Source organism: Sitophilus oryzae, unplaced genomic scaffold (genome assembly GCF_002938485.1).
Source record: "Sitophilus oryzae breed Bouriz unplaced genomic scaffold, Soryzae_2.0 scaffold_637_pilon_pilon, whole genome shotgun sequence".
Lineage (NCBI taxonomy): Eukaryota > Metazoa > Arthropoda > Insecta > Coleoptera > Curculionidae > Sitophilus > Sitophilus oryzae.
The window spans coordinates 3,442,004-3,514,092 of record NW_022147237.1 but is presented as its reverse complement, the minus strand read 5'-3'; the positions used below and the strand labels follow the sequence as shown (position 1 = coordinate 3,514,092).

At 31.8% G+C, this 72,089-nt stretch overlaps 2 protein-coding genes across 2 annotated transcripts; both read right to left on the bottom strand.

Moving 5' to 3' along the window:
- Positions 1-30,819: 30,819 nt before the first annotated feature.
- Positions 30,820-32,922, bottom strand: LOC115887789. The gene has a single exon (XM_030907286.1). It carries the CDS (start codon positions 32,920-32,922, stop codon positions 30,820-30,822), a length of 2,103 nt encoding a protein of 700 aa, XP_030763146.1.
- Positions 32,923-47,211: 14,289 nt separating this feature from the next.
- On the bottom strand, positions 47,212-52,862 carry LOC115887749. Its single transcript, XM_030907233.1, has 2 exons — positions 52,646-52,862; positions 47,212-47,627 (listed from the first exon to the last, which is right to left on the bottom strand). Exons 1-2 carry the CDS (start codon positions 52,809-52,811, stop codon positions 47,260-47,262), a joined length of 534 nt encoding a protein of 177 aa, XP_030763093.1. The 5' UTR covers positions 52,812-52,862; the 3' UTR covers positions 47,212-47,259.
- Positions 52,863-72,089: the final 19,227 nt, after the last annotated feature.

The following is a 72,089-nucleotide window of genomic DNA, read 5'->3' as shown; positions in this document are numbered from 1 at the left end:
TCAAATGTTTCTATCATTCACTGCAAATTCTAATAGCGCCGTTTGATTTTGACTAAAAAAGTGTTCGTAAATATTATTTACGAACACTGAAATATTATATAGTTTTCTATATTAAAGTTGGTAAAGAAATATTGTTTTATTGAAAAAAGTATTGTTCGGTTTGGTTAAGTATTGCTCTAGATAGTTTTTTAGTCAAAATCAAAAGGCGCAATTAGAATTTTCAGTGAATGATAGAAAAATTTGATTATAAACTATGTGCACAACTTTGACCGCGAATTATTTTTTTTAAGGAAAAAACCAAAGAGACCTTTTTTGTAGAGCATAAAATTTTGTAGTAGAATATGTCGAAGCTGTAGGTTCATTCACTTTGGTGATAAAAAATTAAATGCAAAAGGTCAGAAAATCTCATGTTATTAAATGGGAAATGTATCGTGATTCCGACACGGTTTAAATTAAAAATTAAGAGCTTCTTTACGTTGGATAATTTTTTTAGAGAAAAAACTAAAATTTTAGAGAGCGGCAGCAAAAAAAATCAACTTGGGAAATAACGGACACCCTAATATACATATTATTATAGCGATGTCGTATATGGTTTTTGTAAATGTCTGCGTATGCTGAATACACAATTTGCATAATTTTGTACAAGCCGATTTTAAGTAATTTAAGAAAAACTGCATCCATTTTTAAATTAAAACTAAAGATGTAACAATGCAAAACCAAGCAAACGCAAACGTACCTTAATTTGTCAACCTATAGTTTTGTCAATGTCAAATTGTATTTTCTAAACGTTAAGCTTTTGCCTAATTCGAATCAGTTTTACATTACAAAAATACATTTCGGGGACACTATAGGTACTATAACTTAGAGCCTAAGAGCTGACGACATATTTAGAGAACATATTTTAGGCAAGCTAAAATAACTAAAAATGTATAGTTTATTAACTGGTGAACCCAGAATCCTAAGTCTGGCTGGGAGGTTAGGGGTATTTCGCTACTGCGCAACCCATAACATTTGCAAAAATATAAATCCAAAAAACATTCTTTAGGCAACTTGAAATTTGTTTATTCTTAAATTTTAGCATCTATTTAAGCTAGAAATAAGTATGCCAGACTTTTTTTTCGGGTTTAAAGTGTAACCAGACCATTCCAAATATGTTTAATTATTATACCTGGAAAATATACTTTAGGCATTCTAAAATTTTTACAGCGTGTTTATTAGATAATATTAAAAAATATGTGTTAATTGCCAGACAAATTCAATGGGATTTAATACTTGCCAGACACGAATAAAGATTTTAAATGAGCGCGATAAGAAAGTCTTATGAGTATCTATAAGCGCGAGAAAGATAGTTTATTGAGACCCGTCGGCAGCCGATGCGGCTGACGTAACAGCATTTTGGAGTCGTAAAAACTTAAAAAAAGTAACTAATATTGAATAAATAAAAAGAAACATTTTTTAATAAAAATGTATGATTGAAATCCTTTCAATAAGAAGACTTTTTAATTTAAGTATTTTGTATCTGAAAGAATAAAAAGACGAATAATTATTTAAAAATTAGCATAATATAAAATATATTTTTTTCAAACGTCACAAAAGTATAATTATTATTATACTTTTGTGACATATTATATTATTATTAATTTTTGCGATCTGATTGACAATATAAAAGTCATTTTAACGCCTAAGCATAAAAGTAAAGCACTTTTACTTACTTTTGAATCTATTAGAAAGATTAATGCCCACTTGCACCGTTTGTATAAACTTTGTTTAAAGGCTAAACAGTGATTAACTATAAATAAGATATTAATAGTTAATCACTGTTTAGCCTTTAAACAAAGTTTATACAAACGGTGCAAGTGGGCATAACAATAGTACTTTAATAAAATTCCAGATTACTTATTTTTTAGCACTGTACAGTTGAACAAATATAGGAAGATGGATCTTACGTCTCTAGCTACACTTGTTAAGTTGCACATGGTACCCTTTTGTCGGGACTACGTTTTCTGGTAAAACCACTTCTTTAAATTTTAAACCATGTTGTTGGCGCACTTTTAAAAATTCTTTGCATTTTTGTAGTCTGCCTTCATCAAAAACAATAACTTCGTCACTAATAACTTTTTTACAAACTACACAACTTAAATGTTTTTTATCCATTGTGATTTAGTAGTTAGTAGCGAAATTAGTAGTTACTAAAATATTAATTTGCAGTAATTATTCTAAACTATTTACACTATGCACGTCAATATTTAATTTATAAATACATATTTGTACATGGTAACTTAATTCCAACAAAATAATCTCTGAATTAAAAGCCTGCAAATAATTGAAATGAAACCAAAAAAAAATGTTTTTAGGAAAATTTGATGTACTCCAAAATACTGTTACGTCAGCCGCATCGGCTGCCGACGGGTCTCAATAAACTATCTTTTTTGTCGCGCTCATTTAAAATCTTTATTCACGTCTGGCAAGTATTAAATCCCATTGAATTCGTCTGGCAATTAACACATATTTTTTAATATCATCTAATAAACACGCTGTAAAAATTTTAGAATGCCTAAAGTATGTTTTCCAGGTATAATAAGTCTGGTTACACTTTAAACCCGAAAAAAAAGTCTGGCACACTTATTTCTAGGTTAAATAGATGCTAAAATTTAAAAATAAACAAATTTTAAGTTGCCTAAAGAATGTTTTATGGATTTATTTTTTTGTAAATGTTATGGGTTGCGCGGTAGCGAAATACCCCCAACCCCCCAGCCAGACTTAGGATTCTGGGTTCACAAGTTATTAAACTTTATTTTTTTTGGTATTCTAACTTGCCTAAAATATGTTCTCTAAATTTGTCGCCAGCTCTCCAGCTATTAGTAGTGTAGACAGCACAACAAATTACATTTGACAATGATAATATCATAGGTTGACAACTTAAAGTATATTTACATTTGAGTTGAGTTTTAATTTAACAATAGGTACAGTTTTTCTTAAATTACTTAAAATTGGCTTGTCTAAAATTATTCAAATTTTGCATGTGTATTCAGCATAGACAGACCTTTAAAAAACCTAATTATGTCTTTCCTGTAAAATAAATAGGGGAGCCAATATTTGGACAGTTTAAACACATCAGCCATAACATGAACCCAACAACAGCCATAACATTAACAAGTGTAGAAGAAAATCATTTCTTCTACACTTGTTAACGTTATGGCTGTTGTTGGGTTTACATTACGTTAATGTGTTATATTACGTTAATGTTATGGCTTTTGGTAAATTTACATTTACCAAAAAACATACTTCCTGCATGCAAAGCTTTTTTCCTTACTTTGTATTTTGTATTTAACATAACAAAATTTTGTTTTGTGGGAATACGCAAAAATATACGCATTTATCTCTCAATTAAAGGAAATTGTACACATGGGTCTGCGTAATTGTTTTGATACGTCACGGAGGGTGGAACAAGGCAATTTAACTAGATGATCAAAAAAGCTTTTAGGTGCCGTAAAATATTCGACGCTGTGGTATTACGTCCGCCTTAATTTCGAATGTATGAGCTGCCTCCGCGGTTAATTTGAGAGATGGGTGTTTGATTACGGTGGAGGAACTCTTTATAAAACTTTTAGTGCGGTAAAATCGTTTCTCTCTTTTTTTAGTGAATCGAAAATAAAAAAAAATGTTCTTAATTATAATAATTAATAAGAACCACACAAGCACGTTTAATAGACTACACTTTCTGTTATATTTAATAGTATAATATTCTATCAGTATTATTTGTAATCAAGAATAATTTTAAGTAGATATAGGCTGTATTATGTTTCTAACCTGGATATTATTTTCTGTTTCATTTCTATGTTTTGTCTGATTTTTTTATGGGACACTGGTCATAACTGACATTATTACTGATAAATAACTGACATTATTATCACCAAATTAAGCAAAATACAAAAGCCAGTTTTTCTTGTTGGTTAATTAATAAGATGATATTATACCGGATGCGTCTCATCAAAGTGGCTCACCTCTATAACTTTTTTTATTTTTTCAGATAACAAAAACAAGATTTGTTATGTTTAGTATATGACAAAAATTAGGATTGATTCACGGAAGTGACTGCAACCATTGATTTTTAAATGGCACGCTCCGTATTTATTTTTACTTTATTCGTTAAAAAATGACACTCTGAATAAAACGAGATCTCATACGTCAACCTTTGACATTTTCGCTTAAAAAGGCGAATTTTAAATTTCAATCTGAGTGTGCCATGGCTGTGTTAAAAACACTAATTTTTAATCAAGGACCATTGCCTTTAGTGTCTTGTCCTAGTACGTTAAAAGATACCTAAATCGTATTTTTAATCATTTTTTTTTAATGGAACCAGAGTGGCTTATTCGCATATTTGGAATAATCATTTTTATACGAATAATTCGGTAGGTACCATACTTGGTATTTCGACTCAAATTGTCGTTATGAACCGCATGTTACAATTTCAAATAAAACATATCCGAAAATGTCAAAAGTTGACATATGATATGTCATGCTATTCAAAGTATCATTCGTAAGTACCCATTTAAAAATCAAAAGTTGTATTCATTTCCGGTGAAACAGGAAACGACCGAAAACAATAATTATTATTGAATACGTCAATCAATACTAATTTAGGCCATATACTAACATACCAAATTTCGTCTTTTTTTTTGTGTGAAAAAATAAAAAGTTATGACCTGAGCCACTTTTCAGACGCACCCGATCAAATCGCTTTTTTGTTTCAAAAAGAGTTTGAGCAATCTGCCAAGTTGACAGCAGAACAACTCATTTACAAATTATTTTTCAACATTAATCTTCATTGAAATGATGAACCAAGTATGAAATAAAAAAATACCTTTTTCTCAAAATGTCAGTAATAAAAATATTTTTTTTTCCTCTTGTAAAGACAATCCGGGAACATACTCTATAGTTAAAAATGTGCAGAATAAAACTTTTATAAACATTACCAAAATATTAATTTTCCCTCAAATATACAATATTACAACTTTCTAATTATTAATCCGTTTATTGATCTTGGTTTTAAATTATAATTTATGCATTTAGCTATCGCTATCAGATACAATAATTATTTTTTTATTTCACGATATTTTTTGCTTTTATTTGCTCAGTGTTCTAGAACATCGACCTAGGAAATTTTTATTATTTAATTGAACGGACAAAATAAAGAATTCGAATTTGTATTTTCAGTCAGTTTTTTTAATTAGAACAAAACTCGCCAATTAAAAACAATATTGTAGGAAAATTTAATTGCTCTTCATTCGATATCCCGCTAACCCCGAGGGCTGTGCGATACCAATTTTAACGAATTCAAAATACTCCAATAATTTTTTTCTTAACTTAATTAAAATCTTATTTTAATTAAAATTAACTCGTTAAATTGAATACAGGTAGTTTTTCAATTTACAGTAAATTAAAATAGGTTTATTTATTTTTTCTGTTAAGTTAATGTACAGGGTCGCTGTGTAGAGTGGCACCTCTCATTCGCCGTAGAGCTCCAAGGTGAACGGGAGTTTATATCAAAATGAAATTTTGGCAGCATATGTAGGTTAACTGAAAGCATTTTATAAAAATATATAGTACTATACCCAATGGGGTGTTCCCAAAAAAAAGTTACACATCAAAGCTGTGCTTTTTCTAATGGAACACCCTATATATTAATTGATTTTCGGATTTTAGGAAGAAAATAAAGGTGAGTTTTATTAAAGAAGCATATACCTAAAATCTTAGGATTTTGATATATTTCACATTTTGTGAAAATAAAGAGTAAATTTTAAATTTCGATAACAGCTACCTAAATTTTACTTGACGTTATATAGCTTGATATTTAATTACAGTAACCATTGTATGTTAAACCATATTGAAATTTGACCCGAAAAGTTATACAAGGTGAGACAAAATTAATGTGGAACATTAGTCACTTTTAAAAGCAAGTTACTCCTTTATTTAAAATGGAACACCCAGTATATTATTCCGGTGTTCAATAAGGAATTTATATATCTTCAAAATATTATTAAGGTTGCCTACCCCTCAGACAAAGATTTTTCTTGTGACTGTGATATACCTTTTGTTAATTTAACAAAAATTAAAGATTGTAGAGTAAAATACTGAACGGTAATAAAAAGATACACATTTAGAACATATTTTAATTATTATAGAATTAAAACTCGATATAAACCTACAAATTATGTGACAAAAATTAACTACATGAAATGAAATACTCAAAATGCTTCCTTTCCTGTTAACTTTTTAAAATGATCTTTTTATTTTAAAAGGCGTATGTGGAGTTCTACCTCGAAAAGTATTAATTCATAATTTCTCTCATGTTGTCGACAATAGTTGGTCGAGTTTTGTAAACACTGTCTTTAACATGTCCCCATAAAAAAAGTACTCGTATATGAGAGCGGGGGTAATTTGATGGGAATCTAGACCATTTTTGATTCCAGATTGAATGTACTATTATTTCCTTGATTTCTTTTGTTAAGGAATGAATCTTGAAGATATTTGATTGAATTGAAAGAAAATCAACATCTTGAAGATATTAGATAACCTTATAAAGATTATCATATAAAACAACATCCAATGAAAGTAAAAATATCTCAACAGATTTTCTACCATACGAAATATCGGCCACACAATTCGCATTCACGTCCAATCGAAACTACGTAATTCAATTCCGAAAGCAAAAATAAACAAAATAAGCACGAGTTTCGGTGCCAAATGAACACCTCCTCTTACACGGCCAAATTGAAAATCTGAATTCTTCGTGCTCTTGTTATCTCGACTCAAATAATAGAGCGACTGGGGCAAACTTCGCACCGAGAATGCCAAGAACAATTGACATTCCAAAACAAAAGAGAGCTGGTTTAGAGCTGCCGATGTCCCGTGCGCCATTATTAAGGACCACTGTAACTTGAGCCAGTAAAGAGATAGAGATAAAATTTTAAACAGAAAAGTTTCGTATTGATAAGAAAGAGGTCCAGAAGAAAGGAAAAAGAAGACGAGGTACATATCTAAAACTTTTCTTAAAAAAGAATTAAAATAAAAACAGAAAGACCTTATAAATTTTAGTTTTAAAATACTGCAACTGCTTTTATTTGGGATTTTATAAATTGCAATCCTAAGAAAAGTTTCTTTTTGGCAATAGAAAAAAAATTGTAGCTAGGAATATTTTTTTTAATACTCATTGTACGGGGTGGTCCAAACTTTATTCCGGAAACTTTGGCAGCATATTCTGCAGATAAACAAAAGTTCGTATAAATGTAGGGTGTAAAATGCTTAGTTTCAGAGATACAGAGTGTAGAAGTTTCATTTTTTTTCGATTTTTTCCAAATAGTTTCTGAAGTAACATCAAAATTTTGATGAAAATTGGTGTCTGGGGGTTTCTTGACGTGAGAAATTTTATTTTGATGACAATATGACTCCTAATTGTAGAGGGCGTCACCTACATATTTTTTAACTGGTTTGAAAAGTGATAAATTTTCGTCCATACCTGTATAAACTACTGAGTAAAAAAATATACATTTAAGACGTTTTTTACGTTTTAGATAAAAATCGTAATGAGTAATGGTTCTCGAGATATTTGGAATCGAAATTTTTCTTCGAAAAAATGATGATAAAACAGTCGAGGATACATGTGTGAGGCAGGCAGGACATTGAAGAAGATGTTCCATATCCTGAACGACGCCGCATTAGCATTTGTCGTCTTTTCTGACCAGCAAACCCCATTTGATTAGGTTGGATTTTACAGGGGCCACCCCAGTTCTGATACGGTGGAGCATTCTCCAGGTTTTCCAGTCGTTAGAAACACCATTTCGTGGGTCCTCTCTAAGTGGGTAGTGGGATGGATAGGGTTCATCCAGATGGCGGGCTTAGAAAACGGCGTCTGGATTTAAGTCTGCTTGGGCGGCAAGTGGATCGATGGTGATGATTTTTTAAGCAATTTGAAGCTAAATTATTTGACTTTTTAGTATCTCTTTTTAAATTGAAAATGAAAGTTTCCATCTGTCAATTATACGAGGGAAAATAGAGTTTTTACATTTTGGTAAAAGTTTGAAACACCTTGTGGAGTACGTTAACAAAGCAAATAACTTAAAGATCATTTTATCATCTAGGTATATCTTTTCTCTATAGTTGGTTTTTTGATTCATCTCAATAGCTTTATTTTTTTGAGATATTCGCTTTTGAACAAGACAGTAACATTTTTCGGCTTTTTACATTAAAACCATGCCTTTGCTTTTGGTCCTAACCTACAAAATAGTGTTTATAATTTATTTAATATATCACAGTCTTTGAAAAATTATATTATTATTGTCTGTCGGGCAGTTACTGTAGCAGATATGGTTTTAAGTCCATAATTTGATAAATACGCCCATTTAAAAAGCCCGCGCTTCGATCCATTTAAAACAAGCCCTACTCAATAGATGGCGCCAGTTCTGTAGGACCACTTTTCAGTATGGCAGAGTCCATTCTTTTTCTAGCTAGGTATATTCTTTGGTAATTGCTGCTTTAATTGATCATGACAGAGATCAAATTATGGACTTAAAACCATATCTGCTACAGTAACTGCCCGACAGACAATAATAATATAATTTTTCAAAGACTGTGATATATTAAATAAATTATAAACACTATTTTGTAGGTTAGGACCAAAAGCAAAGGCATGGTTTTAATGTAAAAAGCCGAAAAATGTTACTGTCTTGTTCAAAAGCGAATATCTCAAAAAAAAATAAAGCTATTGAGATGAATCAAAAAACCAACTATAGAGAAAAGATATACCTAGATGATAAAATGATCTTTAAGTTATTTGCTTTGTTAACGTACTCCACAAGGTGTTTCAAACTTTTACCAAAATGTAAAACTCTATTTTCCCTCGTATAATTGACAGATGGAAACTTTCATTTTCAATTTAAAAAGAGATACTAAAAGTCAAATAATTTAGCTTCAAATTGCTTAAAAAAATCATCACCATCGATCCACTTGCCGCCCAAGCAGACATATATATATATATATATATATATATATATATATATATATATATATATATATATATATATATATATATATATATATATATATATAAAATTAATTAATTAATAATGTTTTAATTATTAATTAAAACAATATATAAATTTGATTATTAAATATTATTTTTTACACAAATTCAACAATACTAATAACAAGTATCGTTGTGATGTGTAAAAAATAAGATTTAACAGTATAATTTATACAATTATTATTAAATAAAATTAAAGCCAAACGTGTAAATATTATATATTATTTAAAGTTTTTATTTATAAGTCAAATGTTTAAACATCGTTAATTATAATAAAACAAGACCAACGTAATACGCCCAAAGTTTTGTAAATGGAGTAAATATAAAGAGGTACTTAAATGATGGCAAAAATAAAATACTTACATTATATTTTTAGGGCCACAAACAAAAGGAATTGTCTAATTAAAACACATACCTATAACAAATTATAGTTTGAAAAACGTTTTGATACTTGTTGCATTTATATATGCGTTTTGATAATCATTTGATAATATTGCGCTATGACAACGACAATATTATTTGAGAATTTGACAATAGTATGACAACGGCCGTTGGAAACTATGGCAACTACAAAAAATTCTGATTTAACGCCATCTGGCAATAACTAGTAGCAACTTCTTAACCTAAAATTTAATTGCACACCTAGCGCCTGAGGCTGGAACTATTTTATTTGAAATTTCCGTGGAAACGGTGGAACCGCTTTTGCTATTTCACTTTCCCGCCCCTGGCAATTACTTCAGAACTTAAAACCATCTCTACTAGAGTAAACGTCAATAAACAATAATAATATGACTTTTCGATGACAGTGTCATTACAAAAACAATAAACACTATTTGTAACATAAAATGTAATAATAAACACTATTAGTGTTTTGATGAGGATTTTCAATGCTAAAATTGTTGGAAATCGTTACTGTTTTATTCAAAAGCGAATAACTCCATTAAAAGTAAAGCTATTGTGATGAATCAAAAAATAAACTATGAAGAAAAGACGTATCCAGATGATAAAATGGTTTTTAAATTTAACATATCCCACGGGGTCTTTCAAACTTTCACCAAAATATTAACCTTTTTTTTTACCTAGTATAATTGACATATGGCAACTTTTATTTTTAATTTAGAAAGAGATACTAAAAAGTAAAATAATTTAGCTACAAATTGCTTAAAAAATCATCAAAATCGGCCCATTAGAACAAAATATATTAAACTTTAAAATATATTAAAATTTTGAAGGTGCCCGTTTTTTTCGTACCGATGGGTGTATAATAAATTATGTAATGCTGTAATTTTAAAGCTGCATTTGTAATATTATTTTTAAACGACATGAACCCCACTAACCAAACTTAACACGAAACACACCAAAGTCATTATAACAAGACACAAGTAATTATTAGGTTACCTTCTGTAAATTATATAGGAAAGGCAAACAGAGAGCTAGAACACGACCAGTTTAGTCTGGGCCAAAGGTTAGAAACATCAACGGCAACTGTAAAACAAACACCGACCAAACTTAGAACAACAGTCCCGGATTGGCTGTTGCTCCTCCTCCTTTTAACAATACGGGAAATTATGTAGGCTATTGTTACGGTTCCGGCTGTATCATTAATTATGAAATAATCCTGATTAGTTTTAACGAAAGCAAAAAGGGAAAAGAGCCGACAGCAAAAATTAAAGGCAAACAACGCTGTTTAACTTCGACGAAGAAATTTGCATTTATAACGAGGATTTATCGGTGTGTTTCTTAAAGGGGTTATTTAGGATCGTAAGGTCGAACCAAAGCCGCTTTTTAGAATTTTTAAGAAGAAAATAGTGTTTTTTTAATTTTTTTTTGTTCTAAGTGGTTTTAATATGCATTTTTACGCTATACGTCCAGTAAATCAATTTTTACAGTAAGATTGTTTAACTTCGACGAAGTGTGTTTTTTTAAAATGGACTAAGTGACGTAGGTGCCTAGTCCAGAATTTTGAAATGAATACTGTAAAAGTCCCTCTACATGCCTCTATACTACTCTCAACTCCCACTACTATTCCCGAAATATTTCACAAAATATTTCCTGAAACATTTAACGAAGCAATTTTCGAAATACTTTCAAAAGAAACCAAATAATTATTAAAAGTAACTGTTATCTGTTTCTTTTTTTATTTTGGGAGCCATTAATAAATCCTTTATATATGAGGAAAACTTAACTCTCTACCGCTATTTGTAAATCTTAGAAGCTATGGTACCGTAACTTTTAGATATTCCCTTAGATAATTTACGCGAAACGTACTTTCAGCAAGATGGGGCTCACAACTTTGAAAATATTAGGATTTTGTTAAATGACTATTTATCAAATTAATGAACTGAGACCAATGGACCCATACAATAGCCTCCCTGATTCTCATATTTGTCCATTCTCAATTTCTGTGTTTAGGGATATTTGAAATATGAAATATATCGGGGGCAACTACAACAATGTCGAAGACCTGGAAAATACTATCAGGTAAGCTTTTAGATATTTGCAAACCCATCTGGTTATAATAAATCTCGTTTAAAAAAAGAAGAAAAACATATTCTGAAATTCAGTTGGTAACAGTTTAAAAGTAAAATATTTCAGTTCCAAATAAAATTTTAATAATGTAGGACTATTTTAGTAAATACCATTTTGATTTTTTTGGTATATATCACGGCTTACTGATAATAAAATTATATCATTATATCTCTCAAATATTGCAGTAAATAGTGAAACGTACGTATAGTTATGCATTCTACGTAAAAAGGTCTACAAGAATAAGTTTTCGCCTTCTCGATACCTTTTACAATAACGAAGATACGGAGGCTGTCTCAAACTGGAAAATTTTCAAAAAGACCCTGTAGCTCAGAAATGAAGAGGGTTATGAAAATTTTGTTGACAGCATTTTCGGTTTGACAAAAAGTGGCACAGGTTTGTGCAAACCGCATCTTTCTATCTTTACTATTATCGAAGATACCGTATGATTTCAACTAAACTGGGACGCCCATTACATTACAATACAGGGTGCTACAAATTCGAGGTATGAGCATTGGTATCACGGTAACCGTAATAGTTACGAATATGGTTAAATTGGGACAAATTTGCATTTTGGGATGTTTATCAAGATGCCATAAAAAAAGTTTGAAAAATTTTAAGAATTGCTTCTTTTTGGAAAAAACTGATTTTTTTGAAAATTAATTTTATTTTTTCCTTCCGTTACTTTTTAGAAAATCAAAAAACTAATTGCACATTCTCATAGCCACTCTTTTTTTACGATGTAGCGTTTTTTATAAACATTATCACTGCGAACGGCAGTTTTTCATCGGAGAGCAGTCGTGGATAAGGTATTTCACTGGAAAGAAAACTAATTAATAACAATAAACAAAAAAAATAGATATTGGGCGCCAGGCATGTACTGAGAAAGAAAACACAGTTGTATATTACTTAAAACTAATGGCTATATTTATTCATGATGAATTCTGATGGTAAATAGCATTGTACAATTTTAATAATTATTATAGTGGTCAAATACTATTACAAGGGGTAATGTAATGAAACCTAAGATCTAAATCATATTGTAACTACTAAATCGACATAAATATTCTTAATAATCTAACCACTAAATATAGTCTGTACGATATTATTTAAAATGTACATTATTAAGTTAAGACTGAAAATCAACTCAAAAGCTGAACCTAAATCTACAGTTAGCTGTTCTTGAGGCAATCCTGTTTCGAAGAGTAGTAGCGTGAGGTGGGCTCATATCTCTGTACTGTCTGTCGGCGATCCTGTTGGCCAAAACAACAAAAGGGGCCAGAATGAGGACACCATGAATCAATACAGCCGTAGCTACTGACTAGGCTTAGAAATGGGAGCGAAGCAGCATGGGGCTTACGCTGTATCCATACTGTGACAATATGGGGACACTACCCGTACCTTGGAACACTACTAGGACCTCGAATAATGTCCGTAACTTGGACCATAACCTTGGACACAGTCCGTCCATAAGATAACGGTACAGGGGAACACTACCCGTACCTTGGACACAGTCCCTCCATAAGACAATGTACGTCCATAAGATAATGTACGTCCATAAGATAACGGTACAGGGGAACACTACCCGTACCTTGGACACAGTCCGTCCATAAGACCCTAAAAATACGAAACTCTTGTTTAAAACCAAACAAGGTCTAATAAACACAATAAACCTACCTCGAAATACTTCCGAGGGCTCAATAACAAACAAAAGAACTGTCCTTTCTTCCATTTAACACTCTGGAGGACAAAAGAAAACCAACGTGTCGATATCGAAAATTCGTGTGTATATCGATTCCAAAAAGATAATATCTCATTTTTACCTGTAGCTTCGAAATGGCAGCTGATTCAAATTATACGGCAAGATTTATATAATTGCAATTTCTCTAAACAGGGGACTAAGCGTCCGGCCAAAGGCCAGACAAAAAGTGACGTTCCCTCGCGGAGAGACCTTGGAGCGATGTTGACAGCGCTCCACAGAACAGTGAAACGATAGCGGGGTTGGCGACTAGGGAACGTAAAATTTACGCCAAGCGTGCCAAATAAATTATCAGGCCTGAACGATACGGAATCCGATGACGATACGCCAGACATCATATATATCATATATAACAAAGACATGTAACGAACTAAAAACGTTACAAGGGCTATCTGATAAAATTTTTAGATTTTCAAATTAGCTGATAATTTGTGAGATACAGAGACCAATTTAATTTGCCTGCATTTTTTATTTCAGGGGTTGAAAGAACTGGGTCTCCTGACAATAAAATGATATACCACACTGAATATTTTTTTTTTGTTTCAGACATTTTAACACAATTTATTTAAGCAATCCTTGAAAATTTTCAAACTTTTTTGATGGCATCTGGGTGAAAATCCCATAGCGTAACTTTGCCCCAATTTAACCATGTTCGTATCTATTACGGTTACCGCGATACCAATCCTCGTACCTCGAATTTGTAGCACCCTGTATAATGGAACACCCATTACATATAAGAAACGACATTCAAATGATGACTACAGATAGATCAACTAAGTATAATATTAGTATAATATTCAACTGTTATAATATTTTGAAACTGTGCTTGCCATATTTATGAAAATGACACTAACCATCATTACCATTTCCTAACACTTGTAGCGTTTTCTTAATAGCTTCTTTCTATAATGAAACATTATTCATATCATGTTTTCATGATCATCGCAAGACCAGTATTTTTTTACTACATCCTAAATAAACTATTAATGAAAAATTCCTGGAATTTTATTTTATTTTTTTTTTCATTTTTCTCGACACATAAAGGTCATCAACACCACAGCTGCATTATTTTCCACTTCAATCATCGATTCTCTTCGTCTACTATACATTTTTCAAGCGAACAAATAAAAGTGTAAAATACTGATGTATCTGGAAAACAATAAAATTAAAGTAAGATCAAGCGGGGCCATTTCTGGAACGGTGTCGTGCCGTTGGCTGCAGATGTCTTCGGCACATGTTTCTAATGTTCTCATAGGAAATCGGTAAGGATTTAACGGTTTAAACGATGGACTTCGCTTATTTTAATGCCACACCGCCTCTGCTTCGGAAACAAAAAGGAGTTTTCCTTTCAACTTACTACTCGGAATGTACGTTTGGATAATAGGTACGCTTTTCATAATTAAGCGTGGCAAATAAAATATAATTTGCTCGAAAGGAACTTTAGGAAGTTTGAAAATTTAGTCTGTCTAATATGAATGTTGATAACTTGGATTCAGGAAAGTTACTATTTGAACGAACTAAGTTAGTGCTAATAAAATCACAGTTGTGACCAGTGGCGGTTCCCCAAAAAGTGTTTTGGGGTTCACATGTGCATGTAAATGAGGGTGATCGTCTGGGCCGTGCTGTTGCTTAATAACAAGAGTGGAAAAATCTACTGACACACACTACCCATTCCCGTCAGTTCGAGGCAGGATGAGATCGGATATCTCACGAGTAAGAGTCGATTTTGACAATCGCCAAGTCGGTAGACCATTGACAAAGATATGGCCGAGCACCGTGGTTCGGATTCCAAGTAGAAAAAGTCCAAATTAGCCTCAGCAGCAAAATTGAGACCTTGACTTAAAATACTTGAAAGCTTAATATGATAAACAAAATCAATGTCAAACCACTATCAAAAAATTCTCTATTTGTGACCGGTTTTCATCATACAATAGCATTACTAAAACAAACGGCTGTATCTTTTCTCTATAGTTTGTTTTTTTAATTAATCTCAATAGCTGTATCTCTTTTGTTTTTTTTTTGCCTAATTTATTGGACCCCCAGGAGTCCACGACACGACACAAATTTCCATCGTTAGATATAATCTTCACATCTATTGACGTTTTGGGAATATGGAAGAAATGTAGCAGCTTACGAGTGCCCTAGAGTGCTCTACGAGAAAAAATTGGGAACCTCTGCTCTAAACAAAGAATCAGAGGCTTTTCTGGTTTATTTAAATCTAAATAAATGTACTTATTGGTCAAGCATCTGTATATGTTTATAATTATTATCTTAGTACATCTAGATATTTTAAATCGTTTTTCAACATTCTTATTGTTTTTTACTTCTGACAAAAACGAGGGGATGAGATAAGAAAAACAATAAATCCCCGAGTTAAGCTAAAATCGAAATTAAAATCGAATCTTTTAAAATGTGGATATACACAAGAATATTTAAAATATGACCAGAACCAGAAGTGAAGAAGTTCTTTGAAGAATGGAGCACGACAGACTACTTCTGGATATTAGCAAGCGACGAAAACTTGAATACCTTGGCCTTCCCAGAGGACCACAATATGAATTTCTCCGACTGATCCTTAACGGAACAAACAAAGGAAGAAACTGGATTTGGAGCAAGAAATTTTCGTGTTTAAGAAACTTGCGACAATGGACAGGCTTAAACGTCGATGAATTATTAAGCTTTATTTTAATGCGTCCGTTATCCGTTGATACGATGGTAAGATGGCGCCGCGCCGCACAATGGATCGAAGCATAAGAAAATAGAGACATTGGCTGTTTTTGAAGAGTTCCAAATTTAAATATTTTTTTTGCATATTTATGTTAAAGAGATATTCTAGTCTTGTAAAACATATACAGTATGTCTGTTTGTTATTTACTTATTGAGCATATGAGCACCATTTGAAGTAAATTGAAAAATCATTCAAATTGGTAGATACAGAGTCTAACATTTGATTGTAATTTTAAAATGGATGTAAAATATATTCGTTTGTTATATATAACGATTTATAAGAAGCGTTCTTGGACTATAGTATTGGATTGTTAAATTTAAAAAAAAGTCATACCAGAAGTGAAAAACTCATTTGTTTTTATTTATGTCATTAAGAGTTAAAAATATAAAGTTTTCTTGAATTACAAAAAAATGTAAGCGGATGTAAGTGGAGATATTACGTGCAATGTAAAGAGCCACCTTTACTAGCACGTATCATAAAAAAATTGGCTGCCCCAAAGTGCCACTGCAAAAAATATAATGTTTTTAATGTCAAAATCCTTGAATGTATGCAATGCACGCACAGTGCACCTCAAATAATTTGTAATTTGCCGATATACATAGTATATTCGTCGAAGAATATTGGAATGGGACTAAATTACGCTAAAATACATAAGGCATATAGGTTGAAAGGCCCAGAAACGTTTTCGTTAATACCATTAATTTTTAGGTAGTTAAGATAAACAAGAGGCACCGAACACGAATGAGTCGAAGTTCAGGTTTTGTCTTTTTATCAATACAGAAATGATATAATATTTATACATTTGTAATACAGTGCGCTTAGCTTAGCAATTTCGTCACTCAGATATCAAGTTTGCCATGGAATAACAATCAAGCACATTGTGAAAAGCAATTTCTCTTTTGTTATAATGTTTTTGTTTTCTTTTTTATTTAGAGATTAGTTTTTTGTGAGTCACCCTGTATATTTTGTTAACTATTTGGTACAAAAGGCCATATTAATCTAGATTTAACAGAGAAAAGTAATTTCTCATTTGTTATAAAGTTTTGTTTTCTTTTATGTTTATAGATGAGCTCTTTTTGTAAGACACCCTGTATATTTTTTAAAATATCTTGTACAAAAGGCCATATTAATTTAGATTTAACAGAGAAAGCAATTTCCCTTTTGTTATAATATTTTTGTTTTCTTTTTTGTTTAGATATTAGTTCTTTTTTTGAGACACCCTTTATATTTTGTAAACTGTATAGTACAAAATGCCATATTAATTTAGATTTTTGTTGTATTTATTGAAGTCGTACATAAAAAGCAATAAAATAAAAGTATTAATTTCAAAATAAATCAATGTCCCTATTTTCTTAGGCTTCGAACCATTGTGCGCCGGCGCTCTGATTGGTCATAGGGTTTTCACGCAACTTTTCATCCGTAAATTTTTTACTCCGGCCCATCAACGGAGAAATATCGTACGATAACCAAAGTTTTGATACTTTTTGAGAAATTTAATCTAACCTTAATGAAAATATTATAGGACAAGAGCTAGCACCGTCGCGTCGTCGGGAACGCGAGAATTTTAAGAAAGCGGTTTCTTTAATATATCTTTTGCTACGCTCTCCTGACTAAAGGGCCGTCCGGCTGCCGGTAGATTACTGCGCATCACAGGCTATCTGTACAGGGTATCCCATTTTCGTATGTTTTATGGGACTTCTCTTTTATGAATAGAGATACAATGGTGCGATTTTCACATTACTTTGCTACTTTTTTTTGAAACTAAATATGTTACACATATGTTTACCCTAGCCTCCTTAGTTCCCGAAATAGAGCGCGAATTTGTGATGCGCAGTAGTGAACAGATGTTGGGTACAGATATGGGATGCGCAGTAGTAAACGCAACGTCTACCGGCTGCTTTTTTTCTCTCACAAAAACGTTGCTAGCTCTTAGACTATAAGTAAAACAGCGAAATCGTTATGGAAATGAAAATATAAAATGACACCAATCACAAGCAAATCGTACATCCGATGAGCGGATACATGAAAATGAAAATAAATTCAATAACCAGGTAATTTTCTAACCAATCGAAGTCTTTAAGTTCAACCAATAAAATTAATATCTTATTATCGGATAACGGATGCATGAAAATCAAGCTTTACTGCATGTAGGACACGATCGATAGCGATTACAGATATATCGTGAACTTAGCAGTCGTCAATGTTCATTAGGAACATGACACTTGAAGAAGAGGCTGGTTAAGCAAAAGTTTTTATGATTTTTATTTTCTTTTGTGCTATTTTTAAAGAAACCACTGACAAGCTGGCTCCGTTTGGATTCTGGCACAGTGGCATTTTACAGACCACATAACATGGTTTAGGTTTTTTTTCAGTGTTATTTCATAAAACACTTTCTTTCGGCCGTCCATTTATGCGGTCATATTGCGTACCGCCGTCTGTTCAATAATTCAGAAGTTTTCGCAAATGTTTGCCGTTGGCGACCGAAACAAAATTATACTATCCCTAGGCGAGACCCGACCTTCGGAAAAATCCGCCAGTTTGTCCTTCCCAGACCAGAAACTCAATTTGTCTAGCCGGTTAAAGTAAATTTGTAATTCTAAAACAACATCGAGGTTGAATTTTTTGTCTAAGTTCTAAGGGTAGTATTGATAAACGTGATACATATTACTCCCCTCTTTTCTTATACAGCATCCTTAAGAAAACTAACATCGTAGGGAAAAAATATGTTAGGACTACGAAAAAAACTAAGGTAGTTAAGTCCAATATTTTTTTTATATTTAAAGACGGAAGATGCGTCAATAATTTGGAATCACCAAGTTTGCCAGTTTTGTTGTGTGTCTTTGACTTTTCATGTGACAAATTTGAATTTACAGGGCTTGCGCATTTCTATGTTTATTTTATATTATCATTTATTTATTTTTTTACAAATAAGAAGAGGAAGGCAGATCAGAAAGAACCTTCAAATATAGTTATTTATGTGGTTTGTTTATTTTTTTTACTGTGCAGAGTTCCTGATTTCTCATACTTTTTACGGTTTCGTACCCAAAGGGTAAAAACGGAAACCCTATTACTAAGACTTCGCTGTCCGTCCGTCCGTCCGTCTGTCACAAAGATCTATCTTATGAACCGTTATAGCTAGATAGTTGAAATTTTTACAGATAATGTATCTATGTTGCCGCTATAAGAACAAATACTAAAAACAGAATTAAATAAATGTTTATAAATAAAAAAGTACTTTCACTTGTAATCCCTAAAAGATTCAAGACAAAATTTATGTAGTTTGGCGAAGGAACTATCCTAACTTTGTTAGTACTTGCACAATCGTTGCGACATCAGGCGCACATTACACTAAATGACATAATAAAATTTTAATGTGGGAAGATTAACTTTGATAATTTACCTGTAATAATTAAGTTAATAGGAGAATATACCCTTTATATTGTTTTATCCTATGCAAATCGTATGTCTAATACAGTGCATCATAAAAGCGACGAAATACAAATTAAAGCATATAAAAATAAACGTGCATGGAAACAATGAATGAAATGTATATGGGCAGTCCTAGCCATTAACAGCGCAAAAAAGAATTTTTGATAAGTTGCATTACATTTCGTACCTTCAGAAACTTTTATACACCAGGTGCGACCTAAAACCATCTGAAAAGTATTGTTTTAAAGTTTTTAAAAACAGATAAGCCGAGGCCAGTGGAGAAAAGGACAAACTTTGCGATAGGTTTGAAGGAGACTAAACTAGTCCTAAACTTTTCTTGCAAATGTCATTTCAATACTGGCCGATCCAAACCTAATTTCTACTTTAAAAATAAACTGAATCAATAAATACATATTGGCAGATGATTTTGATTATAATTATCATATGCAGTTTTATTCTACTGTAAGTTAAGTTGGGGGTACAGCCATATATATTTCTTTTATTTGCGGATTTTTGGTTTGTTCTTGGTGATTCTTGTATCCCAGTGTCGTAGTTTCATCTTGGCGAATAAGGCATTTTATTTCTTACTTATCGGACCTATAGCTCTAAAACCACAAAAGAAGTGTTAATGCTTAGCAGGTATAAAGTGGGAACTATCGAATGAATTAGACTATCGAATGGTTAATGAATGAATGATTTCAACTATCGAATGGTTTTATTCGAATAAAATAATTCATTCATTTGTATACTAAAGCATATGTGACAACCTCGCCGTGCGACTAAATGGTTATCGTTGAGCCACGACTATCGAATGCTTTTGATAAATGAAATTTAGTATTCGTTTGATTTTTGTATGCGTCAGTGCATTATTAGTTCTTCCAAATTTTTATAACTTCGCCGTATAAATACTGTGCTATTTTCGCGTTTATTAAAATAGTTAAAATACTAAAATAGTAGTTATTTTTTAATTTTATTTATTGACGATTGTGTGCATGTGCAGGTGGTCAAAATTTATATATTATATTTTTACATATATATTTTATATGGTATATGGTCTATTTTTTTAATGGGAAATTTTGAGAAGTAGCAATTTTTAAGAGAGATGAGATGAACTTACACAATTAATTTTAAAAATACATATTTGTATTTTAGATGTTTTAATAATATGAATTAGTTGAACTTAATAATCATATTTAAGTAATGTGGTTAAGTAAATGTGGTTATCGAACTCAAACTTTGGGGTGAGAAAATTAAAATGAAAGTTTTACACGTGCCAATTTAAAAAAAAAGTTAACGATGTTTGTATTTTGTTTATGCTAATTCTCTTACATGTAGTTTTTGCGAAGAAATATTTAATTTATTTTTTAAAGTAAATGCCAGTAAAAGTAAATATAATTTTTAAATAGAAATATAAAGCACCTAATATAAATAATTTTGATTTCTAATTTTTATTTATATTTTCCTTCCATTACACTGCATGCTTAGAAAATTAATAAATGTTTATATTTCGTGATTTTAAAATTTGTTGTTAATATAACAAATTAGTTCTGTAATTATTATTATTTAATAAACCAACGTTGCCACACACACATCAAAAAATTTAGAGACTATTTTATTTTTAAATAGGATCTAATATAAATAATTTTGACATCTAATTTGTTGTTTATATTTTGCTACTGCTTAAAAAAAATATTTATATTAAATGATTTTAAATTTTGTTGTTAATAGGTATAACAAATTATTACTGTTATTATTATTTATTAAACCAGTCTTTGCTTAAAAACATTAAAAATCATTTTCCTACATCCAAAATAACAAGTATTATTGCAGTGTAACAACAGAATATTAATAAAAAAAATGCAGAATATATAGACATACTAACCCTAACTAACTAAAGCCAAACAATAATATTCTTTGCTAATATCAACTAATACCAAAATATGGCAACAGCGCCCTTCATAATGTATTTTCTGTGTAAATACTAGCACCTCAATAAAAAAAATAATGTGTCCTTATCTATATCTGAGTCCACAAAAAATCAAAGATGCCGGCTTCTTTCATAGCATTGCCACCGACCGCTGTCGGGTTTCTCGGAAAGAAACCTACGTCGCCGGGCAACAACTAAAATTCAGTTAATATTTTATTATAATCGATCCTGACGAATAAATGAATTTCAAAAATGAATGAATTTTATAAATGAATGGTTTTTGCTGCCGAATTACTAGAATACAATATTTCAAGGCAGATGACGGATCTATTCGATAATTTTTATTCGAATAGTTTTCAACGAATGTTTTCTCACTAACTATCGAATTATTCGAATGAATTGCAACTATCGAATGTTTCGATAGTATTCATTCGATAGTTCCCACTACTAGTATAAAGTGCGGATTTTCAACAGGCCCCCTGACAGGACACATGGCTGTCAAGTGTTACCTGAACAAGCTCAACCTGTATCAAGGAAGTCTTGGCTGCAGACTCTGCGATAAAGATCCTGAAACAGCGGAGCACATAATATGTCGCTGCGAAGCTCTGGATCGCTAGCGACACTTTTTATTTGGGAAAGCTAGGCTAGAACCGGAGGAACTATGCTGCCATCCTATCAAGGACGTGTATAAGTTAGTGCAGGGTAAAGGGATAGGAGAATAGGTGCAGATATAAAAGGGGGACAAACACAAAGGGCCTCACAGGTCGCAGTGTTTCCGGCAAAGGACGGCCGTTTGTTATGGAAAAAAATGTGATGAAGGCTACACCATAATTGGAAATAAGCTGAAAATGATGATGATGATGATAATGTTTATAGTACCATCTATATCTTCTTCTTATAGTACCATCTTCTTTTAATGAAGGTTGGCAACAATCGCGGCGAAACACTGTCTGTCCTGTGCAGCTCGACACAGTTCGTGTGAGTTCAGTCCAGTCCAGTCTCGTAAGTTTTTCAACCAAGAGTGCTTGCGTCTCCCAAGTCTTCTTCTGCCTTCTACCTTTCCATCTATAATCAACTTCAGAAGCTTTGCTCTGCTATTGCGCATGACATAGCCTAGGTATGTTGTCTTTCGTTTTTTTTTATATTTGCAAGTAATTCTCTTTCCTTGTTAAGCCTCCTAAGAACCTCTTCATTGCGTACATGATCTGTCCAGAGTATTTTCAAGAGTCTTCTGTATATCTATATCTATCCGTATAAGAGGATTGTGTTTACATAACAATGGACAAAACGCAGACGTATATTGATGTTGAGTGATCGGTTGCATAATCGGTTTCTCATTTTGTTAAACATTGATCTAGCTTGTTCTATACGCGATGTAATTTCTAAGTCGGGGTCAAGGTACGATGTTAGTCCCAGGTATTTAAACTTATTTACCGTATGTTGGGTGGTGGAATATTTCTCCTGCTAACGACCATTATCTTGGTTTTTGCCGTGTTTATTTTAAGGCCCATTGGATCTTCTGCCCGAACTATGTCGTCTAGAAGTTCTTGAAGAGCCTCAGGGTTGTCAGCGATAATCGCGGCGTCGTCTGCATACCTAGGGTTGTTAATTGGGACGCCATTTATTTTTATGCCAATGCCTTTATAAATAAATATATTTTTATTCTACTGTAAATTAAGCTGGAGGTACTCCTTAGCATAGTTTTTCGTACTTTTACAACATTTTTATTCTAATCAAAATTAAATAAAATAAAAGAGCAAAAATAGAATAAAATAAATGGCAAACCGACAACAGAGACCGGGAAAACAATGTCCGCTACCATTTTGCTGAAATAACAGACACGTGTTCTCGTTGATCTTTATTGTAATTTCGGAATTCCGAGCCTGATCCTCTTCGAATTTAACGCGGCACTAAAATGTTACGACACTGCTTGTTGCGACTACTCGAAAATCCCCAGCACCGGATCTTCAAACTTTCCTACTTTCGGCGAGTTTGATTTTTGTGTAAGCGAGACGTAGATACGTCAAATGTCTTTTTGTTTTTTGTTGGAAAACAACAATCATTTGTAATGGAAACAGATTTCGTCCTTGCCGATAAGAATAATAAATAGATGCCTAGAGCCACAGATAAAATGCTCATATCAAAGACATCATATACTAGAGTTCATATCAAATAATTTTTTTTTAGTCACGTGATTAAGCTTGATCGACACAGCGTTGCCCACTTTTACATATTTTCTTTAATCAAAATATTTTAGGAAACAAAAATAAATTAATTATAAATATATAAAGAGTTATTATTTACATCAACAAAGCTCACCTTCTTAGCAGCACATAAGGGACCCATTACTACCGCTTTCCCGTTCAAAATATTCTAATAAAGTTTCGATGAGTTTTTTACGGCTATTAATCTGTCTAGTACACTCCGCACCAAAATAGGTTATAAAGAACAATGTGCGACTGCAAGGTGTGCTAGTAAATATGTTTAAGCTTAAAGTATCACAACACTATTTATTTAAACCAAAAACTCGCAATACAAAACTAAAATGTCAAAAAGGAAATGACAATGTCAGGAAAAAACTTGACATTTTTTATTGAAATTTAAATTTCAGTTAGTCAGCCCGGCGCCGAATATGTCCATGATTGACAACAATGATTTTAAGAATCGCGCCCTCGATTACGTAACTAAAAGTTTAATTGGTATAATATAGATATATTTTTTAACAATTGACTTAGTTGAATTCGGCATTAGCACCCCCTTTACAAGAGCAGTTTAAAGCTAGTTAGGGAGTCTTCTAAAATCAGCGCAAAGTTTGTATTTCTTCCTTGGAGCATCGGCTTTTCTGTTTTCAAAAGTTTAAAACACAATACTGATTTGGTATGTGAGAGAACGCACTTGTGTGTGTGAAAGTTCACCAAGAAACAAATTGTTAAAAACTTGAGAAAACCGGAGTTATTGTCTTCTATTTGTGTTTATATCTGGTAAGTATATCTAGGAACTAACTTTGCTTTGCACTGTAATGTTTCTTATTTATGTTATTTGTCTGAGCTCTCCAATGAACTGAATTTATTTAACAAAATAAAAAGTTTTAAATATTTACGTAAACATTGATATTGTTCTCCCTATTCTAATCTATTTACATATATGGTTACTTTTTAAAGTTTGAATTCAAATTATATCCCCAGTTCAAGAAATGTTTAAGGCTAGTTGAGTCTCATCTAAAGCCGAAGCAAAGTTTGTATTTCCGTTCAACGGTCTCGGCTTAGCCAGCCTTCAAAAGTTTAAAACAATAGCCCTTTGGAATTTTAAAGGGCACACACCTACATAGTGGAGTTTGCGAAGGACGAAATAAATAAAACGCCAGATATTAAAAATTCTTTTTGACGATGTCCAGACACGTTCGGAACGTTTACCTTTCTTCCATTGTTCCTAGATTTTCTTTTGTGTGCTGGAATACCCGTGTCTCGTGGCTCGTGGAAGTTTTAATAAACATCTGGTATTATGTAAATTGTTTTATAAAGCGTAATAAAGCGAGTGAATGTATTTTTCTATTATTTTATTTTCAATTATAAATAGATTTAGAGACCTTTCCGACAACATATTCTGCTTGACTAGACCATGTTAAATTTTGATCAAGTATCGCTCCCAAAAATTTTATATCTTTGAAAGACGTCAATTCAAGATCATCCAGCAAAATCTGCTGAGGCTTTGCCAATCTTGATATGTTTGGCGCCACCTCCTGGCGTTGTACATAGATTGACTTGATCTTTGAAGCAAAACATCTAAACTTTTTCCATCTACCGAGACATTTGTTTCGTCAGCATATGCTGTAAGTCTGTACCACTGATTCTCTATATGTATTTCACTAATATCATTTACGTAAATAATAAAAAGTAGTGGTCCTAATACACTACCCTGAGGTATTCCTAGTAACTTTCTGTTTTCTGTCTGTTGGAAATGATTTATAAGCTCTTGAAATTATTTATCGAAGAAAAGATAGAAGGGCAGAAGAGGATTTGAGTGAACCAAACACTCGTGGTTGAAATAACGATATTAGAGATTGGACTTGTTTAGACTCACACGCAGTGCTGCACCAGACAGACAATGCGATAACAACAAGGAAGCAGACATGGCCTCTAAGTGTATTTGATTCAAATACACATTAACTGTGTCAACCAAGCTTAAACAGATAGGTACTGAACGTGAGAACAAATTTACAATGAAAATTATCAGTACATTTCTACATTTAGTAAAAGTGGAAGCTAGTTCTACTTTTGTTCATTTGGGCTAAAGAATTAAAATCATCATCATCATTTTCAGCTTATTCAACAATTTCCAATTATTGTGTAGTATCCCTCACATATCTAGATACTCTATAGTTGGGCCCATTGTTGTCTATTGTTGGCTATACGGCCCAAGTTATCCCTGCTAATTTCCTAATTCCTTCTCCGAGGTCTTTTAATTCCTCGTGGGTACCATGCTGCAATTTTTGTGGGTCATTTGTTGTCCGTCCTTCTTGCCAGGTATCCTGCCCATTGCCACTTGACAGATTAGACTCATTATCTGGGTCTTTTGACATCTATTATCTGGGTCTTTTGTCGTTTTCACTCTATTCTTTTACGGCCTCTCTTGATTATTCCCATCATATTTCGTTCCATTGAATGTTGTGCGACTTGCAGTTTCCTTATGATCGTCCGTTTTAAGCGTGCAGGTTTCGCATGCATAGGTCATGACTGGTAGTACACATTGGTCGAATGTTTTCTTCTTTAGATAAAGTGGCATTCTAGATTTGAATATGATTGAGTTTCTTCCATAACTACTCCATGCTAACTAGTAGAGATCCCGTGCTGTGTATTAGAATAAAACATAACTATTCATAAATTGTTATTATTAAATATGGTTAGTATACCGTTTAGACAGGTCTATGAACGCATTAATATAATCATTGTTCAAGTTTTTTTCTTTAACTTCTTCCATCATCGTTAAATAAGACTAGATAAAAACGATATGAAATCTCAAAAGGCAAAAAACTCTCCTGATTTCTTTTAGATCAAAATGCGATTTATAACTTCTAACAAACTCTAAAGCGGAAAGAATAAAAATGTCCGTGTAAGCTGGGCGTAATCTGGCCGCATCTATTCCCAGTTATAGTTAATTTTTAAAGTTTTTAAAGTTAAAATTAAAGTTAAACCGTCCAGTGCGGAAATGCCATTTACAAGGAAAGTTTAAGCTTAGTTTAGTCTCTTCTAAAGCTAACACAAAGTTTGTCTTCCTCTCCAACCATCCCGGCCATATCTGTTTTTAAAAGTTTAAGACAATACCCCTTTGAAAAGTTAGAGAAGGGGTTACTGCTTTTTTACATTGTGTTTCCTAACTGTTGAAAGTTATATTAGACATGACTTATTATCAGAGATGTGACTGATTTTAGATAAAAGTAGGGTAGACTCGGGCAAAACCGATATATCGGGCAATAACGATCACTAATATATTTCTAACCCTGCAAAAAATTAAATTTCGCAACATTGCCATTTTAAAAGTGGTGCTTATATTCTGATAAATACCGGTAGTTTTTTGCTGAATTGGTAAGTAATATTAGTTTAATTCCTTTAAAACGTTATTGCAAGACGTAAAATACTTGGTTTTCTTCCACATTAATGATGATTTTTAGCTTAAACTTCTTATTTCATATAGAATTTTTGGGTTGATCGAAAGGATATTGTTTCCTTTACACATAACCTTAAAAATTTATATTCTAAAGTATTGTTGCCATATATTTAATAAAATAAGGAGATTTAGTTAATTCTAGGAGCAAGACCGATCAGGCAAAACCGATCATGATCAGTTTTGCCCTAACTAACTAACTATTATTGTTGAATTGCCTATTTAATAATAATTGGATATAGTTAGATTCATTGCAAAATCGTCCGTTTATGTTTTTATTTGGAGCTTGGTTTTAATTTGTAGCATGGTAAAGATGGTTTTCAAATATAAGCGAATATCTTCCAGGGAGATTCATGGAGTGAGCAGACAATGTCTTTAGCATTAAATGACTTAAAGCAAGGGAAGATATCTATTAGGGGGCTTCAAAAAAATATGGAATTCCCTATTCTACTCTGGCCGACCACAAAAATTAAATACTTCAAAAAGAAGTTAGGAAGATATTCTAAAGTTTTTTCCGAGGCAGAAGAAAAAGAGCTTGTTGAATATCTGAAAGAATTAGATAAGCGATTCTATGGTTTAACCAAGAGAGATTTTTGTAAATTAGCTTACCAGTATGCGGAGGAAAAACATATTCACCATCCATTTACGAATAATGAAGCGGGTGAGCAGTGGTACGCTAATTTTATGCTGCGACATCAAGAGTTAAGTTTAAGAACTCCAGAACCTACTAGCGTCGCACGGGCTTGCGGATTCAACAGAGTTCAGGTCGAAATTTTAAAAATCTGTCTCAAATTCTGGAAAAGCATCATATTACTACGGACAATATATATAATGTCGATGAGACGGGGATCCAGACGTCAGCTAAAAAACCACCAAAAGTTTTATCCGTAAGAGGCAAGAAGCAAGTTGGCTCAATTTCGTCATCTGAACGCGGTACCCTGATAACGTCGTTATTTTGATGTTCAGCAACCGGAAAATTTATTTCTCCAACTTTAGTATTTCCTCGAAAGAAGAAAAATCCCCGTTATCTTGAAGGAACCCCTCCAGGAACATTAATGTTAGTAACGGACAATGGCTGGATTAATTCTGATGCTTTTTAGAATGGCTGAAGTTTTTTGTGGCGAGTGTAAGACCGACGGAACAGCATAAATGTTTTCTTATACTAGACAATCACGTGTCACATCGGTCCTTAAAAGGTTTTACAGTATGCATCCGAAAATCATGTGGTCATTCTGTCAGTTCCGCCCCACTCGACCCACAAACTCCAGCCGTTGGACGTTGCTGTATACGGCCCATTCGGAAAATATTTTGAGAGAGCCCTGGATAAATGGCAAAAAAAGCTCATCCAGCCCAGAGAGTCACTTTTTTTGATATAGGCTCAATATTTACCGAAGCCTATTTAAATAGCGCTACTCCTGTTAATGCCATAAGTGGATTTAAAAAACAGGAATCACAAATTGTGATATTTCCGTTTTTACAGACCTTGACTTCGCACCCTCAATCGTAACCGAAATAAACCCATTGGAATCAACGAAAACACCTAAAAATATTTACTGTACAGAAGTCAGCGAAATTGCGGCCTCTAGAAGTACTGCCTCTGAAACGACTGATGGTGCTGGACCATCCAGAGTATTGAAAGAAAATTTAGTCCAGGTTACAGATGGCTTACAAATTATATCTGCCAGTAATATAGAGAAAGATCCAACAAATATGAATAAAAATATTATGACGCCTGAAAAAAAGATTACCGTTATTTCCGATATATTGATAGTACCAAAAGCTGACTCTAAACAAAACACACGAAGAAGAAAGTCACAGAAGTCGGAAATTTTGACTTCTACACCTGTTAAAGAAGAAATTTCTCAAAAAGGAAATACAAAAAAGGAGAGTGTTACAAGAGAAAATAAAAATAGACGATGGACCAAGAATAAAAATTAAGAAAACCCTAAAACTGACGAGAAAACAATAAAAGCTAGAACGAAAAAAACAAAACAGGAGCTTATTTATCCTAAGCCACCAAAGAAGAATGTCCAGGGAGGATGTTAAATGTTTAGAATGTTATGGATTATTCTCTAATTCACGTCCACGAGAAGTGTGGATACAGTGTAATATTTGCTGCAATTGGGCGCATAAATTATGCACATATTACATAACAGGGGTATACATTTGTGACCAATGCAAAGACACTATTGTGTCTAATAGATATTAATATTAACTAGGGTTCCCAACTTGAGCATCGGCGATTCCGGGACAATTATTTTTAAGTTTTTAAATAATTGAAACAAAACATTAAATATTAGAAATTCAAATATATTATATGTAAATGTGATTTTTTTTGGTCCCGGCCAAGGCAAAATTTTCACCGGGACAAACTTTCTGATTCCTGGTTAATCCCGATCAAACCGGGACGGTTGGGAACCCTAATATTAACCAACCAAACCAAACCAAACCAACCCAAGTTGTTTCTACATGTTTCAAAATTACGTATTTTTTACATTTAAGTCACCAAAGTTTTGTTCGTTTGCTAATAAAGTGTTTTTGTGCTTATTAACCGTTTTATTTAAAAAAAGTACTTTAAAAGTAATTTGAAATTCCTGATCGCTTTTTCCCTAGTGACATAGGATATGATCGGTTTTACCCTGGGGTACTGGGCAAAACCGATATTCCGCAAGTTTTAATTTTAATTTTTGTCATCCTTATTTTTCACTATTTTGTTGTTAACGTTTTTAACACTTGTATATAACATGTTAATTTATTCACATTTGAAATCCCGATCAGATTGAAGTAAGTTTAAACATTTTATAATAGGTCAATATAAGGTGATCGGCGCTGCCCGAGTCTCCCCTATTTGAAATACTTCTAATACTAAGATACAAAATACGTATCTTAATCTAATATACCTATAAAATTCTCGTGTCACAGTTTTAGTTATAATACTCCTCCGAAACGGCTTATGATTGGGGCTCGTAAAACCAAAATATTTCTGGCTTGTAGGACCAAAATGTATCTTGGCGGAGAACCAAAATCTGGATGATTCTGGTAGTCGGACTGTCGAAGGACCAGTTGAAATAACATTCAACAACGATAACTTTTACACACTTATATTGTAGACAAATAACACAAGTGAAACTTATTAATTATACTTAAAATAACAACGTTTAAAATTTCTCGTAACAATATTATAAAAGCCAAAGAAAAAACTGTCGATATGCGGATGGCGTCTTTCGACGCGTCGTGCGTACTCTGGACGCGTAAAGCGTACTCTGGACGCCTGAAGCGGACTCTCTCTAGAACCACGTTCCAGTCTCTTAAATAATGTCTCACAAAAATAGCCATAGGCGTACAATACAATTTTCATGTTCTTAAATCTAACATTCATAACAGTGGACGACACTGCCCTAAACTTACATTGTTTAGATAGACAGACGTCTGCGACAGCTATATAGTTTTACGATCAAAATTCCCAGTGGTAATAGTTAAGTTAAAGTTATAATTTTACGAATATAAAGTAGGGTCGTTTATCATCTTAAAGGTAAAGTACCTTAATAAGGTTTTTATAATGGGAAATTTCTTCAACTTTCTTAACAGAGTAGAGTAACTTTAAACTATAAACAATTATTATAATCTAACAAAAAATGTCTTAGCTAGCCTGAACATGCCGGCCCCCTTGAAAAGGTCCGAGCTTTTCAACACAAATCAAGGATAAATCAGTGATCTAGTTTATCTTCGTCTGGCAAGGGTAGAACACACACTTTCTTGATTGAACGTCTGGTAACGTGACCGTTTGGTAATCGCACTGACACTACTCGCACAATGTTGTCTTGACCTCTATGTAGTTCGGTAATGCGTGCCATGGGCCATCTAAGCGGAGATATGTCATCTTCAACCAAAACCACAAGGGATCCAATTTTCACTTTCTGGTCTTCGTCGGTTTTCCATTTGTTTCTTGTTTGCAAAGTCGCCAGATATTCTCTGGACCATCTTCTCCAAAACTGAGTATACAGCACTTGTATTCGTTGATAACGAGTGAGACGGTTCATTCTTTCTTCAGAAATCGTTTGTTCGGGCATACTTCTTAGAGAATCGCCAATAATGAAATGCGCTGGGGTTAATGGAGTAAAATCTAGGATATCATTGGACAAGGGCGTTAAAGGACGCGAATTTAAACACGCTTCGATAGATACAAGAACAGTGTAAGTCTCCTCATACGTTAAAGAAGCGTCACCAATTGTACGTTTTAAATGATATTTTATTGACTTAACCGCGCTCTCCCACAAACCACCCATATGTGGAGATTTCGCGGGAATGAAATTCCATTTTATAGAATCCCGAGCCAAAAAATTGTCCACCTCTAAATTATGTTGTTTGTTATTAATCAACTTATAAAGTTCCAAAAATTGATTATTTGCACCAACAAAGTTCAATCCGTTATCGCTAAAAATTTGACTTGATTTACCTCGTCGTGAAAAGAACCGCTTTAAAGCATTGATAAAACTGTTTGTACTTAAATCAAAAACTAATTCGATATGTATTGCGCGCGTGGAAAGACATACAAAAACAGCTATATATGTTTTAATTAACTTAGACTTTCTTAAGGTACTTTCTTTGACATAAATCGGACCTGCGTAGTCCACAGAACAAATTGAAAATACTCTGCTAGGGTTTACACGTGCTTTCGGCAATTCCCCCATTAGAAATTCACAAGGTTTAGGTTGTACTTTGTAACAGATAAGGCAAAATTTCATGATTCGTTTTATCGCATTTTTTCCGTTAACAGGCCAATATTTTAAACGTAGAATTGATAGTAAAGTCTGAATTCCAGCATGGAAGTTTCTAATATGTGAATCTAAAATTATTAAGTCCATTAACTTGTGTTTGCAGGGTAATATTATCGGGTGTTGCTGATCGTAACTGACATTTGCGTTTGATAATCTACCGCCGACTCGTAATATGCCTTTAGAATCTAAGAACGGGTGTAAGCTTAGTATTTTACTATTTTTATGTACGTTTCTACTATTTTTCGATTCAAGTAATGATATTTCCTCCGTAAAACATTCGCGCTGTGCTAGTCGTATTAACATTTCCTGTGTTTCGTTAAGTTCCTGTATGCTAAGATTTTCTGATGATATAGGGACTTTCAATAAACAACGATTTTTTAATCTACGCACGTATCCAAAAACACGTACTAATTTCCAAAAAGATGTATATTTTTCGAAAATTGTAAACACCGTTATATCATTGTTGTCAAATTTAGTTTGCTCAGTAACGTTTAAGCTTAATGTGTTCTTTTTTAATTCGGGTAAAATTTCTAAATCAAAGTTACTTTGTATATCACTGTCTAAATTTTTCAACCTTAAAAATTGAGGTCCGAAAAACCACATATTGTTTTCAGAAAGTTCCTTTGGATTAACACCACGCGATATGATGTCTGCCGCATTATCTTTACTTTTTACGTGTCTCCAATCGTGAATGTTTGAAATTTCAATAATATTTGCTACCCTGTTGGCAACAAAGGTTTTTAAATTACATGGTTCGGTTTTTAGCCATGCTAGAACAATTGTCGAATCCGTAAAATATATTGTTCTAGATATTTCGATATCCAAAGTATTTTTTATCTTATAAACTAACTCTGCTAACAAATGAGCTGCTAAAAGTTCAAGTCGTGGTAGTGTTTGTTTTTTAAGCGGAGCAACACGTGATTTTGCCGTTAAAAGTTTAATTTCTTTTTCACCGTTTTTTATTGAAGCTAAATAGATACAAGCACCATATGCTATTTCGCTACTATCACTAAACCCATACATCTCCACCATTTCTACGTTAATTGTCAAAACGTGACGATCGATTCTTACGTTATTAAGATGCTTGATTTCTGATAAAAATTGTAACCAACGTTCTTTTAGATCATTCGGTATATCTTGGTCCCAATCTAGTTTAAGGTGCCACAATTTTTGTATTATTAATTTGCTTTAATTATGGCTGGACTAATCAATCCAAGCGGATCGTAAATACCAGAAATTATAGATAACACAGATCGTTTTGTTACCTTTTCTTCGCTCTTTGTGATCTTTATTGAATATTTTAAAACATCTTCGTTAGGGCTCCACGCAATACCTAAAGTTTTTAACTCCTTGTCGTCGTGAAATAATACTAACTTGTCGTCATATTTCTCACTTGTACTTAAAATATAATTTAATACTTTTTCGCTATTCGACGACCATTTTCGTAATTCGAATTTCGCGCTCGATAAAATATCTACTAGCTCGTGATAAATTTCCATAGCTTCTTGTTCTGTATCTATACTAATCAACAAGTCGTCAATGTAAAAGGAATTATTAATTATTGATGCAGTACGTGGAAACTTAAGTATATTCATTTCTGACAGCTCTTTTAAACATCTTGTGGCTTGGTATGGAGCGCTTGCGGTTCCGTAGGTTACGGTTTTTAAATCGAAAACTTTAATTTTTTCTTTCGGATCGTCTCTCCATAAAATTTTTTGAAAACTTTGTTTGCTTTTGTCAATTAAAATACATCGGTACATTTGTTTAACATCTGCACTTAAGACAAATTTTCTTAACCGCAACCGAATTAAAATGCTGTATAGATCGTCTTGAACAGTCGGGCCTACTATCATAAGATCATTCAGGGATACGCCTGATTCACTTTTCGCACTCGCGTCGAATACAACCCTACACCGTGTAGTAATTGAGTCTTTTATTACCGCACTGTGAGGTAAAAAGAACGATTCCTTTTCTATTGATTTGTCATCTTCTAAATAACAATTAAATTGCATGTGATCTAAATCTTCGTATTCGTGTTTGAAATTTGTATAAAGATCTTTAAAATTTCCATTTTTCTTAAAACGAGTTTCCAAATTATAAAACCGTTTTAATGCACATTTCTTCGAATTGCCTAACTGATAATTTAAATTTTGTCTAAATGGATATTTAACTATAAATTGACCCACTGAATTTCGCCTTGTTGTCATCTTAAAGTATTCTTCGCAGTATTTTTCGTCTTTCGACAAATGCTTTTTATTTTCTAACTCTTCAATCTGCCAAAATTTCATTAAAGATTTATCAAGATCTTGGTTCGTTAATTCCGAGACAAAATTACAGATCGGTTTGTCGTTAACTATATGATTTTCTGTAACATTTTTGTTATTTAAATCCGTTTCAATTCGGTCAGTATTCCGGTCTACGATGCACATAGTATGCCTAACGTTTTCTTCTCCAAAATTCACCTGTTCATTTCTTTGAGATGCAGGGTTGGCTGGGCCATCGGTTTGCTGTCGTACCTGCGATCCGTTATTGCTTGGACTATGTGGTACATTGTTGGCGCTTCTATTATTTTTTACGTGCGTGTTAATTATTGCTCTTCGATTTTCATAACGCTTCCTTAATAGTTCTATGGCAACCGAGTAATTACTTGCCGTGACGTCTAGCGATTCTATTAATTTTAAGGCATCTCCCTTACATGATAACCTCAAATATATAAATTTGTCTACATCCGATAGATCCGTGTGATTATTAACAATCGAGTCGAAAGTGTCAATAAAACTAAACCAGCTCTCGTAATTGCCAAAAAATGTAGGCAGACCTAAATGTGGTAACCTCGCAACTGCAGAGCCTTGCGTTCCTTGTTGCGTGCGAGATGAATTGAAATTTACTTTATTTTCGATTATCTCTTGCTGAGATTTGTTAAAACATGATATTATCTTTTTTGCCAACGATATTTCCGAATAAAATAACGTTTCCAAATGTAAGCCTTGATCATCTTCATCTGGTACTAAGTACTCTAGACGGGTTTGAATTCGATTAAATTTACTCATATCCTCTTCCACGATTTTTAACCTGCTTTCAATTTGAAATACATCAACGTCTAGAATATTTTCGATATCTTCCTGAATTTTTAAAAACTGAGAAAAACGAGATAAATGAGCTGAAATTACCTTACGTGCGTGTATAAGTTCTGATTTTTCATCATCGTTTGAATTAGAGTTACTGTTAGTTTTCGACGATTTGTTTCGTGGCATTTTGACTTACGATTCGTATAAAATGGCTTTTCAATATTGATTCGAGAACGAGAACTTATTCTAGCGAGTATATACGTGCGAGATAACGATTAAATCAATAAATATAATGCGAGACGAGAATCAACTTATTATTCGTGAAGTTCGAGAAATTCGTGACGTTCGAGAAATTCGAGAAAATACGTATTTTTTAAACCAAAACGTGCATTGATTAACGAGAAACGATTGAAAAACGATGCTATAACAATTGTACGAGGATTAAATTTCTTTCGAGAATAAATCGTTACGTGTAGTATACTATTTAAACTAATAATATACGAGATATTTCAATACAAGATATTACGAGACGTGATTACGAGAAATAAACAACAAGAAAATATATTTTTACGTGAAATATGTCTATTTGACATCTAGAAATACGAGATATATATGCTACAATTTTACGCTGAACTAACAAATACGAGATTATGAAAAATAAGGAAGGAGTAGGTAAAAGGAAATAAGGATATAGCGCTAATCAAAAACGATCTCACCAAATCATCTTCTTCAATCTTCAAACTGCTTCGATATCTTCATAACATCAATTTTCCATAGGTTTTTCTGATTCCTTGATCCGGGCGAAGTGACCAAAATGGTTGGGGCTCGTAAAACCAAAATGTTTCTGGCTTGTAGGACCAAAATGTATCTTGGCGGAGAACCAAAATCTGGATGATTCTGGTAGTCGGACTGTCGAAGGACCAGTTGAAATAACATTCAACAACGATAACTTTTACACACTTATATTGTAGACAAATAACACAAGTGAAACTTATTAATTATACTTAAAATAACAACGTTTAAAATTTCTCGTAACAATATTATAAAAGCCAAAGAAAAATTGTCGATATGCGGATGGCGTCTTTCGACGCGTCGTGCGTACTCTGGACGCGTAAAGCGTACTCTCGACGCCTGAAGCGGACTCTCTCTAGAACCACGTTCCAGTCTCTTAAATAATGTCTCACAAAAATAGCCATAGGCGTACAATACAATTTTCATGTTCTTAAATCTAACATTCATAACAGTGGACGACACTGCCCTAAACTTACATTGTTTAGATAGACAGACGTCTGCGACAGCTATATAGTTTTACGATCAAAATTCCCAGTGGTAATAGTTAAGTTAAAGTTATAATTTTACGAATATAAAGTAGGGTCGTTTATCATCTTAAAGGTAAAGTACCTTAATAAGGTTTTTATAATGGGAAATTTCTTCAACTTTCTTAACAGAGTAGAGTAACTTTAAACTATAAACAATTATTATAATCTAACAAAAAATGTCTTAGCTAGCCTGAACAGCTTATATTCAGTAGGTCTGAGAATAGGTTGTTATTATTTTTTTTCAACAACCTCAACCTGTATATAACTACTAGTAGAGGTATGGGCAAAGATTGAACGAGTCGTTCATTTGAAAGAGAGAAATGAATCATGAGATTCGATTCATTGCTTGCAATACGATTCGTTCAATTGAATTGTGGCCAGCACGGATCTATAAGATTTGAATGATGAACCGTAAAAAAGAATTGTGAGAATTGAATCGAATCACAATGCGATCGTGGGTTCAAAGAGTTGAGAGAATTGATTCATTGCTTACAATAGGGTTCGTTCAATTGAATCGTGGCCAGCACGGATCCATAAGATTTGAACGCTGAGCCGTAAAAAAGAATCGGATCACAATGCGATCGCTCGTTTCTACCGGCTCCGGCGGTGATATGGCATAAATGCAGGCACCAATATTTAGACTTGAACAAAAGCCCTAAACAAACATCATAGGCCTAAAATGCAAACGATAAGAAAGTTAATTATAGGAAAAAAAACTTGTTTATACTGTGCTTAATTTTCACGTTAATATTTTTGTTAAAATATAACGACTATTAAATGTCGAACTAAAAGACGAAATCGTGTTTTTCTGCAACCCCAAATAAATATTGTTGGCTTCTGCTGATAAAAAAAACGGCGTCAGCGATGGTTATAAATGAAGAACGCTGTCATTTTATATGTAAAATTATATGGGAAATGTTCATTTTCAAGCCAACTGGACGTCATTTTTTTTTCGATTATGCGATATTATATACTAATGATTATGATTATTAAATATGGAATTAAAATATGGCTCTAAAAATATTAAATTGATATTAAAAAGTCTTTAATAAATAGTATATATAAATTGGATTGATAATTTAATATTATTGGTAAAATAATCAATCCAATTACGCCAGTGTCAGAAAGTGTTCAAAAACAAATGAAAGAACTGTATATTTCTTTTTCTGGTCCCTTAAGTAATTGTCCTACCAAATTATCGCCGGTAGTGCTAGTTACGATTCTTGTCTTTATAAAACGTAAATTGTGCATGTGGTTCGTTCAAATGAATGAATCGTAGGAGTCTATTCAATATGAGAAATTGAATCGTTTGATTCGATTCACTAAAAAGAATCGTAATGCCCATCACTAACTACTAGGTAGTTTTCAAAATAGACTTACTTTTATCAAATTATAGGAAAACTTCTTCAGCAGTACACGTTATATTATACGATGTTCGTTAATACAACTTTTTTGACAACCTATAGCATTTTTATGTTTACATCTGGTTTGAATATCTTGGGTTAGAGACCTGCACGGGCCGGTTTTTTGTAGCCCGACCCGGCCCGGCCCGAGAAGAGAAGTAGGTTTTGTAAGCCCGGCCCGGTTTGTGGAAAGTTAAAACTTAAACTAGTCCGGCCCGGCCCGAACCATTAAAATTAAAAATGATCAAAATAAAATTACAAAAATCCTTTCAATTACAATTATTCCAAGTAGTTCTTTGTCGATTCCAGACAATCTATCAATTTCACAAAAAACATAGTCTAAAAACACCTATTATAAAACAGGGTGTCTCAAAAACATGTACAGAAGCAAAGTTGTGTTTATTTAAAGTGCGGAACCGGCCCGGCCCGAGGCCCGACCTCTATTGACAGTGCGAAACCGGCCCGGCCCGTGGCCCGTATTCGGGCCGGGCCTGGCCTGAGGCCCGTTCGGGCTACCCGGCCCGTGCAGATCTCTATCTTGGGTACCTTTATTTTATACAGTAACGTTTGTCTATATTATTGCTCTGAGGTTTTATTTATCTAATGAAAAGGATAAACAAGTTGATATATCTATGGAGAAATATTTTTATTATAAGTCTTCAGAATTTTCAATGAGCAAATTACAGAGTAACATTACATTATATAACGTCACATTATGACTAATAAAACAATTTATGTAATGCCTCCCCATAACTATTAAAACTTTCAAGAGTTAAAAACACAGGAATTACAGCACATAAAAGCGAATGTAGGAACAATGAAAGAAAAGTAAATGGTCCGACCGGGAGTCCGACAACATCAAAAAGATTTTTTAATAGTTCGCCTTTTATTTGTTTGTTTCTTCGCGAACTTTGCGATTTCAGGTGCGCCGTTCTCCAACTTTTCCAAAAAGTATTGTTTTAAAGTTTTAAAAACAGATAAGCCGAGATGTTGGAGAGGAAGGAAGTTTACGTCGGTTACGAGAAAAACTCAACTAGCATTAAATTTGCCTTGAAATCGTATTTCCGTACTTGTTGGTTTAACTTAAGTTTTAACATTTAAAATAAAATTAAATAGCAAAGAGTTTAACTGGCAATTAATTATTAAGTAACAACAAGACAACAATGACACTTTGGCGACATCAGGAAGCAATCTTCGAATTCTAAACTTATGTGCAATATACACGTGCATATATACACGTATCGTTTCTGATAAGTAGCGTTTCTGTTCCAGCAACCGGACTGTGGATTCGCTTACTGTATACAGGGTGATTTATGAAGAAATGTCAATACTTCAGGTACGTTTTCAGGACCAATAAATAACATAAAAGTCGATATAAATAAGTGTCATTAAGCTTGTCATTAAGTGTTAAAAAGCCTTCATTTTCCAGACATAGGGTTTAACATTTTCTTTTTGCTTTTTTAATAAAATCTATGATGTAAATTAAAAAAATGCTTGTAAATGTAAATATTTGAGTGAAAAGAGCAAGATATAAACGATTAACACTCTCTATCTCAATATTCGAAAATATTCGGAAATATTCGAAAATATTTGAAAATATTCGAAACTATTTGAAAATATTATAAAACATTAGAAAATATTAGAAAATATTAGGAAATATTAGGAAATACTACAAAATATTAGAAAATATTAGAGATGTTAGAAAATATTAGCAAATATTAGAAAATATTAGCAAATATTAGAAAATATTAGCAAATATTAGAAAATATTAGAAAATATTAGAAAATGTTAGAAATTATTAGAAACTATTAGAAAATAGTAGAAAATATTAGAAAATATTAGAAAATGTTAGAAAATATTAGAAAATATTAGAAAATATTAGAAAATATTAGAAAATAGAAAATATTAGAAAATATTTAAAACTATTAGAAAATCTTAGAAAATATTAGAAAATTAATTCCAAAAAATTCTTCTAATAATAATGAAACTATTCAAAAGCAAATTTAATTTTTCATTTTAAATAAGTTGCGTTGGTGGTGAACACACAAAAATGAAAAAAAAATTAAATTTTAAAATTGTTTTTAATAAATTAACTCACTAAATTTGGTGTGGATCCAGTGCCCAGAACCAGAGATCTATTACCATTCTACCAGCCTCCCCTGACTTAAATAGATTTGCTCTATTTTTCATTTGTTACTGAAACTGAAGTTGTCTTATTACTTTTGTTAGTTATAATTTATTTTCTTTGTATCTATCTGATTATATTCCATGCCAAACTGCTGTTGTATTTTTTACAAAAAAAAAATAAATTATATATTACCCATTTGTATAATAAAATAATTTATGCAAGACTATATATCTGCTGTTGTGTATATCTGCTCAAAGATTGAAATATTATAAAACAGAGGAATTACTGCCCTTAAAAGTAAATCTGGAGACAATAGAATAAAATAAACGGTCCCACAAAGTAAAAAATAATTTTTAATGTCTCAAGCCTTATCTGCTTTTTCTTTGCAAACTTTACCACTTTACGTGTCCCCTCTAGCACATCAAAAGGTCAATATTTGCAACTTTAAAAATACTAAACTATAGCTCCATGATTTCTTTTTGGTTTAACTTTATTTTGACTTAAAAAAGCAACTATAACCGAAAATAACAATGTAAACAGATTATTTTTAAACGATTTCAAGGTTTTCTTGATATTTTTATTCTCTCTTATTTCTTATTTTACAGTTTGTTCAAAGCCGTAAAGCCGACTTGGTTCGTCCCGTGATGAACTAAGCTTTATTTGTTTTGAGGTTAAAATGGCTGAAAAAATATTATTGCTAGGTATATTTTTCAAAAAATTCTTCTCTTCGTTCAATTCCTTTTCATCGAGTTTTATAAAAAGAAAATCTGTAATAGAGGAAGGTTTGTGTAACTACAAAGAAATTACTTTTTCTTTACTAAAAAATCAATTCCTCGATTTCTCATAAGCTTCTAAAGCTTCCCGTTTCGATCAGCTAATATTCTAAAAATGATATATAACTGTAACAATATTGTAACTTTAGCTAGCAATTTATTTAAACTATTTTATTACAATACAAATAATTATTTTATTTTGTAGATTTTGCAGAGTGCAAGTGGCGAAATACCCATAGGACTTTTTTGAAGTTGTTGAACAGGTTTCCATAGAAATTAACTAAAAAAACTGACTTGGTTTTACATGGGAGAGAACTGCTTTTCGAGACATTTTAGACCGTCATTTTTATAAATTTTATGTTTTTGATGGGATTTTTTTTTTCTGTTTGTTCCTGTAGTCTATCTTTTATAATTCAAATTTTCTTTATCCAAAAGGCTTCAGTAATTACAAGTTAGAAAAGAATGGAACGGTCATGCTTCTAGATAGCATACTTATTCATTATGTAGTAATTTCCATCCACACAAAGAATTTTATATTTTTATACTGGAGCCTTTTATTTCAAAGAGTCTTGATGTCATTTGCATTTGTTATGAGTAGTTAGGCTAAGAGTAGGCGTTTATTGTAACTTGATTATACTCTGTTGTAGAGTTATATAAATGTGTATATATTTTTATTTTTATTTAATCTACTACAAGGCTAAAGATTTTTATATGACAATGAAATGGAGAGGCTTTTAATCTAATTAATTAATGTTAAATAAATAATCCATATGAAATATAACAACAATCTTAGTGTTTTATTGGTAGTATACATTCTATACATCTATAGTCTGTCCAAATAGAGAACCCATGACAATGACAGTTGTGTTTGTCATTCTAAATCACAGGTCAATTGAAATTTCTTTCAGTTATTCGATTTCGTCTCTCCAATTATTTCCTGCGTTTATTTCAGCTGTTCTTGTATAACTTAGTTTTGGATTTACTATGAATACTATAACATAAGACATACTTCTATGAATACTATAGAACACACTTCTTCAATGTAAACATAGCTTCAAAGTTAGAAAATGTGTAAACAAGGTCCTCGAAAAGAAAAGAAAGTCTTACTAACTTTCCCCCAATTCTTCGACCATCCACTAGGAACGTAAAGTTACCCCAGAAGTTCTACTTCCTAAATTGAATTATATTTGAACATATATACAGGAGAGAATTCGCTGTATCTCTAGAGAAACTTTTATTATTGCACTAGAAATGCAAGCCTCTCCAGCAAGTTGTTTAAATATCATTGTTATTATAGCTAATTTGAATAAGGTTTCGTCTTAACAATTCTGTAATCATTTTCTGTGTAATATACAGGGTGAACCATGTGTGTAATATCGTAACCACCGTAATAACAAGGCCGAACAGCTGTGACGTAAAAATCTTGTGACGTCACCAACTGGAGGCCCAACTTTATTTAGCAGCGTTGATAATTACCCGATAAAAGTTCAAATTGTGGATCGTTTTTCACTCACCAGATATATTTCGAACTTTTAAAATGTTTTTTTCCGAGTTTTTAAAAATATTTTAGTATATAAAAATAGTTTTAATAGAATACGGAAAAAATCATACCAGTCAATAAATCTTTATCTCTCACTTTTTATCAATCAAATTTAATAAAGGAATATTTTAAGTTCACAATAATATAAAAGGAAAGTATACTTTGGTTTATCATATATACAGATAAAAAATCCTGCTTTTTTTAATTATTAAATACATACATTTAGATCTGAAATTAGAAATCTATTTATATTGCCAAAATACTACAGTCCAGGTAAATGAACTAAAAACACCATTTGAAAAATGTATTATAAATGAAATTAATAGTTTATTTCTTGATTCACTTGTTTTACAAAGCTAATAGTAATCAGGGTTCGGAAGTAGTTAATTAAGACGTAATTTACCTGATTAAGTACGTGTAGTTCTTCTTCAAAAACTACCTTTTTCCCGTTCATTAACTACATAAAAACTACTTTAATAAACTACATATTAATATTACGAAAAAAATATCCTGTAGGTTAATTTTGATAGAAATAATGTAATGCATATTGCTTTTTATTTAAGTAAAGAATTATTTATACATTCATAAAAAAACAGAATATAATGTAGGTACACAATATATTAAAATTATTAAAAAATATGAAAACTCAAAACATTTTAATATCTATAAGTCACCTAGTTAGTAATCTTTGTCAAGACTTTGTAGAAAGTACAATATGATCAAAAAAAAAACGGCGTCAGCGATGGCTAAGAAATAAAGATCGCTGTCATTTTATATGTAAAATTATATGGGGAATGTCATCGATCATCATTTCCAAGCCAACTAGACGCCGTTTTTTTGTTTCGATCATATGGTATTTTTCAACCTGATTTATAATATGGTCATCAGTTTAATAATTTTCCGTTTTAGGAGGGGTCTAAATAATAAGATGTGAATATTATATTTAAAGCTATATTTCTTCTGTTTTCTCAAATATGTTTATATGTATTTTCTAAAGCTTTCACTTATCTTTTACCTCACCTCAAACCTTTCATATTTGAAAGTTACATAAACTACACCCTCCACATCGATTTACTACATGTAATATAGTTTATGTAGTTTTTAAGAGTAACATGTAGTTTTCCGAACCCTGATAATAATACTGATCAAAGTATCAGTCATGCTTGTTATTTTCTAAATTCTTTAAAATGCAATGAAAATAAAAAAAAACATTTCTAACTTTTATCTGTGTTCAATATTAAAGTTATTAACTTGAGTTGAGAAACAGGTTGAGCTTGAAGTAATAAAATATTGTTTTAATGAGTAAAATACGAGGTATATTTTACTAGAGAACTTGCAAACTGATCCTCTTGAAAGTAGCTTTGGAAAATATAGACAGTTAGCTGGGAGTTAGTACAGTATTTGTGTGGAAATAAAAGAAACTTAGACACACTTACAGCATAAATAAATACAATGACGATGGGTAATGTGAGATGGGATATCAATCGCATGTTTTTAAAATTTCATGTTTAATTATTATTTATTAAAAATTCGGTGCAATTAAAGTTTATATCCATTATATACGTATAAAGTGTATCAAATGCAATAAAAGTTTAGGCCTCCAGTTGATGACGTCACGAATAAGCTGTTCGGCCTTGTTATTACGGTGGTTACGGTAATATACAGGAAGGAACTCAGTTATATTAGAATGCCACTTTATCTAGAGAAGAAAACATTCGACCAACATGTACTACCAGTCATGACCTATGCATGCGAAACATGGACACGTAAAACGAGCATTATAAGGAAACTGCAAGTCGTACAATGCTCAATGGAACGAAATATGCTGGAAATAACCAAGAAAGACCCTAAAAGAATACAGTGGAAACGACAAAGGGCCCAGGTAATAGATGTCATCCACAGAATCCAATCCCTCAAGTGGCAATGGGCAGGACACCTGGCAAGAAGGACGGACAACAGATGTACAAAAAAAAATACAGCGTGATACCCATGAGGAATTAAGAGACCTAGAAGAAGACCAAACCTGAGGTGGAACCATAATATTAGACAATTGGCAGGCATAAGTATGCGGGCCATAGCCAACAATAGACAACAATGGGCCCAACTACAAAGAGGGTATCTAAATTATGGAGGGAGGTCTAAATTTAATCTTCTCTGTGCTAATACCTATGTTGTCACATTTTCAAAATATTATGTAAATATAAAAATAAATGTGAAAATAATTAAACATATTTTTTTTTCGTAAAAAAACCTCAAAGACGTATTCCTGGAATGGACTTCTAAAAATATGTGCAGTTATTTAAGACTCATCCTATGTCTTGTACAAGTGTTACGTTAAATCTAATTTAATATACAAAATAATAATGCATAGTATTTGAAAACCGCAGCTTCTCCATATAAATCGATTATTCAAATTTGAATCGCAAAGTTAAAACAACAGAGCTTTATTGTGCCGAATTCCTCCTTTTGGAAAAGGCGTTGTTATGCCAGCCAGCAGCGCTGCAAAGCCCTATACAAGTCAATACTTAATCATATCAAGCTCTCTCAAAAAGAGAGGGAAAAAAGAGAAGAGCTTACAATGCGTTCTCGATATTTAGATTAGAGCAGCCAAAAGCGAATTTTTTGCTAGACCGACTTCAAAGGTCCTTTATGGACGGTAATTCTGACGGTTTTCGAAAATACCGTCTATGGTTTTGGAATAAAGTGAGCTAATATTTGCAAATACGCTTTTTGGTGGGTTTAAAAAATCATGGCTTAAAATCGTTACTAGAAATTTAAAAGTTTAATGTACAGTATGTCCCCGGATTGTCTTTACAAGTGGAAAAGCTTTTTTATTATTGACATTCTTAAAAAACGCAAATGCTGCTTATTCTAAAATGGTTAATCCCGTTTATACTTTTTCAAATTTCCATACCGTTTTAGAGAAAATTAAAAAAAACATGAAAATAATTTATAATTTTTCCTAAAAATCAAAACTCATATTTCATATAATTTATTTTTTATTTTTTGAGACTATTATTGATAGAATTTAAATTAATGTCATATTCTTTGCTGTTCTAACATATTTAAAAAGTACAAAATTTATTAACTTCAATGCTACGGAGAGGGTGATAATAGTTATCGGAAACTGTGATACTTTAACAACAGCAAAAATATGACGTTAATCACAATTAATAATAACCATCCATCAAAAAATGAAATCGAAGTTATGTCACTATAGAAAGCCATTTGAATTTTAGGAGTTGTGAAAAGATAATTTAACTCTATTTGCCTGTTTTTTTTTAAACGATATGGTAATTTGGAAAAGTATAAAAGTTATTCACCATTTTAGAACCATTAAAAATCTTTATAAGGAATGTATTTTTCTCATAATGTCAATAATATAAAAGTTTTTCCTCTCGTAAAGACAATCCGGAGACATACTGTATATTATTTCAAATTCAGTAGCCTGAATTATGTAACTTAGAAAACGCTAAGCGCTTTTAGATGCTCAGCCTATATGACGTTAATTTTCGCATAACGCGCACTTAACTACCGATTTGGGTATTCTCATCTGACGCGCTTAGCGTCTTTACTGATTGCGCTAAGCGATTCCAAAAACTGCTACCTTAATGGATCGTTTTGCTTGTCGCACTGGCAGTGAAAATAGAAAAAAAAATCCAATTTTTTGTGTTCTCTTGCTATTTAGTGAAAACCAATTCTTTTTCTATAAATTTCTCAATAAAGGGAGGGGAGGCAATTGGTAATTTACGACTTGATAGCTATAACTATCGTTCAAATCATGGAAAACGCTGAGAAGCGTCTTTAACATTTCCCTCGTATAATAAGAATAATGACATATCCATAGAAAAATAGGTTGACGTAACACAACAATAGGTTATGAAATTCACGTAACATTGACATTTTTCATTGTTTTACCCACATTTGTCTATTAGTTATCTGAGAAGTTGCGATGCAGCCAATATGTGCTCAACGCGTATCCAGAAAACTATCCGCACGGCAACGAGATTACCAAAATCACCTGCTTGGCGTTCCGCTAATCGAATACTTTCGCTTACCGCTTTGAAAGCGTAACGTTTTTATGTCGAAGTTCGAGACTGATATTGACACATGATACAGATTTTGAAATACTTTATAGTTATTTTTTATACAAGACGATAAAATGGTATTGAAATCGTGGGTGAGTTAAGTTCGGGAGACGATAATGCAATTTTATCGTCGTGTATAAAACAATATTTCTTTCCATAGCGAGTTACGTTTTAAAAAATATTCAGAAATTATTATTTCAAGGAATTTATTACGAGTAGAAAAAATATTGTGCTGGGTTGGCGTTAGTTTCTATGTAATTTGACAAATAAATAAAGCTGTCTCTTTAGTTGTCAGTTTCGAGTCAATATCTTTTAATTCCCTTTCATGTCGATTGCTGATTGAATTGGAGCCAGAAATGGCTCAAAACGAAATAAGTAAATTACTAACAGATATTCAGGCTGAGGCGACAAACGCCATATCCAAACTACTTCCATTTAAATCCCGAATAACTTATGAAAAGGAATACAAAAATTTTCCAAAATGTACGCAATTACAAAACGTGCGAGAAGAAAGATCAAGTAAAAACATACTTTTAGCACATTTTTTTTGAAAAATCAAGGAAAATGCAGCCGTCCAGTTTATGGTCGCACTATTCAATGCTAAAAAGTACAATACTGGTCAATGAAAACATTGATATTTCAAGGTTATAAGCTATTACAACTATAAGATATTATAAGCTATACCGTTTAAATTTCCGTAGTAGTATAGTAACATCTAAACTTTGTAGAAATAGCAAGCTAATAGCTTTCTTGAAGCAGTCATGTAGCGGTTACAAACCGAAAACGTCAAAAATTTTAAACCCAGAAGATGTTGTGAAATTTCTCTGCACTGCTTTTTTGCATTTAATCTACCCTTGCGGTTAAAGTTCTAGTTTATCTACTATTTTTGATAGACATAAGGCAATTTTGACAGTTGCTATGGAAAAAAATATAAAAAATGTTCATTTTTTATATTTAACTAAAAAAAATCTAACAATTTAACTTTTTGATGTTTATTAACATTAGTAATTTTATAAATCAATTATATAATTAATAACTAATTACTCTAAATCAACTTATCGTTGCTTCATTATAATTTTCATTCTTGTCCCTGTAAGGTAGCAGTAACGTTAAAGTCCTCGTTCCCTCCGAATACAAAACCAAATAATTACTTATATAATAATTAATGAGACTGTTCAAATTAGCGAAACACTTCTCGTTGCTCTTCTCCGTCCCTAAGGCGATCAAACTGTCCTTTTCCCGTCTTCTGACGTTCAAATGGTAAACCTTGCAGTCCTGGACCAAAGATAAAGTCGCCAAATTGGCATTTTTCGACGGTCTTATAATGAACGTCCCGTTCTGTTTATTCTCGAGAAGTTTTTCGGCTGCCTCTCTGCTGACGTTCTGATAGAAAGATTCGGTTGACTCCCTAATCAGCTCTGGAAAAGATATTGAGAAAAGTCGACTTTTTTTAAACGTCTAGATAGAGGTAAAAATATTGTGATAAAGAAGAAAGTTTGTCTTGCTTTTTGTCTCCCTTTTTTTAAAAAAGTTTCGATAAAACTCTCTAGAAAACTTTACTGCTTTTTTATCTTTGGTTAAACTTTTATTACATTTATTTAGGTGGAAGAAGTTTCATTTAAGGGATATTAAAAAAGTTTGCATAAATTGATTTTGTTGATGTCAGAATATGTTTTGTAAATGATAAAATGAAAATAAAAATAATATTAGCTAATCTAATTAACAAAATTCTCGTGCCACAGTGTTAGTTACCATACTCGGCTTGATTTTTATGAAATTTTATATGTATGTATATTCATTGTTTCGTAGACTATAAAAAAAGCTTTCGATAAAGTCAGATGGCATCACCTGTGGAATATCTTAAAGGAAGTGGGGGTACCGCAACACCTTATTTCACTTATCATTGAGTTGTATCAGCACACTACAGGATCAGCTAGAATACTGGATTCAGCTTCAAAGGAATGTTTCCCTCGAACAAGGAGTCAGACAGGGGTGTATATTGTCTCCTCAACTATTTAACATATACGAAGAATACATAATGAGAAGGTCGCTAGAAACATGGGAAGGAGGCATTTCAATAAATGGCCAAACAATAAATAATCTACGCTTTGCAGATGATACAGCACTACTCGCTAACAGTCAAGAAGAGTTAACCAATTTAGTAAATAGGGTAGAAAACGAAAGCAATCGCCTCGGTCTGGAACTAAATACGCAAAAAAAAAACAAAATTATGATAGTTGATAGGCAACATAACAACCATCCAAATATAAGTCATATCGACCGCTTTGAAGTCGTTAAGTCATACGTATACCTGGGATCACTATTGACAAATACAGGCACATCGGAAGAAGAGGTGAAGCGTAGGTGCAACATGGCAAAGGTAGCTGTTGGGAGACTGACCAAGATCTGGAAAGACCGCCAGATTTCAAGAGCCACCAAAAACCGGCTAGGCAACTGTTTGGTACTCCCAATATTGACGTATGGCTGCGAATCGTGGACTCTCAGGCAGGCGGAACGTAAGAAGATCGATGCTACCGAGATGTATTGTTATAGACGTATGCTCCGTATCCCATGGACTGAAAGCCGTACAAACGTTTCCATTATAAATGAACTTGATATTACTAACACAGGCTTTCCTGTAAAATCCGACTAAAACAACTAAAATATTTTGGACATATAATGAGAAAAAGTCCGGACAATCCTGGAAAGACTCATAATTCAAGGCAAGGTGGAGGGACGTAGACCACGTGGCCGCTCTCCAACTCGATGGATAGACCAGATCACGACTAGCTGTAGCAAGCCAATGCACGATGTCATCGAGATGACAAAAGACAGAGGCGCATGGAGAAAAATCATCCATGATGTCATGTACGCTGACCACTACACTCCCTAATGGGGGTCAGGACTGAAGAGAGAGATTCAGTAGGCCTGAGAATACGTTGTTATCTATTTTTTATATCCCTAAGTGATAAGGGTGGTGCACCCCAATTTTTTTTTTATTTTTTGAACGAAATTTTTTATTTTTATTTCTTTACACTCACCGGCACGAAAAATGGGCAGCTTAAAATTTTCATGTATTTTGAAGTTTTTTTTATATTGGATTCCAGTGCACAGATTTTGATATTTTTAAGCAATTTTTAGCTAAACTATTTGAATTTTTAGTATATCTTTCTAAATTAAAAATGAAAGTTTTCTGTCTATTTATACGAGGGACAACAAAATCTTGATATTTTGGTGAAAGTTTGGAACACCCTGTGGAGTACGTTAACAATGCAAAGGATTTAAAAATTATTTTATCATCTAGGTGTATCTCTTCTCAATTGTTTGTTTTTTGATTTATCTCAATAGCTGTAGTTCTTTTGGAGATATTCGCTTTTGAAGACGACACTAACAGTTTTTCGTATTTTTTATATTAAAACCATGCCTTTGCTTTTGGTCCTAGTTAACAGACCTATAAAATAGTGTTTATGATTTGTGTAATGACACTGTCTTTGAAAAATCATATTATTATTGCCTGTTGTGCAGTTATTCTAGGAGATATGATTTTAAGTCAAGGTTGATCTCTACCATGATCAATTAAAGCAGCAATAGCCGATACTTCAGTAAGAAAAAAAAAAGAAATATATTAAAATTATACATAAATATTCCTACAAGAATGTTCTATTTTTTGCTAACAGAATAGATTTTTTAATAATATAATAAAAAGTAAAAATTTTTACTTTTTTTATATATAAAAAGTTTTCGGTGAGTTTCTTAAAAATTGTTCATGATTTTTTATTTGTAAATTTTTTTATTAAGTTTATTTCGTAAAATTTTTGCTCGGATATGAAAAGAAAAAGTTTTGCTAAATATTGATATTACAAAGTATAAAAAATTAGAAGGTGAAAAAATATTTGTTGAAAATTATTAAGATTCATAATATAGAGATTTTTATAAGGAGTTATGAGCGAGGCTGGTCTTAGTCTTGATCAAGACCAAGCATGCAAGACTTTTGCGGTCTTGAAAAAAAAGGCTGATTCAATATAACATATTAAAAAAAATATTTTAATATAAGAATTTCTTTCTTAATAGTTTTATTTGCATTTAATTACTAAAAATACTATTTATTTAAAGATTTTCTATGTAGAAAATGTACCTAGTAAAATCTATTAAAAAAATGCAGGATTAAAAAACATAAAATGTTAGAACTTTGTTGTTAGTGTGACTTTCATTAGACAAGTATTGGCGACGTCTTTTAAATAATATTGTCAGGCCAATAAATCAAGCTGTTACCACTTAAGCAGTATGTTATATAACCACTTAAGCCTTTTCTTCTACAATTGCCTTTAGTTAGATGAAATTATCATTTTATAAGCCTGATAATATAATTTGCAGGTGAAATATACAGGAGGTACAGCTGGTTCCAATAAAATTGACTACGATTTAAAACATATTTTTATTATTTCGGGCAGTATATTCTATGATACCTGTCCCCCATTTCTCTACTCATGTCATGCTGACGTTCTGAAAAATGTATTTGCCACTTTGTCAAAAGCAAAGTTGTTTTATACAATGTCACAATAACCTTAACATGTCCAAATACTTGACACATAAATATACACTGCTCAAATATTCGAAAAGAATGTGTAAAGAGTCGTATTCATTTTTTTTGGAACCAGCTGTACATGAATAAATGCGAAGAAATTCAAGGTATTATTCTATTGCAAAATAAAATCACTAAATCACCACAATACACCAAAACACTTTTACTTTTACACTGGACGCGCGTTTCGCTAACCATTTTAGCATCATCAGCAGATGATTATAAACTAAAGCTCAACTGTAATATTATTCTATTTCTAAATATAAATAACATTTTTCTTTTTAATTTTGAATTTGATGATTCCCTACAACGTTATTTACTTGTACAGGGTGAATCAAAACCACAATATTATCGAAATTTTCAAAAAGAGATTTGTACTAAAAAGTTGATAGTTAGATTTGCCGCATACAGGGTAGTCAAACAGCTATTTAAACTTTTTTCGCAATATGTTTACAATTTTATTATCTACAGGGTGGTCCAAACTGTATTCCGGAAACTTCGGCAGCATATTTTGTAGATGAAAATAAATAAAAAAATTCATATAAATGTCATATGATTGTGTTCGTATGTCCTAAAATGCTTAGTTTCTGAGATACAGAGTGTAAAAGTTTCATTTTTATTTCTATTTTTTCCAAATAATTTCTAAGTAACGTTAATATTTGGATGAAAATTGGTGTCTGGGAGTTTTGTGACATGAGAAATTTGATTTTCATGTCAGTATTACTTCTACTTGTAGAGGGCGCCACCTACATATTTTTTAACTGGTTTGAAGAGTAATAACTTTTCTTCCATACCTGTATAAAACTACTGAGTAAAAAAATATACATTTACGATTTTTTTAGGTAAAAAAGATCTCTTGGTAAATATCGCTATGATTAATGTATTATTATTGTACGATATTTGGAATCGAGATCAATACCTGTCAATATTGCCATAAACATGTTAACTAAAAACTTATTAATTAAAATCAAAATGTGTCATTAAAATCAAAATTTAAAATATTTTTGCGCCAAAAGTTCAACAGAAACTGTTATATAATTTAAATTTATAAATTTATAATTAATTTAAAAAAAATAAAAATGTATTATTTCAGTCAAATAACTATACTCAATAATGACATGTATTGACTATTTCCATTCTAAATATCTCGAGAACGGTTGCTCGCAGCGATTTTGTATATTTTTTCACTCAGTAGTTTTATACAGATATGGACGAGAGAAGAAAAAAAAAAGTTATTATTACTCTTCAAAACAGTTAAAACACATGTAGGTGGCGCCCCCACAAATAGGAGTCATATTGACATCAAAATCAAATTTCTTGTGTCACAAAAATCCCAGACACCAATTTTCCTCCAAATATCGATGTTACTTCAGAAGTTATTTGCAAAAAAGCGAAATAAAAATGAAACTTTTACACCCTATATCTTCGAAACTAAGCATTTTAGGACATACATTTATACGGAGTTTTTTACTTATTTTTACCTGCAGAATATGCTGCAGAAGTTTCGGGTATACAGTTCGGACCACCCTGTTTATAACTTTATATGAAAACGCAAAACTGATAAATTTTATACGAAAAAAAAACAATTTATTTTTATAATATAGAAAATATGTACCTTCGAATTTTTTCGCACTTTTATTTACTCATTTTATTGTATAGTTTTTTTTTCTTAAATTTTATTTTGATTTTATATTGTAATTTTTGTAAATAAATACCGTTTATGTTATCTAGGACAGAAAGTAATAGAGAAATAGTAAGTAAGGATGGTAAATTATTCGCAATAAGAATCACAATTAACGCAAAGTAGTGTAGAAGGTACATTTATTAAAATCCTCCACCGTTGTTTTTACTTACTGCATTCAACCTCCTCAGCTATATCTTCTCTTCTCTTGCAACAACAGAACAAACACATCCTATACACGACATCTACCAATTCCGACTTTATTCTTACGATAAGGTTGGCCAGCACGCGAAAAAATACCTTGAAACACAGACACATCTGCTTAGACTCGCAACTCATTGCTCACATTGTCTTGCCATTACTGTCATAGAGTCGAAAGAGACCAAGACCCCGTTTTGGGATAAGTAATGAATATGTGTGTTTTGTTTTGATCCGTCCATCTGCACGCAGAAGGGCCTGTGCTTTTTTTGATTAGACAATAAGAGGAGATTTCCACCAACGGTCGAAGGAGTAGATATGTATTTACTAATATTAACTGTATATTAACTTAGTTTAGAATATTAATAAGTATTTTGCTGTAAAATGAGATGATTTTTGTAATTGTATATGTCCAAATATAAATATTATATTTATATAAACTTCTAAAATCACATTGTAATTTAAAATTTTCTTACGCTCACTCTATAAATGTAATAAATTTCGCTTTTTCTATTTTTTTTGTTTAAATTCAGAATTTTAAAGAATTGACTAATATCTAACCTAAATTAATGTATGAGTTATTTTAAAAATTACATAGTATTGCATTTAAAATGACGTTTCAAAAGTTTTTATTTAAAATAAATATTTAAAATAGACCAGCAATATTTGATCAATTTTTTTGAAAAAATGAAATAAAATACCGGGTGTTCAATAAGAGAAAATATAACTTTGGTGTGGATCTTCGTACTGACATACCCTGTACATTTCAAAATAATCTTAAATTATGCACATTGCCTTCCCACATATACCCATAAAATATTTTGTTTCTACATCTTTCCATTTTCGTATAATCAACTGAGGTGAATTAGGTGCGCCACCCTGTATACCTTATGATCGAAAATAGAACGACGGCGACGTCAAATGGTCATTCTCTACCCATCTTTGACGCCGTTTTTTTTTCGATCGTATGGTAGTATAACATACATATAATGTATTGTGTTTTTAGGGTTATTTTTATCTTTTTTTACTAAATATCAATTTTAATCTTATTAGCATTACACAGGGTGAGTTTTAAAAAAGGGCAATTTGGAATTTTTTGGAAAAAAAATGTTTTTTATAATTCTAAGTTGAAAACATAATATATTCATAATGTGACAATATCCGTATAGTAGATTATATTCACAAGAAAGAAAACCCAGAAAAGATACCACTGTATTTACAGTGGTTTTTTTTAACCAATTTTTTTTTCATAAATTATCAAAGCAAAATAACTCGATTATTTTGGAGTTATTTGAAAAGCGGCAAAGAGAATATATATGTTTCTTTTATCGTGATCTACCAGCCCTAAAAATATTTGCAAAAACTATTTAAGACTCACCCTATATAATTAACAATAATAACAAATTTTAACTTATAATATATATTACCATTATGAAGAATAAATCTTGATATTTATTTTAAGCACTTTTTACAGATCTCAACTTTTATGTGTTTCATAAACCACTGGCGCTATAACCCGCCGCCATAATGTCATTTGATACGGTAATTTCATCATAGCAACTGCAGTCGCATCGGCCTTATAGAACCGTCTGTTTTTTACCTTTTCCAGAGAACATTTGTTTGTCTTCATAGAAGCTTTAATAACACTCTTTCAATACACGCTCACATTTGCAATAAAAATATCTATGAGAAATGCGTTTATGGAATGGGAATATGAGAATGTTGAGTAATAATGCATTTATAAGAAGTAAATAGAGATATTATGAAACACAAAATTTAATTTATTTTTTATTTTGTTTTTCTTTAAGGAAGATTTTAAAATTATATTTTATATAATTATTAAGGTAAGGAAAAATGCGCATTTAAGTGCATTGAATTTTGTGTGAAAAGAAATTCTAAAAATATCCAATTATTCCTCAATTATTTTGAATATTATTGTGATTTTAGAAAATCCAAACTTTTATTCATTTCATAAAATTATACATAATTAATTAAATAAAATGGTTAACAAAACTATGCCAAACAGTATATTAAACATAAATCATATACTTACAATATACTTACAATAATTTTAGAAACAATTAATTTCTAAGTAAGTTTATTTTAAGTTTTCTAGAATGAAACTTTGACTTTTGACAATAAGGCTTTATCATTTGTTTCACGAATTATGGCAATTCTAGTCATCTGGGTTTTTCCCGAGCCCCGTTTTATATTGTCTATTTACCAATACATAGAGAAACTGTATACTCTGTTTTTTTTTCTCACGTAAGATTTCGACAGACGATGACAGAAGAAAAGCAGAGGACGTCCCATACCAATCTATTTATTTTACTAAAAAAAGTTTCTAATAATTTTTAAGTTATCTATGGATGGGTTTAAATATAAATCCGACATGCGTCGGGTCTTGTTGTTTTTAACCAGTTTTATTGGTTTATTTAAAAAATGACAGATCGTATTTCAATTTTATTGGTTTGACGGAACGATGAACGATAAACGGACGCCGATGCGTGTGAACTCGCCTTTAGATTTTTGTCATTTTTGGCGCTTGTCAAAGTCTTGCCAAATTATAGGTTATAATTTTGTGTCAACTTTTGTTAAATACCCTGCGTTTTGGAAGATGATGCTTTTTGATTCGTATTACGTGTGTTTTGTGTCTTTTGAAGTCAAGTGGAGAAAAAATCGAGTGAAAATTAACTGTAGACCCAGAGCACAGTTTATGGTTAATACTCGCTGCCCAGGCAGAAAGTCTTATACACCAATGAAGTTGCCATCGATAAAGTTTGTATACCATTTCGTCGTAGATAAGTGCATCTCGTATATGGTAGAAGGATCAAACTAAACACATACTAAAAACTGGAGTAGCTGTAAAATATCGACATCACACGATAGGTAAATAATGGATTTTAGTACTACAGAAAAATAATGTCAAAAGGTACAGGTTTAAAAAAATTAAGATTAAAGTTAATTAATCGACCTTTAAGGTATAAAATTTGGTAGGTGTTATTATTAATAAAATAGTTTGTTTTATTTACCTATGTTGTTTTATTTATTCCTGTGGAATATTACAAATTTGTATTTGTACATAAGTTATATTGATAAATATAATCATAAATGCGGGTAGTTTCATAAAGCTTGAAAGTAAAAAATAGTTCTTTTTTATATTTTTTTTGGTATGTAGTGTCTTTTTCTTGTTTGTTTTGTATTAACACATACCGGTTTTATTAAATAAAATAACTCGATTACATTTTTTCAGTTTTATACAGTTTTTTTCACAATATTTTGAAGTAATCACTTGTCATCTTGTCAATCAAATTTTAAATATTTCCTGCTATGCGTTCCAGTTGTACCAACTTATTTCTTTGTAAAATAAAATATACTACTTTGAAATTAAAATGACAGACACATCTATCACTGTCAAGGATCTTCTCGTTGGACAGACTATACCAGTATTAGGTACAATTTAACCAGGTAGTTTATTACAGACCCAGGAAAATACCATATGATCGGAAATAACGGCATCCAGTTGGCTTGGAAATGAACATCGACGACATTGCCTATATAATTTTCATTTATAAAAAATATCAGCTATCTTCATTTCATAGCCATCGCTGACGCCGTTTTTTTTTTCGATTATATTGTAGTTAGCCTATTCGCTTCATATATTGTTTTCACTTTGGTAACTAAAAAAATCGGCCCAAAAATATAAAATTAATTTAGTTAATAGAACACGGAAACTCAATAAACATAATAGTAAACAAGATGGAAATACGCACACAACATGCTTCACCCCTGATAAAACCTGGATGATGGCTTATTTAAATCGCACACAAACAGGTAAAATTAGCTATTTATCTCTGTCTGGGTAAAGTTAGGGTTTCCAAAATAAAATAAATGGCATGTAGGGCCCTTTTGTATGCTGTAGGTGTGGTGTGTACTTTAGTTTAACGGCTTTATTGATTACACTCGCTGGAAAATTATACCGTCGATTGTTTTCGGATTGATAAATTTATAATGAACACAGATCTTTTCAAATAAAATATTAAAAGTTTAATTATTTCGTACCTACCGTTTGTTATTTTTAAATTGGCCCACCAAAAAATAGAAAAGTGCTTTAAATAATAGATAGATATTGAAAACAAGAATTTATATTAGAGTTCTCAGGTGGCTATCGGCCCGTTTCACTGTGACATTTTCAGAAGTATTTTCAGCATTTTTTAGAAGTACTAAAAATCGTCACATTAAAAATATTATGACATTAATTAAAATTCTATTAATAACAATCTATATTCTATATATACACTGTTTTTTTTTACTCAGGTAAAATTTCGACAGACGATGACAGAAGAAAAGCAGATGACGTCCCATACCAATCTATTTATTTTACTAAAAACAGTTTTTTTATTTTACTAAAAAAATCCGTCATGCGTCTCTTGTTGTTTTTAACCAGTTTTATTCGTTTATTTCAAAAATGACAGATCATATTTCAATTTTATTGGTTTGACGGAACGATGAACGACAAACGGACGCCGATGCGTATGAACTCGCCTTTAGATTTTTGAGGCTTGTCAAAGACTTGCCAAATTATAGGTTATAATTTTATGTCAACTTATGTCAAATACCTGCGTTTTGCAAGATCATGAATTTTGATTCATGTTATTGCGTGAGTTTAGTGTCTTTTGAAATTAAGTGGAGCAAAAATCGAGGGAAAATTAACTGTAGATCCAGAGCACAGTTTATAGTTAATACTCGCTGCCCAGGCAGAAAGTCACACCAATAAAGTTACCGTCAATAAAGTTTGTATACCGTCGTAGATAAGTGCATCTCGTATATGGTACAAGGATCGTACTAAACATATTGTAAAATATGGAACATCACACGATAGGTAAAGAATGGATTTTAGCACTGCAAAAAAATAATGTCAAAAGGTACTGGTTTAAAAAAATTAAGACTAAATTTAATTAATCAACCTTTAAAGTATAAAATTTAGTAAGTGTTTATTATTAATAAAATAGTTTGTTTTATTTATTCCGGTGGAATATTACAAATTTGTATTTGTACATAAGTTACATTGATAAATATAACATTAAATGCGGGAAGTTTCTTGAAGCTTGAAAGTAAGAACTAGTTCTTTTTATATTTTTTTGGTATGCGGTGTTTTGTTCTTGTTTGTTTTGTATTAACACATACCGTTTTTTAAATAAAATAACTCGATTACATTTTTTCAGTTTTATACAGTTTTTTTCAAAAATTTTGAAGTAATCACTTATCAGTCAAATTTTAAATATATTAATTTCCTGCTATTCGTTCCAGTTGTATCAACTTATTTCTTTGTAAAATAAAATAAACTACTTTGAAATTAAAATGACAGAATATCTATCTGTGACAAGGATCTTGTCGTTGGACAGACTATATCAAAGAATGGGGGGAAAACGAAATTATATTATATTTATTATATTATAGAAACGGGTTTTGATTTTTAAAACTAGGAAAAATTAATTATATTTTCATTTTTTTTAATTTTCTCTAAAACGGTATGGAAATTTGATAAAATATAGACGAGAATAATCAATATAGAATAAGCATTTTTTTTATAATGAATGCATTTTTTCAAATTGTCAATACCTAATTAAAAAGTTATTTTCACTTATATAATCCAGGGACGTACTGCATATTTTTATGATTTAATTAAAAATGTATAGTTTGCAGGTTTTTCCCTATACTTGTAGTACAAGACGGTAGTAGAAGTTTGTTCCTTTAATTTCAATGTAAGCATTCAGAACGTCAAAATCAGTAGTAGATATTTTCAATTAGTAGAAAAAGTTATTATTAAAATTTTCCACTAATTATACTTCAAAATTTGCGAGAAATGTCATTTTGGCCTTGGATTATCTTCCGTCAAGAGAAATTGTAGTTAGAAATCAAAAGTTTTATAAGCTAAATATTAGGCTTTCTCTATGGATACAACTAACTAACGCAAGCTGTTGGTAGGATATTCTATTAATTTTAATTTTGTTTTTTAAATATTGTAAAGTAAAGATTTCAGTTAACGTCGCCTTTTTGCTGCCAGGGCTAATCTGGACGGGGCCTACTTTGTTTACGCGGGATCCGAACCGCGGTCCTCGGCCATATCCTGTGTATGGTCAATAGCCTACCGACTTGACAAGTGCCTAAATCGACTCTTACTCACGAGAGATACGATCTCATCTAGCCTCTTTTTTTGGACAACAGCACGATACAGAGTTTCGAACCGGTCACCCGTCCATCCACTAGTATCGCCTTGCGTCGCTTAACTTCGGTGTTCTAATGGGAACCGGTGTTTCGACGTAGCTGGGCCGTTGCCCTTTTAAATATTATGAATGATCGTAAAAAATAACTAAAAAGTATAAAGTATGACTGAAACCACTAATTTATTTCACTAATTGCGAGGTTCTGAATGAAGTTTTAAGCGAAATAACTCCCATTTGCAACCAAAATGGGTCATACTGTACAATATATAACTATTAAATGGAAAATTCTATTTTAAAGAACAAAATGGGTATACAAAAAGAAAATAGTAATAAAACAACTTTGGCAAAATTCTCATCACGAAATTTCATAAAAGCTTACGCTGATAAGTCGGGGTGATTCAAAAGGATATCCTCCCACTCAGTCACCGGCCACTTTCCCCTTTTTTTTTAGTAAAAATACCCAATTTCCCGACAGATAAGAGCTGTTTTATGAACCATTCGATAAGCATCTGTTTCACTTTCGAGAAAGGACTTCGTAAAAACAATAAAAACAATTTTGGAAATGAGCTCGATTTACTTTAATACTTTTTTTCCGAATTATAGATTAACATAAAGGAAATAGGAACTTCTTTTTTATTTTTGCATTACATTTTTTACTGTTTATACAATGTTTGTAAATGAATTGTAAAAGTTTGTCTATGATTCCTGACAGTGGCAGGTGGGTGTCTGTCACTTTACTTCACAGGTAAGTGGTAATATCTGTCAATTTTTGAATTTCGTCTGTTGAAATCTTCCTCGGGTCGTTGGACAGACTATGGGGTAAATTTACAGACACTACGTCACCTTAGAATTAGGTTGTTCTATATCCACTTTTGGGGTAAAATGAGTTACATACACCATTTTTTTATGCAGAATTAGCTTGTTCTATTTCTACAAAAACAATATAGCCAAATTAACAAAATAAATAAAGAAAAAAAATCTAATATTTTGTACTATATCCATATTAATTTGAAAGTCGCGAAACCATGTAATGGCCTACATCCAAAAATCACTATTTAAGGCTACAGTAAAAAAAGTAGAATTATTGTGTTTTCTTTTGTCTTTATCCTAAGAACTGGATATGGAACGAAAATACCAGATCAAAAAATATGTTACTATGCATAAAAATTAGATTGTTCTATATCCATTTGTTCTCGATCTCTTTCTCTCTAACATACAATGGATATATCTGTTTTTATTTAAATTTAAGGCTTTTGTTTTAAGCGGTTGAAATTGCACCACTAAACGTTCGTTTGTCAAATAGGCGGTAAATCGGTTCGTTTGAAAGGCACTGGTTGCCTGATTTGTTAGCAAATTCGAATGTTTCACACTTTGGAATTTCGTGAAACCAGCTGCTTCAACTCAATTGACTGCTCAATCGTTCGTTTGAAAAGCACTGATTGCCTGATTTGTTAACAAATTCGAATGATTCGCACTTTGGAATTTCGTGAAGCTGCTTCAACTCAATTGACTGCTCAATCGTTCTTTGAAAAACACTGATTGCCTGATTTGTTAGCAAATTCGAATGTTTCACACTTTGGAATTTCGCGAAACCAGCTGCTTCAACTCAGTTGACTACTCAATCGTTCGTTTGAAAAGCACTGATTGCCTGATTTTTTAGCAAATTCGAATGTTTCACACTTTGGAATTTTGTGAAACCAGCTGCTTCAACTCAGTTGACTGCTCAATCGTTCGTTTGAAAAGCACTGATTGCCTGATTTGTTAGCAAATTCGAATGTTAAATAAATCAGCTTAAAATGAGTATTATATTATTCTATATCCCCTTATTTTGTTCTATATCCCTAAAATCGGCTCAATGCACAGCTAATAGACCAATTTGTTCTATATCCAAATCTAAAATCACTAATATCTTTTAAATAAAGCTTCTGAAAGTAAAATAAATACATATGTTTGATAGGTTATCATATTATCTTTAATTTAAATGTTTAATAGAACCATTTTGGTATATAGTGTTCACGGATATCCAGTTTAAACTTTAAACCTTGTTTTCTCAATTTCATCGAAATGGTATATAGAACAATCTTATTCTAGGGTGACGACTATACAGGGTGGTCCGAACTGTATTCCGGAAACTTTGGCAGTATATTCTGCAGATAAAAATAAGCAAAAAATTTCTTATAAATGTATGTCCTAAAATGCTTGGTATCGAAAATACAAGGTGTAGAAGTTTCATTTTTATGTCTCCATTTTTTTAAATAATTTCTGAAGTAACGTCAATATTTGGAAGAATGAAATTGGAATCTGGAGTGTTTTTTGACATTTAAAATTTGATTTTGATGTCAATATGACTCCTACTGGTAGAGGGCGCCACCTACATATTTTAACTGGTTTGAAGAGTAACAATTTTTCGTCCGTACCTGTATAAAATTACTCAGTAAAAAGTATACATTTACGACGTTTTCTACGTAAAAAGATCTCTTGGTAAAAATCGCTACGAGCAACCTTTCTCAAGATTTTTAAAATGAAACTAGTCAATACATATCATTATATTGACAAAAAATAAATATGTTAGTTATGAGTATAGATATAGTTATTTGACTGAAAAGATAAATTTGAAAACTTTTTATTTTTTTAAATTAATCATAAATTTTTCTTCAAAAAAATTATTATAAAACAGTTTCTTTTGGACTTTTGCTACAAACACACAAATTTATGATTTCAGTCTAATAACTATTTAGTCAACATGTTTAATTTGTCACTGATGACCAGGTATAATAGATAATTTAGATTCCAAATATCTCGAGAACCATTACTCGTAGCGATTTTTACCACGAGATTTTTTTTACGTAAGAAACGTCGTAAATGTATATTTTTTTACTCAGTAGTTTTATACAGGTACGGAAGAAAAGTTATTAGTCTACATACCAGTTAAAATATATAGGTGGCGCCCTCTGCAAGTAGGAAGACATCAAAATCAAAATTCTCATGTCAAAAAACTGCCAGATACCAATTTTCATCCAAATATATAAAATTTCTACACCCTGTATCTCTGAAACTAAGCATCTTAGGACATACATTTATACGAACTTTTTTACAGGCTTTTTTACTTATTTTTATCTGCAGAATATGCTGCTGAAATTTCCGGAATACGGTTCAGACCACCAAATCATCTAGTTACACCACCAAACGAATTAGGTAAACCAAAATAATTAGCCACGATGATTAGGTTATTAGTTTATTAATATTGGTTTAAAGTTTTTATGTTTAAAGATTCGTGTTTATTTATTATTTATTAGAATACAAAAAATAATCTGTTCTTCTTATTCTTCTATTAATGTCAAAGTAAATAATATTTCAAAAAGCAATTTATTAAAGTAAATAACTGTTTCCCCCATTATGATGGAACTTTTCATTGGATTAAAGTATTAAACTAAAAATTTACTGTATAGTTGAGTAACCTAAATCGATTAAATGGTATATAAATGACCCTACTTTAAAACTTTTAAGTCTAGATAAAATTAGATAAGTTTAATATATTTATCACAAACTAAGACTAGTTTAGGACTAAACATAAACATGTACTTACAATATTAGGTGTATAGCCAAAATGTATGACGCTTACCTGAAAATAAGAAAAAATAATAATAATTATGTATTATACTACAATATAATTGTATTTGACAGTGCACCGTAAACATTTCTTGAAATATTTTTAACACCCTATATTTAATATATTTTTAAAAAAATTTAGTATTTTGTATGCAAAGAATTTTAAGTAAGGTGGGTGGATCATAGAAGGTCATGCTCCTTTGAAGGCCAACTATAAAAATAGTCATAGTTACTGTCATGTGATGACAAATTCCTTCCACTCAAACTAAACTCCATTAAACTCAAAAACAGAAGTCACTTGCTATTTTGTTAGTGCGATCCCTCGCTTCGTAGACTTCGGTCGTCGATGTTAAAATTGTAATTCTCGCGCATATGAAAAATAGGGTTTTATGTAAATAACCTAATATCTTTTTTTTACCATAAATTATCATATAAGTATTTGTTATGGTTCTAAAGAAAAAAATAATAATTTTGATTTTAGTTAAAATATCGGTAGTGTTCCTATGAAAGCCGGTGGTTCCTTATAAGGCTAATCAAAAATTTGACGGTTGGCCTTTCTAGGGTACATGGGCCGTACTAGGAACGTTTACAAATCATGAAAATATGAACATTTAGTTATAAATACGTACCGGTAAAGTTGAAACAATGATTTATGTTTATAATTTTATTATTTGTAAGTTAAGTTACTTTTTTACTAAAAAAGCATTTTGGTCTTACAAAGAACAAACCCATAAAAAAGGCCATTATAGGTAATCTTTGTTTTTTGTAATTTTATTAAAACCAAACGCATTATCAACTTATTCGTTATCGATATAATACTCATTACTATAATTTTTAAATAATTTCCATTAATATACTCTCAGTTGCACAGAGATTAAAAAAAACTATAATATATAGTTCTCGATATAGTGTTAGTAAAAGCGGATATTTTGATTAATACAACTCTAATTTTAAGAGTGTATTACGCTGTACTTTCGGGTCGCTCTCAGGGGTCGGGTAAAGCAGGTGTGTGGCCCAAGGAAATATATATTATATGCCAGAAATCTGCCTAAGGCTTAGCCCGATCCTGTCGCGTTAAGCCACATCCAAAATTCCAAACACACGTGCTTTGATTAAGGCTTGATTAAGATTTGCAGAGCTTCAGCATTTGCCATAAAATAACGAGCAATTTGTTACAAAACTATATAAATTATATATCACTGTAATCACAAAACTTCAATCTATTTCCGTGTTTTAACTGAATTTTAAATTATGTCCTTATTTTCGACAAAATTTAGTTCAAACATAAGGATCATTTTGTGGATATTTGACCATCAAAATCTTAAAGATAAAGAAGTTGTGAGAAGAAAATGTGCTACAACACGGATATAGTATAATCCTTTATCTTTAATTTCCTTCTTCATTTGTGTAAAAATACCTAGCCAGTTTTACATAAAACGTTAAGTTCCGAAGACTTATTTTGCTACTTTTTCGGACTAGTGAAATGGACTTTTAAGTTGAACAACTGATTTATAATATTGGCCTTGTATGGAGCCCTGTTCCTTGCAAGGCCGTTTGGAAGAGCTCAAATTTAATAAATAGTGATTACATAGAATCATAGAATAAAGAACCAGAATTTTTCACTGGAATAAAAAAATATCACTAGAATAAAAAAAGTAATGTATATGTTACACTATAAAACGAAGTGTTAATTAATAATATGCACACCTTCTTATTTTAGATGTTCTTTAAAGTGACTCATTTACCTATATTTCGTATATGAGATGAAAATCGGAAGAACCGAAATTAACTTCATTTTCTATTGTGGCTGCTTAGAACACAACGGCTCAGGTGTAATTCTTCAGTCCAATTTACCTTCTGGTAATTAAGGGCCTTTCAATCTAAAAGTCCAGCCCTGTATCCGATGGAGCGTTCAGGTAGAGAGACGACCCAAAATACGGTCAAACAGTTTCCTTGATAAAGAAATCTGGCCCGCAAACCGAATTGTAATCAGGCAGAGTGGAAATTTGATCCTAATGCCTAAATTAATGGTTTGATGGATCGGTAATCGCCTCAAATAAATTCGGTTTGGGCTAAGGGTCAATAGCTAACAGAACAGCTGTGTAGAGCTTCAGTATGATTTATAAATAGTCAGGATTGGAACGTTCTATATTATAGAATATAGCTCAGCAATCATGAGTTTAATAGTAATAATTTTTGGGCTAATTTTATTTAATGTGGTTTATAATTTCTGTTTCTCAATACCGGGTGCGTCTCAAACATAAATTTTTCACCCCTATAACTTTTTTCTTTTTTCAGATAAAAAAACGAGATTTGGTTTGTTAGTATACAGGGTGATAATTTGAAAACGAACAGTATTTAATATTACCTCTACCGATGATAGTATGAAAATTTGGCGAAATACGTCAATTTACATATTAAGGAGGACAACTTTTGAGGCATTTGTTGTCGTGTTACTTTCAACCCTTTGACCCCCAGGGCACCTACCCCTAAAATTTTAAATGGCAACACCTATTTCTTTTATCATTTTTGTGTTCCTTATAAAATTCTGCATAAACTGCATTATTATTTTATCAAAATGGTGATACTTAACCTCACAAATGAATGAAATGTATTTAATATCTAATTTTAAAAGGAATTGCATTCACGGCCTCATAAGACTTCATTTAAAAATGTTTGTACCTACTACTACTATAAATTCCAAATTCCTTTATTTATTTACATTTCGTCTTCGATGTCGCCACTACAAAACATAAAGTAATTTAATTTTTTTGCCGTTTTTTGCCAAGACTGCTCAATGAAGCCGCCCAGATTGAGGTTCTTAGTGAAGTTCGTTGCTATGGCTCCCACTACGTCTCTTCGTAAAGTTGCAGATCAAACTAGACTGTCGCGTGAGTCAGTCAGGAAAGTATTAATGCTTCACAAATTTCATCCATACAAACTCATAATTACTCAAGAATATGGGGACGATAACCCGGACAGACGTATTGAGTTTTGCGAAATTATGACGGACAAGATTATTACTCAGCCCAGGTTAATAAAGAATATCTGTTCCAGTGACGAATGCACTTTTTACTTAAATGGCAAGGTAAACAAACAAAACTGTCGTTATTGAAGCGACATCAGTCCTCACATTATTAGAGATGAGCATACGCAATACCCTCAAAAAATAAATGTCTGGGCGGTTATAAGAGGCAATAGTATCATCGGTCCTCTCTTCATTACTGAACATCTAAATGGTGAAATTTATGCAGAAATGTGAGATACAGCTATAGAACCTCTTATAATTCGTGAGGTGGACATCAATGGAAATCTTTTTCTAGATAAGCATTTGCTGCACTTCCAACAGGACGGAGCGCCTCCGCATTATGTACGCCCAGTAAGAGAGTGGTTGGATAATCATTACCCAGAGCAGTGGATTGGTAGGAGGGGACCCATAGAATGGACACCGCTAGATTTTTTCTTATGGGGCTACTTACAATCCGTTGTATTTAAAACTCAACCAGACTCCATTGAACAATTTACAACAAAGAATTGTACAGGAGTGTAGAGCTATTTCACCTGAAACTTTTCAAAACGTCCGAGAACAGTTTGAATACCGGTTGTACTTGTGCTTGGCGAATAATGGAACCCATTTTGAAAAATTCATAAAGTAGTATAGGTAAGCCTTCCAGTATTTCATTATCATTATCATAATTTTTCAAGGAGATGCATTATTTTAATGTACATAAAATACATTTCATTGATTTGTGAGGTTAAGTATCACAATTTTGACAAAAAAATAATACAGTTTATGTAGAATTCTATAAAAAACAGAAAAATGGTAAAAAATAGGGGTTGCTATTTAAAATTTTAGGGATAGGTGCCCTGGAGGTCAAGGGGTTGAAAGTAACACAACAACAAATGCCTCAAAAATTGTTCCCCTTGATATGTAAATTGACGTGTTTTGCCAAATTTTCATACTATCATAGGTAGAGGCAATATTAAATACTGTTCGTTTTCAAATTGTCACCCTGTATGACATAAATTAGGATTGATTGTCGTATTCAATTGTTTTTGGTCACTTCCTGTTTTACCGGAAATGACCACAACTTTTAAATGGCACCCTCGGTATGTTTTTACTTCATTCGATAGAAAATGACACTCTGAATAGAAAAACATATAATATGTCAGCTTTTGACATTTTCACTTAAAAAAATTGTGTGTGCGAATTTTTTACTAACAACTATTAAATTGAAGGATTTAAAGGATATATATATATATATATATATATATATATATATATATATATATATATATATATATATATATATATATATATATATATATATATATATATATATATATATATATTTTTTTTAGTGCATTTTACAAGTTTTACACAAATTATAGTTAATATAAAACCGAATACTATTCTAGCTTTATAATTTCATAATGTTTTTTTTAATTTTTATTAAAAAACGATAATTCTGTTACCCGGCCGGATAGCTGTGGTCATTAAACCAAAATACTACTACATCTATATCTCTGACTACTACTACTACTAACCAGCAATTTGTTTTGTGTTATCTGTGGTCTGTTTTTGTTTAAATGTTTTGTTCATTATTCATATTGGGTATTTATGTTTAAATTAATGTTATTCCTTAGGCAACCAGTATTTCTTTTGCATAATCAAAATTCTCACTCTAAATTTTACATAACCAAATTGTCACTCTAAATCGCAGACTTTTTTAGACAGATGTCACTTGTCTTGTCATTATTCAATTCATTATTCGAATTCTCAGAATGTTGTTACCAAAAGTTTCAACTTAAAATAAAATTTTAATCAATCACAATTGTTTATCTCCATGATTTACCGGATTAATAATACAGAAATTACAGCTCAATTACAAACAAAACATGATTTATAGTGATTTACAGTAATTTTATTAAATCATACGAATATTCTCGTTGATTATTGGTTTGAAATAAATATAACAGTGTCTTACAGTGAAAATACGAGTTGCTAACTCTAAATTCTAATTCTGAACTGGCAAATGAACTAGATGCTTTACCTAGACCGTTGTTCAGATGATACAAACCTACCGATGAAAATATGCATGAAATCAAAGTTGGTACAGTTTTAAGTTTATTATAATGATTTTTTTAGACGCGTATGGCACAGATCGTTACCGAGTGTTGCCACAAGCTTATTTTTAATCGGGGTAGATTATCACGAGATAACGGGGTTAAATTGTTTTGCAAAGGGGTAACTGTGGCAACTCTGTGGTATTTCGCTGTGGTATTTATTGTGGTGTTTTTTCTCGAAAAAAAAATTGAAAATTTGGAATTATTTGAAGAAATATTTAGATTTTTTTTAGTTTTTAGTGAAAAAACATACTTTCTTGATAATATGGCAACATATGTAGTAGATTAAATTTACAAGAAAGGAAACCTTGAAAAGATCCAGTGGTTCTCAAAATTTAAACAAAAAAATGTTTTTTTTTTGGAATTTTTCCAAGTAAAATAACTCGGTTATTTTGGACTTATTTGAAAAACGGTAAAGAAAATATGTTTCTTTTATCGAAATCTACCGCCCCTGAAAATATTTGAACTTATCTAAGACTCACCCTGTATATTTTTTTAACCCAGTATTCTCTAAATACCTTTTATTTGGTACGTTAGCTTGTTTTAGCACGCTTTATCATCTATTCCATTTTTTGTTCCGCAAATTCCTGCGGAGTGTAAAAACTTTACGAATTAACTTCGCCTGCAGGCTACGTGACAGATTGGCGCGCGGCAAAAACATATTTCGGGTCATCCGGCATCATTGTTTTTGTTCGGTTTCCGCGCTATCGGGACATGTTTGAATTTTGCAGGACAAATTCGAGCGAAAAACTTTCGGACAACAGAACGTCCGAACGAGAATGCGCTTTTCCGAACTACGGCTGATCAGTATCCATTGAAAAGGGAAATAAAAGAGCGTTTTTAGTTTCTGGAACAATGGGGCCAATGGAAAGGTTGATTTTAGTTGACTTCAGTATTAGTGCAGCTTGCGCTGTATAGGTTATTTGTGATATACATAGAGAAAAAAAAAACACGTTTTGTTCCCTTGTTTGCAAAAATCTACAAGATCTAAAAAGATTGTTTTTTTTTCAAACGTCACAAAAGTATTAACTTTTGCGACGGGATTGACAATATAAAAACGTTATTTTAACGCCTAAACACAAAAGTACGAAAATATATTATTAAACTGACATAAAGTGTCAAATTCAACAAGCGTAACCATACTTTCTCGACATATAATTACTTACAAGGTATTACTTTTAAATATTTTCATACAACCGTTACTATATTAACACCAAAAGTTTTGTATTGTAATAATGGCAGCACTAACAAGTACCAACTTTTATAGTAGTGATTAACAACACGCGTACATACATATTTTGCTGTGTAACACCAAAGGTTCCAACCCTCAACTGTAAATAGGGTTACCACAAATCCTATATAACTCATTAATGTTCCCTTCGGTAAAGATAACTAAAAGTTTTATAAAATGGTGATGGAAAATTTTATATCACCTTGTTATAATATATCTGTAGGTTATAGTCACCGTATAAACTTAATATATTACTGAGGTAATATTATAAAACCCTTAAAAATGTATGTATACCTTTGTTACCTTTATATATGTTTACGTTACCATAAGTCGTGACAAATATTTATTGGGATAGACCCGACTTACCCCTAAACTGGATGTATAGTTCATATCAAATAAACTTTTAGTCGCGTGATTAAGCTTGGCCGATACAGCGTTGCCCACTTTTAGATATTTTCTTCTAATCAAAATATTTTAGGGGACAAAAATAAATTAATTAATAAAATAAATATGTAAACAGTTATTATTTACATCAACAAAACTCACCTTCTTAACAGCACTTAAAGGACATAAAGGGTCATAACAATGTCAGGAGATAAATAAATAAATGTGGCAACTTCACATATTTCACAGCAAAGCTACCACCTGAATCCACAGCTGGAAATTTAAATTCCAGTTAGTCAGCCCGGTTACGTCTATGGTTGGCAACAATGAATTTAAAAATCGATTACGTATCTAAAAGTTTAATTGGTATGGAATATATAATAATAATTTACAATAGCCAGGAGCCAGAAATACAGTAATAAATTGAAAAGCCACAAAAACCAACAAAATATCCATCAAATTCACTTAAAGCATCCCAAATAGAATGGAATATTCGGAAGATGGTCTTCTTCCTCTAATATTAATGCGCATCCGGAGATGCAGCGTGATGTATGGTTGCGCCGTTGACACCGCGAAGATTTATTATATTCTTGAAAAGCACTTGATAGAAACATATCGAATCATTTGGAAAATTGCAGCTCCGGAACTCGGTTGTTTAAAACCACCGGACCGCATCTAATTCTAAAGGATTGTTTCCAAAAATTCGATTAAGATGATATATCGTCTGGTAAATTTAAAATCAGTAATATATTTTTATGTCGTTTAATATTCTGAATTAAGAAAAATCATGTAAATAATAGTTATTTTTTTATACAAGACGATAAATTAATTTATTAGAAAAGATTAATTTACGTGCGATGAAATCGCGAGTGTATTAATTTCGGGAGACTATAATGCAATTTTATCGTCGTGTATAAAACAATATTTTTTCCATAGCGAGTTGCGTTTTAAAAAATATTTAGAAATTATTATTTCAAGGAATTCATTACGAGTAGAAAAAATATTGTGCTGGGTTGGCGTTGGTTTCTATGTAATTTGACAAATAAATAAAGCTGTCTCTTTAGTTGTCAGTTTTGAGTCAATATTTTTTAATTCTTTTTCGTGTCGATTGCTGATTGGATTGGAGTCAAAGATGGTTCAAAACGAAATAAGTAAATTACCAACAGATATTCAGGCTGAGGCGACAAAAGCCATATCCAAACTACTTTCGTTTAAATCCCGAATAACTTATGAAAAGGAATAAAAAAAATTCAAAAATGGAAGCAATTAAGAAACGTGCGAAAAGAAATAAAGTTTTTAACCTATCCTCTACCCTTGCCGTTAAAGTACTATTTTAACTACTATTTTTGATAGATATAAGGCAATTTTGACAGTTGCTATGGAAAAAATATTATTTTCAACTCGCCTAATTAGAATAAATGTCGCTATCAATATTAGTATTATACAACTACGCAACTGAAACTATTATATATATATCGCCAAAAGTGTTGTGATATTTCTGGTTTCCATACGCGTAATATAGCTTAGTTTGTCATATACGCTTTAACCAACAGAAACTTTATGAAATTGCCAGAAGCGTTGGCGCTAGGTTTGACAGTATAATTATGTATAATGCACCTCATTATTGCAGCGTACAATTTGGGTTCGTGATTCTAATAGATTTACCATGCTTTTGTGTCGAAAGTTTGAACCAACTAATTTTAACTTTGCCCAGCGCCGCACTTGTTTTTCGCCTAAAAAATGTTGCGGTTTATTAACTTCGCAACAGTGTTTCCTACCTATGAGCTAACTTCAGAAATTGTTACGGGCTCAATTAATAGTTGAGCATATTTAGATGGAGTATTTAGTTAAAATATAAGGTATATGTAGTTTCAATTTTCTGGTATTAATTGCCTGTTAAATACTTGTCCTCAGACAAATATTGGACAAAATTTGTGATGATTATATATTTATGATATAAAATACAAGCAGAAATTAACGAACTAAATACAGCCAGCAATAAAGTAGGTCTCAAAATAAATTTAGCAAAAACTAAAGTAATGTACAGGGTGGTCGAAATTGGTCTGTTTTAACAAAGAAAACCTATTTCCTGACTAGATAGAGCAAAACCAACATAGATGTTCTGAGATCGATTTCTATCTATCAAACCGCCTGTTGATATTTTCACTGCCAACTGACATACGGGGTCTTTTTGATTTTTTTACCATTTTGAAAATTGCCCGTAACTTTTTGCCCATAACAATTCATATTGACATCAAAATTAAATTTAGCATGGCAAAAAACTCCCACACACCAATTTTCATCCAAATATTAAAGTTTCTTTAGAAATTATTTGGAAAAGATCAAAATAAAAATGGAATTTCTACACCCTGTATCTCCTTACTAAACATTTTAGGACATACATTTATATGAACTTTTTTACTTGCCGAAGTTTTCTGAATACAGTTCGCACCACCCTGTATATCTCAGTAACTTAATAAACAGTCTGTATAAAACTCAATCCCCATTAAACCATTACAGGTCGGAAATGTAATTACCCATTTCTAATATACACGATTCACTACTAACCATAATTTCGCTCCTACAATCGTTTAATCAACTCGGATCCTTGGAGGAAATATTTACGTTTACTACACGCACCAGAATTGCTTTGCCAGAAGAGGGCTTCGATAATAAATTTATTATCCTAAAATGGCCAATGAGGAGGGTTAAGACCTTCTCTACGAAACTTTGGCCTAAATCAATAAATTCAGTTATTAATTCTAGACCATTTATCCAACTTGAGGCGTGCCTCTAGAAGGATTAAAATTACCAATCTATAAATTTATATCTAAGCTTCTT

Bases quoted from the DNA above. Each gene is read 5' to 3' on its own strand.
- LOC115887749 (XM_030907233.1), bottom strand. From the start codon at position 52,811: ATGAGTTGCGAGTCTAAGCAGATGTGTCTGTGTTTCAAGGTATTTTTT. The intron at 47,628-52,645 runs GTAAGTAAAAAC...TATCTTTTCCAG, and splicing joins AGCTGAGGAGGTTGAATGCA to AGCTGATTAGGGAGTCAACC.
- LOC115887789 (XM_030907286.1), bottom strand. From the start codon at position 32,922: ATGGTGGAGATGTATGGGTTTAGTGATAGTAGCGAAATAGCATATGGT.